This window comes from Pistacia vera, unplaced genomic scaffold (genome assembly GCF_008641045.1).
Source record: "Pistacia vera cultivar Batoury unplaced genomic scaffold, PisVer_v2 Contig206, whole genome shotgun sequence".
NCBI lineage: Eukaryota > Viridiplantae > Streptophyta > Magnoliopsida > Sapindales > Anacardiaceae > Pistacia > Pistacia vera.
The window spans coordinates 1,702,403-1,774,491 of record NW_022196009.1 but is presented as its reverse complement, the minus strand read 5'-3'; the positions used below and the strand labels follow the sequence as shown (position 1 = coordinate 1,774,491).

Sequence of the window (72,089 nt, the reverse complement as noted above, 5' to 3'; positions counted from 1 at the left end):
CACTTTAATATTTATTGATAATAATATTGTTCCATATAATTATAATTTTCTTTGACGTTGTTTAAAAGTGATATAATAACATTATTGTTAATATTCTTAAATATACATCCATTGCAATTTAACAATAAAAAATGTTAAAATAAAAGAAAAAAATATTTATTGTGATTATGACAATAAATTTGAGAAACAAATATTTCCTTTTAAATATTTATATACACAAAGAGTGGACAAAGTCTAAGAATTTAATAACCGACTTAGTATAAAATTTAATTGTCATTTCAATGTAATTATTAATTAAAGATTAATAAAAAATAGTTGTGAATTCAGAATTGTGATGGGGAAATAAAAGTAGGGAGAGCGGCGAGAAAGGTTGGTAGAAAATACATGGCAACCAACAACACTAGGTTGATTAGTCAATGTTTAATAATTTCTATTGTTCTCTAATAATTCAAACTCTGGTAACCCAGAAACCGTGTGCTCATCCCCATTTTTAAGTTATTATATCCTAAATTCTATGAAACATTATAAACTTTGTAAATAATTTTATAAAATATGAAAACAATTTTATATTACTATTCTATATCATATCCTATCTTGAATTATTGATATCAAATCCATATATGGAACCTAGCTAGGCGGTAGATAATAAAATAAAAATTAGGGCGAACGACATGTACATACCCAAAGTTTACTGTAATGACAAGTTGATACCCAAAAGGTTTTGAAACGACAAATAGGTACCTTCTGTCATATTCTGTTAGTGAGTTTTGTTTATTAATAGTGAAAAGACTAAAATGCCCTTCAAAGTTTCAATTTTTGTTTTTTATAAATTTAAAAATTTCTAAAAAACCCCCTAGGTTTGCTAATTTAATTAAACACCCCCATATATAAAAAGTTTGTTAAATGACAAAAACACCCCCACCACCCCAATGCCAGATTCCGGCCACCATCGCCGGAATCTGGCCGGAAAACTGCATTACGACACAGATCCCCATCGGATCTGTGTCGTTAAAGTGCCGATGTGGCCTTTTCAGCCAGATCTGGCCGTCAAGCAGCCAGCCAGATCTGGCCTTTTCCGGCCAGACCGTGGCTGATCTGGCCGGAAAAGGCCAATCTACTTCCAGATCTGGCCGTCGACTTCGCAGATGGAGTTTTGCGGCGTCGACGGCCAGTCTAGCCGTAGCTGGCCTTTTCCGGCCAATCAGCCACGATCTGGCCGAAAGGCCAGATCGACGCGTTACGACACAATCCACGGGTCTGTGTCGTAACGCAACTTTCCGGCCAGTTTCCGGCGGTGGTGGCCGGAATCTCGCACTTGCCGGTGGGGGTGTTTTTGTTATTTTATAAAACTTTTATATATTGGGGTATTTGTGAATTTTGTAAACTTGGGGTTTTTTGAAATTTTTAAATTTATAAAAAACTAAAATTCAAACTTTAGGGTATTTAGTCTTTTCACTATTAATAAACAGTAATAAACAGAAATCACTAACAGAACTGACGGAAAGTACCTATTTGTCATTTCAAAACCTTTTGGGTACCAACTTATCGTTACGATAATCTGGGTAGTATAAGTCGTTCTCCCTAAAATTATTAAGTTTAATATTGAGATGATATATACTATTATTAGTGCACTCAAAAACTCATTGATAAAAGGAGTTGTATGAGCTCTTGACATGATATATACTAGTCAAATCCTTATATAAATCTCATAAATACTGTTTTAGTTGTTAGTGTCAAAATTATAAGTAATTAAAGAAATATAGTATTGAATATAGCAATTTCTATGACGACAACCAGTACGCCAACATTACCAATTACTAGTGTCAAAATGTCAAACCTAAGAAGAAGTATAATATTCATATATACAAACTTGATAATTATTATATTAGTTTTTCATTTATCTAAATAAAATGTTATTTATTAGACTGTCATACATGATGTAGTTTCATGAATGTAACTTAGTGGAGAGAGCCAACAACTACTTTTTTTTTTTTTTTGGTTAACTCTTCTTCATTAAAAATAAATCCTAAATAATAGATCCTAAACTACGTTTTTCTATAATGTAATACCATAAAAACTTAGGAAAACTCATAATATACTAACGTAAGATTGAAAAGTATCAACCATCCTTGGGTGACCAAATGATTGAATAGAAACTCTTGAGTTATTGCCCAAGAGGTTCGGAATTCGATTTATCTCAGTTATTAATAGAGATGGTCACTGAAAATTTATCTGACCGTTAACTTTATAGCCCCAAAGATTAATTAAGTTATACGCAAACTGATTCTAATACCTTAATAAAAATGTGTCAAGGAGGAGGGCAAAAGAAAAGTGAAGGACAAATGCCAACGATATACGTCATAAAAAAGTGAGAGGATCGTCATTTGATTTCATTTGAATTGTGGTAGCTTTCAACCACTAAACATTTTTCTTAATTCTCTACCTACCACACACACACACACACACACACACACACACTATTCTTCAGAAGTTCTTCTCTTTTATCTTTTTCTCTTTTCTCCTTTCCTTACCAAACCCTTCCTTCACCATCCCCTTCTTTTCTTATTATTCTAATCATCATTTTCATTTTCATTTTAATTCTATTTCTATTTCTATTATTGTTTTTTTTTTTTTTTTTAATCTATCGGACCCACGTCGTTTCAATTCTATTATATATTATTAGTATTAAAACATCCCACTACATTAAGGCCCTTTCATATCTCACCATCAACATTTCACATCCTATTAGACTTTTTTTCATAAATACATCTGTGTCAATTTTTTATTTTTCTTAGAAACTTAAGATATTTTTTATTATTTTTACTGATGTTTTGTTTTTTTTATATTCGAGGTGTTCAAACCAACTTATGTACACCTCAGTTAATCTCCGAGACTTATTGAACATCATACAAATTTAATATTCTAAGTAAACCATAAATGTGGTAGGTGGTTTAAACATAAAAAGTCAATTAAATAAGCAAATCTTATTGCCTACTAGACCAATCCCTTGGAGTTCTCATGTTGTGTTCACTTTTCAATTTCCACTAAATGGAAATGACTTCACTTTTATTTGGTTGTTTGATGATGGATTTCAGCAGGAAATACAAAATCTTCCAAATTAAGCTTTTGACTTGTTGAGATTAAATTTTTAACTTGTCTCATTCACTTGGTTGGTGAGAATGTTTTAAATATTCAGTAATTGGGCACCGCCCTATTTCTCCTCTAATATATTATCAATTTGTGCATCAATTTGCACTCTTTTTAGCTCTAACTCAATTAAAGAACACTAAGTCATCTTAATTAACATAACTACTAAAGTGGAGTTTAAATTAATTTTATCTCATTTAATGATATTACTTTTTTTTTTTTTTGATAATGGGGTGTCTGAATCACCTTAGCTAATCATCGATGTTCAATGAATACCCTACAAACCCAAAAGACTAGGTAAGACACAGAGGGTGTTTGTCTGAGCTTATGAAAATTAGCTTATAAGCAACAAGTGCTTATAAGTTAAAATTAGCTTATAAGCATTTGAAATTTTAAGCAATTACATGTTTGGTTAAAGTACTTATAAGTGACTGATAAGTAGTTGACGTGTTTGGTAAAATGTGGCTTATAAGTACATTTTATTATAAAATGACTATAAAAGGTACTATATTAAATAAGGGTATACTATGGAATTTTAAAATTAAACAAGGATAATGTGGTAATATGCTTGGTCAAACTAACTTATAAGCAGAAAAAAAAAAAAGTACCTCCCCCCCAACTTATTTTTTTTGGCTTATAAGCTCAAAAAAGTTATAAACAAACATGTCAGCTTAATTTTGGAGCTTATAAACTAGTTTGACCAGCTTATAAGCTTAGACAAACACCCCCACAATGTTATTGTGGTAGGTGACCCTAATGTTTGAACCCAAGAATTTAAGGAAGAGAGCAAACCTTCTTGACCGCCAAACTAACCCTTTGGGGTTATTTAATGATATTATTTTCCCAAACTGGTATTTTACCAATGTCTAAATGTTTAATTATCAAAGTGTAAATGATACTTAAATCTCCTAATTACTGAATTTGCTAGCTAATGAAAGTGCCACGTTTTGTATATAAGAAGCACAAGCAATGGTAATCAATAATGAAAGGTCATGGAAATGAATTTGGTTCCCCTGGCGTTTTCTAGAGTGTTGCAGGATCATGATTTAACTAGCAGTGTCCCAACAAGAAGGAATAATTAAAGGTTTTTTATAGGTTGAGGGAGCCCTACTTGTACAAATAAACTTAAAAGGATGCAATCAAGGTCAATAAAATTTAGCTTTCAAACATTTGACAAAATTGAAATTGAATATAAAGGTTGATGATCTCACCTCTAAGCTCAGTCCTTGTGCAAAAGGCTTCTGAATCAACTCTGGCAATCGGCAAATAGAAGAAGAATGTAGTTGAAAACAGAGTATTAGGTGTAATGTCGTAAGTTTTGAGTAATTCTTTGCTCTCTGCTTTCAACGTATAGATTGGAGAATTCTCACCTAAATTTGGCACCCAATATTTTATGAGAGCAGCAAAAATTTTTGGTATCTTCAATGAATGGCATAATTTCAATTTGATGCAATAAAAGATAGAAGACCAATGAAGCTAGGAAATTTGGGAGCGAAACAGTCAATAAAATGGAAATAACTAGATAGTAGAGAAGTGTATACAATCAATTAATGGCCCCAAAACGTGATTTTCTTCTAAAAATTATCTGTGGGTGACATTAACCTAATTACATTCTACAATTGGAGACAAAAAAAACACACTCATTGGGCTAGGCATAGAATCTAGTTGGTTGGTGAAGAAATGGTGTTTGTAATTTAGATTTCAACTTTCTATTTTCTATCAAGTAGCCAAATAAATAAAGTTTATGGGGATATTTAATTCTGAAGATAACAGCACCAAAAAATTTGTTTAAACGTAACATCACAATAAAAGAAACTATTGAATATTTTAACCAAAAATAAGATTTAAAAAAAAAAAAAAACAGTTACAATAAGCTAATAATCTCATCTTTCTTCTTCCTTTCTTGAAGGTTTCTGAAGCATATAACATACAACAGTTGAGTGTGAAATGTGTATAACATTCTTACACGTAACAACTGGATTCCCATTAACTACACATAAAAATTATATTTACCCAGCAAGAAATTCCCATTATCAATCAAAATTAAAAAAAAAAATTAAATAAATAAAAAAAGAAGGAAAAATTGAAATTTAATTTTCCTTTCTTTGTGCAAATAATAACATCTTTAAACATTTCGTTTCTGAGGGCGGCCTTAATTATTAATCGCCCCTAGATGGGCACCATGGGGTCATGTCCATTGGATAACTCCCCAACACCCTCAAGAACGACGTGAACTCCTGAACCTCAGCCAACGCGTTCTGTGCTCTAACCTCAGCCATCGACGCCTCAAAATCGACATAAAACATGTACTCGAAATGCTTCGCCGTTCCTACATTCGCGTCATCCACCAACCTGATCGGATGGTTCCTGTGCGGCCTTGATTCAATCTTCGTCAAACTTATGTTCCTGAAAGCGAACGCCGACAACACCTTGAATAATACGCTTGTTCCCTTATCATGCGCGAACACGATGCTTGTCTTGAATGGCCGATCAGTACGTGGAATGATTGGCTCACGTGCCAACATCACGAACCTCGTTACGTTACTCGAATCATCTTGAATGCCGTCGGCAAGAACTTGTAATCCGTACAGATCCGCGGCGCGTGCGGAGGCAATTGCAGCGGTGTCGCGGAGATTGTTGGCCGCTATGTATTCGGCCGCGCCGGCAGTATCGTCCACGGCCTCGCGTGCGACATTGAGTCCGAGTTTGGTGAGAGTGTGCTCACACTGAGCGAGTGCTTGAGGATGAGAGATGACTCGCGTGAGATACTCCTTTCTCACACCAGGTAAAGCCAAGAGACAATGATGAACCGGAAGCTGGACTTCGCCGACAATATGCAACCGGTGGCGGAGAAGGAGGTCGTAGTTACGGTGGATAGATCCGCCTAAGGAGTTTTCGACAGGTAAAACGGCTCGGTCGGCGATCCAAAGCTCGACGGCTTGAAACGCGACTTCGAACTGGTCACAAGGAATGGCTTCACAGTTAGGATAAGCTTTACCAGCGGCGGCTTCGGAGTATGCGCCTGGGACGCCTTGGTAGGCGACTCTAAGCTGAGAACCGTGCATCGGCGCCGGAGAGAGGTCGGTGATAGTGAGAGGCTTTTGAGGCGGCAGTTGTTGAGGAGGTTGGCTGTTGTTATGATTGATAGGGACCAAGTTGAGGTCAACGGAAGTCTTGTGGCCGTTGACAGCAGCGACATGATCGGCAGATTTGCCGATGGGTCCCTCTTGAGAAACAACTTTACTGGAGAGAATAGCACAGGAGCTTTGCCAGTCAGCACGGCTTAAACCGACGGCGTTAGGGAAGTTAACGGAATCGGATCTGTAAATACAACTGACCCGGGAGAATTGACGGGTCCGGGGAAGGGAAAGTGGGTTGTTGAGATGGTGGGAAGGAGGAGTGAGAGTCTGCATAATGGATTGAATAGTAGTAATTATATTAAAAATGAGAAAAAAAGAAAAGGAAAAAGTGAGGGGAAGAGAGAGAGAGAGGGAGCAGTTGAGTTAGCTTGGTGTTCTCTTGTAGAAGGGAACGTCAAGCTGAGAGAAAAGGAGGAGATGAAAGGGGTTTATATATTAAGAGAGAGGAGTAGACAAGTCTTTGGGAGGATGGTATGTGTGCGAAGGTGGTGGTTCGGTCAATCTCACACCTACCCCCTACCTCTCCATCTCTACGCTCTTTCCTTTTTATTATTAATTATTATATACATATATGACGTCGTTTAAAGCTTTTTAACCTTAAGATTCATTCAACTTAATTACTTAAGAGTTTATTTGAGTTTATGAAAATGGATAGTATTTAAGAAATTTTTGTTAATTATTTATTTAGAAAATATAAAAGAATTTTCTAGAATTAATTTATCAAAAATGATTTTAATAAACAAAAATAGATTAAGTCTAATTTATAAAAAGAGTGATGTTATTGGCTCCCTTATTTTTGAATAAACTTAGTGAAAAGTATGATGTTTAAGATTTTTCTTTGGTATTAGTAGTTAAGGGTTTTTCTTGTGGGTATCTTCTTACAAATTGTCTTTAATTTGGTGGCATCATTTTTGTTTCACACTTGTAACAACCACCCACGCGTGTTGATGTCAAAGGCTAAAACAAAACAAATTTAAGGTTGGTAATTTTAATAAGAGTAATGCTAGCCAATAATACATTTTCACAATTTTCTCTTACAACTTTAATGTGTTAACAGATTAGCACTATCATGTCAGTTGCCACCACATTCAAAGCACTACGAGAAATAAACAGTTGTTCTTTTAGAATGAACGATCATCCCTTATGAAGGAACAACTGTTCCTTAAGGAACAACGTTGTTTTTTTTCCTTCATAAGGAATGGTCATCCCGGTCATTCCTTCATAAGGAACGACTCCCTATGAACAAATAGTCGTTTCTTTGGCCTAATCAAAATCATTTTGTGTCTTGGGTGTGGTGAACTTACCGCGACAGTGTCAAATCAACTGTTACGTCAGTGTTGTAAGAGAGGTTTGTGAGAATATGTTGTTGGCGTAGCATTACTCTTTTAATACCAGTCTAAACTTTTTATGTTTAAGTCAATAAAGAAGATTACGAGATATATAAACACGGTTAACATAGTAATTTAACTTTTTTATATTGAGAAGTGACTAATTAAGTTGATACAATAGTATTGATTTCATTGAAATTGAAGTTGTTAATTAGAGTAAACAATTTTTTCCCATTCAAATAATAGTTTAATGACACTTTGTCACTAACGAACTTTTAAAATATCACTTTACTATCTAAATTTATATTTCGTTTCCGATTCTTATATCTTTGCGACCTTATATCACTATTATTTTCTTTCTCGATCATCACTTACAAAGAACCCTCAAACCCTACTCCCGTCAATCCCGCTAATTATCGACAATCGAGCGATTATGATTTTTGTAGTCATCCTTCCCAAGTCAAATTCCAATCAATCACAACCACCAAAATCTAATTTTTCATCACCAAAAGACTAATCAATCTTTTCTCTTTAAAAGCTTCAACAACCTGAACCGAGTTTACTCTTTATCTACTATCTGAATATAAATTTAGATAATAAAATAGTATTTTAAAAATTTTTAGGTGAAAAAGTGACATTAAATCATTATTTGGGTAGGAAAAAAATCTTTAACTCGGTTAACTATCATAGATGCATGTGATGATTCCAATTTTGTATAAAAATTCGTAGATTTTATCTCCAATCATACTTTGCTCACGTTTAAAAGTTCCTAATACTTTATACAACCTGCGCTATTTTGGCGTATTGCACTCAGATTCTTCAATTTTATATCCCTAAGGTAAATCAACTTCAATTAACATAAAATAAGTTATATTTATTTTGTTTTTCTTCAAAAAAGAGATGATGAGGCCCCAAACACAACGCGACCATTTTCTCAATGGTTGGCACCCATAAGAATGAGCCACTTGGCACGTTCCATTCCAATCAAATCAAAAGCACGATTTGGCCCATTCCCTTTATTATAATTGTTTTTATGGCCAAGCAACTTACCCATACCTAAGATTTGTCAAAACGATAAGTTGATATTCAAAAAGTTTTGAAACAATAAATAGGTACCTTCCGTCATATTCTGTTAGTGATTTTCGTTTGATAATAGTAAAAAGACTAAAATGCCCTTGAAAGTTTAATATTTTAGTTTTTTATAAATTTAAAAATTTCTAAAAAACCCCCTAGGTTTGCTAATTTCTAAATACCCCAATATATAAAAATTTTATAAAATAACAAAAACACCCCCACCACCTGCAGTGCCAGATTCCGGCTACCACCGTCGGAATCTGACCGAAAAATTGCGTTACGACACAGACCCGTTGGATCTGTGTCGTAACGAGTAGATCTGGCATTTTTCGGCAATATATGTGGCTGATCTGGCTGGAAAAGGCGATGGCCAGATCTGGCCGAAAAATTGTGTTATGACACAGACCCGTCGGATCTGTGTCGTAACACGATGATCTAGCATTTTTCGGCCAGATCTAGGCTAGATTTGGCTGTCGAGGCTGAAAAAGGCCAGACGTAGAACTGGCCTTTTCTAGCCAGATCCGTGGCGGATCTGGCCGGAAAATGCCAAATCAACGTGTTACGACACAGATCCGACAGGTCTGTGTTGTAACACAATTTTTCGGCCAGATTCCGGCGGTAGTGGCCGGAATCTGGCACTGCGGGTGGCGGGGGTGTTTTTGTTATTTTATAAAAATTTTATATATTGGGGTATTTAGTCAAATTAGCAAACCTAGGGGGCTTTTTAGAAATTTTTAAATTTATAAAAAGCTAAAATATTAAACTTTCAAGGGCATTCTAGTCTTTTCACTATTATCAAACGAAAATCACTAACCGAACATGACAGAAGGTACCTATTTGTCGTTTCAAAATTTTTTAGATACCAACTTGTCATTTAGGCAAACCTTGGGTATGTTCTGCCTTGTTTTTATTTATTTCTTAGCTCTCAATTATTATGGCAAATAATTTATTTTGTGAGGTCCACTTTCCAATTTTTGTTTATCATTGTGATTTGTACTATAATCATTGTCACATTTACATCTCTTAACATAATGAAAATTATTTGCGTAATCATCTTTATCTAATAACACTTAATTTTGAATTTCATTTACCTTTTTTAGGATGAATTTCGGAATACTTCTCAGTTCTCAGATCTTTGGCTTTTTTTTTCCTCTGCTTCAATAAAAAAAACTATAATCGGCAGATTAATTATTCTATAACAACATTATAAATATTAATTTCGCAAATATCTAGTTGCAACTAATATTTTTTCATTTAAATTGTTAACGTATATTTGTTTTGTTTGTTTAATTGCTTTGGTGGACCATAGATGGTGATATTTTTGTTGTGTTTATGTCAAAATTATGTATACAATATATAAGTTTAATTTAATCAAACTATAGATCCCAGTTATGAGCATACAAAGGAAATATAGATACGAAAAAACGAAGACGTTTAATTTGGAAATTAACCCACAAATTTTGAGTGATATTATCATAATAAGTAAGGTTAATTAATAAACCTGTGGCTCACAAAACAGTTGGCCTATAATTAAATCTTATACTCAACTTAATCTAAATTAATGGGTGATTTTCTTTAAATAAGACTTAACTTACTTTTTGTTTACACAAATTTGTACCCTCCTTTAAGGGTGTATTTTGATTTTTATATTTCGTAAAAGCACTTCTTTACTTAATTCATTCAAAAAGTATAAAATTTAAAAAAAAAAAAAAGCTCATTTTCAAAAAATTTAAAATAATTTTGGTTCATCTAAACATTTTCTTGTCAATATTTTATTTAAAAACACATCAAATAGATTAAACAAAACAAATATATATATATAATTCTCACAAGAAATTCTCGAAATCTGTGTATTTTTATATTTATTTTGTATTGGGTTGGTTATATAGAAATAGAAAAGTTATATTTATGTTATATATGTGTATTTTGGTGATTCAGTATGTGGTTTTAAGTTTGTACTGATTTGTGTGGGTTCGATAAATTGTGTTAAGTACATTGGTTAGACAAAACTTATAATTGAAATCATATTTTCCTAGGAAACAAACAGGAGGTGGGCGGTTATAATATAATAATTTTTGCATGCAAATAAGTTTGGTGGAAAAAAGCCAAGAAAAATGTTATGGGAAAACAGAAGAGAGGTTTATTGTTGTTTGTTTCCATGGAAAAATGTGTGATACCAACAAGAGAATGGGAATTGGGAACGTGAAAAATGATGATAATGTTAGCCTAAATATGTGGAGGACGATGTTTCTTATAATATAACCAACCTCGACTATATATTAAAAATTAACTATCTTATTTCTCGGATAAATTCGATAATATATTTTTGTCCTTTGCTTTTATTCTATGAAACCTCACAATTTCAAAAGAATAGCGATTGAATGAGTTCATGTTCATTCAACAGAAATAATTAATTGATGTGGTATATATAATAGCGTAAATACCAAACAAAAATATTACTCAAATTTATACATTAATTTATATTCATTAATATATAGTAGGACCTCTCTACAATGACATTCTATATAGGAATAACTGCCATATAGTCATAAAAACTTTCGGTTCCAACTTAGGTCAGTTATAAATAAAAATTAATTTCATATTGTAATAAGTTATAATTTTTCTAGGTCCTATCTTGAGAACATAGTAATAATTATATACATATTACAAAAAACATATACTATTTTATCTAAAATGTTTAAATTGAAATAAAATATTTATCTAAAGTTGTCTGAGATAATGATTTATGTCTTAGAGTTGTTACCATATCATTTATCTTGCGAGTATATAATAAGCCACCAGCATGGACACTTTCTTGTTGAAGCCCAAATATTTTTAGCTCTCAAGCATGTTTAGAGCTTCTTGTCATGAAATTTTTGGTATTTATGTACTATCATACTCAAGATTATCTCATTCCTCTTCTTGTCTAGTTCTAGTAATGATTTCTTTTTCAGTTAAAACATATACGACTTGTTGCTCATTTGGATTACTGAGGAAGACATTAATATCCATTTGATTAGTAAAGTTGTCGAATCTGATCACTCAATTTTACAGTGATTCTTTGATATCCATTTTCGTACTATCCTAATACTACTAAAATAATGAATTGAAATCCTAATATTACTAAAATATGAATTATAAAATAAGAAATTAAAACAATAATTATTGTAACTATACTTTTATTAAATTATAATCTCCTTATAGTAATAAATTTAATTGATCATAATATTTCGGTTATAAAATGGTCCTACTATATTTATAAAAGAAAAATGATATCCTTACAAAGACAATACAAAGAGGGTTACAAAGTGACATTAGCGAGAAGAAAAAAACAAAAACAAAAAAAGAGAGAAAGAGAGAAATCATAAAGATAAAGGGTAAGAATTACTTTTGTATACCCTCTTTATTTTTATCTTTGTAAGATTAGTATTACTCTTTATAAAATTATAATATAAATCATATGACGTGACTGTTTGAAGTTGGAAAAAAAAAAAAAAAAAACTAGTAAATTTTATTGTTTGGCCAAATGAAATCACCTTAGACCTGCCTGCATCAGAAATGATTGAAAATTTGAAAATCAATCTTATACAGTTGTTGGTCAAGCATTAATTAATTATACCAAAAAAATAAAATAAAATAAAAGAACTTGTTTCCTGTAGCCTTCCATTAATCCATATACAGTATATATTCTTGTAATTAATTATTAGGTTATCACCTTCTAAGTACAGTACTTAGTTAATTAATTTGTTAATATTGGTAATGGTTGAATTATTCCCTCTTTAGTTCAATTAAATGCATCTATGTAAGGTCGATGTGAAGCATTCAACCCTAATTAATATAATAAATATTTAAACAGCAATTAAATATGCTGTAATTAAACTAAAGAAAAAACAAATTAAAGTTAGTTAATTATATTAATATATAAAAGGAAAGTGTCCTCTTGGGGCTGGCTATAATATAATTGGGTTATTATATAATATATATTATAGAAAATTTCAATCAACTGTGTCAAAACTTAGGCCGCCATTTAATTGGACGCATCATCACCTAAAATAGTATTATAATTTCGTCCTCTAGATAATATTTGACTTGACCAATATTTCTCAAAACTCATAAGTCATACCCAAAAAGGATATATTCTAAATATATTATATATATATATATATATATATTTTTTTAAGAAATAAAAAATGTTGAATAACTTCAACTTTACCCTACACAAGTGCATGCTAGCCTTTAATCTTTTGATAAAATGACACGGCAGTAATGAGAGAAGTAGGTGAGAAAGTATAAAGAAATAATTAAACAAATAAAACTTTAAAGGAAGAAGGAAGAAGGAAGGAAATTGGGTTCAATCCAACTACCACAGTTGATAATTTCTTGAGATTATAAAATTAATTTACTAAATTATAATAAGCTAACACGTTTTTAACAGTCGTATAATTTATTTATGTTTGTTTGTAAGTAAACAATAATCGTGCAACACGTGCATAATTGACTGGCCTTGTATTTATATATGCATAAAGACTGATAGTTGGTCTAAGTGTCTATGCTGACCTTTTCAATTTTTTAGCATATTTGTCTTTCTTTTATTTCAGAATGGATTCGGATTGGGTTTTTGGCAGTACATACTTTTAATTTTGATAATGATTTTATTTACGTTACTTTCAATAGTTGATTTTAACTCTTTTTTTCTTTTTTTTTTAATTACAAAAATATTCGAGCTAGTTTACGCACACCTTAACTAATATCTACATACCCTAAACTAACGATCAAATAAGAGCTTCAATGACTATCCCTATAAGTATACGAGGAGAAACCCAAACTCAGAATTTCTTGAGTATAACACTCGGCCACTCAGAGATAATTAACTGATTTTAACTTTATTTTAAGTGTTTTAATAAAATTGGGATATGATTACTTTATATAGTTGATTTAGATGTTTTTTTTTTTTTTTTATTTGGGGAAGTGAATTTAGTTCTTAAAATATACTTTTTGAAAGTTTAAAAAAACTAAAAGAAGACTAAAGCTAATTTTTTTTGAAAGGAAATAAAAAAATAACGAATTTAAAAATTAAAACCAAATGAAATTTTAATAAATTATAAAATTAAAAATTAAAGGAAAAGAATGATAGTTTTTTTTTTTTTTTTTATAATTGATAATTTTTATCATTTAATTTGTAAAAATAATAATATATATTTGTTCAATTATCTCTTTACTCTTATATAAAATTTGACGTAATCCAAAGTATCTGCTTACTATCTCTTAATTGAAGAATTTTGTAACTTCCATCCTCCTATTTCAATAGTCCGAAAATTTTGTACCTTAATTGATAATATTCCTTTAATTTTTTTCTAAAATAATGCATCATAAACTATGTAGATATACAAAGACGTACCGTATGAGTTGAATTATAAGTTTTAGGGTTTGTATATGTATAACAAGTTTCCTGTTAGTTTAACGAAATAAGCAAAATAATTAAGGCATAGAATCTAAATCAAACAAGCAAATTATGAAAGTAGATAATAATAATAATAATAATAATAATAATAATAATAATAATAATATAATGAAGAAACAAACAAAAGAGATAGAGACGTAGCGAACTTCTGAAAAAATTTGTTAAATAAAATATTATGAGGTTTAATCAACTTCATTCTGGTAATGCCCCGCAAGTTATATTAAACATTATTCTCAAGCTAAGCTATCGCACAAACCTAGCGTAATATTGTCTCTGCTGAATCAGATTTCTCAACTAATTAAGTAATCTAAATAATATTTAATATAAATTAATCAACATAAAATGGATATTCCACTTCTTATTCACTAATTATAACAGGTGAATTAAAAGCAAGCCACATGGGTTGTCACATGTTAGGCAGTTAATCTCATAATTATTTATCCTTTTTTATAATTAAATTTTATGGCTTGAGATCTAAAAATTTTTTATTTTATATTTTCGAATGAATATTATAAGTTGGTATATGATCACAACCCTTTATGTAAGATTTATTTATGAATATTTAAATTAAATTAATCCAAGGTCCCAAAGGATCTTTATAAAATCTCTTTAATATTTCCTTTCACATGATAATTCTTCTTTTGTGGAAATATTTTATGTAATAGTGTCTAAAACATCCAACAAAATAAATATAGTTTAGACGCAACGCAAATCTCTCCTATAAACTTGGATGTTTTAGATTCAGATTCGATGAGTTTTCTTTGTTTTTTTTTGTTCATATATATATAAACTAATTTGAAAATATAGAGCTGGATGTAAGGCATCAAATGAAGCTTCCACAATCTTAATTGCTTAAAAATAAATAAATTAGAATTAATCTACCTTTATTTTCAAGGAGGTTCATATATAGAGTTTAACTAATTAAATTTTTTATTTTGTAATGAAATAAAATATAGAATGATTAATCTCATAAACCACCGTTAGGTGACCTGATGATAAAAGCTCGTCTAAGTTTACATGGTCTCCCGAGTTTGAGTTTCCGTAACCTTAATTAGGGTTGTCACGGGAGCTTTTACTCAGCTGATAGTTCCAAGATCCCGGGGGATTAGTTGAAGTTTGTGTAAGCTGGTTCAGACACTAATAGTCATTAAAAAGAAAAAAAATTTCTCAAATTAATTTTGAAGTGCTTGATTAAAAATAATAATAAATAAAAATTATATATATATATATTTTTGGTGAATTAGACATTATGATTTGAATAGCTTTTTTATTATGATAATATTTGAGAAAGTGATTACATAGGGGGAATATTATTCCATTAAAAATAAGCTGAAGTTTAGTTTTAGAAATGGTTGAAAGTAACAGGGCATATAAGATCAAAGACTTTGAAGGAAGGCAACATTAAGTAAAGAGTATGATTGACATGGAATATTTTAGTATAGTCATTCTTTGGTATAAACTTAAAATTTGGACCTTTTTATTATTAATTGTTATTCAAAGTCAACTTTTATCATACATTTTAATAATATGTATTTTTAGGTATGTGAATATAAAAGTAGTTAAATAAATAAAATTTTGAAAGACTAGTTTATTGTATTGTAGTGGGTCTCCGAAATGCTCTCTTAAATAATGTGGTGTTTAGGAGAGATGATTATGATTGGATTTATTATTTCAGAAACTTATGAGTGACAATAATTTAAGCATTTTGTCATTTTAAAATCTAACGAGAGCAACATGACGTTAGTAAAAATTAAAAGATAAAAATAAAAAATAAAAAAATCTATAGTTTAATTTCATAGAAAATATTAATTCAAAACAATTGTTAACGAGTGAATTCTTGTCATATTAACAGTTTATATACAATATTGCTAGATATATATGATAAAAATAATACCATGTGCACTAATCAATTTGTACTAATCTAAGTATTAACATTGAAAATTTGAATTTTTTTTTTTGGGGAATTTCAAAATTTCAATGTTAGTACTTGGATTAGTATAAATTGATTAGTGCACATAATATTACTCATATGATAAATGTATCAAAACTTCAATAAAGGTGTTCTTGTGCATACTTCTATCCTTACACCCTGCCGAGATCTAGTGGTTATGTTTGCCCCACGTGCCGCTCTTAGCCTCTTACAGTAGATGACTTCTCTAACAAGCTCATCAGTGTTAAGTATGAGTGTTCAGACTTAAACACGGACGAAGCTGACTCAAATCTGAATTACAAAGGATTATACGTGTAATCCACCGTAACAACCATTGTCCGACAATGTGTATAAAAGGGAGGCACCACATCTCCTTTGGGGATGAATCATTTGTAAGAAAAAAAACCACTTAGAAAGAGTTTTAGCTCGTTATAATATCATTGATACAATTCCTAGATAGTAGATACACTTCATATATTTTTACAATAAAAAATGTTAGGAGATCGCGTAGTGAAAAATATAAATTCGAGATGAATAACATAAAAATAAGATCACACCACATAAAGAGACACGATATTTACGTGTTTCGGCGTAACTCGCCTACATCCACGGATGAAAGAAATCCACTATAGTTTCATAAACACGATATATAAGAGTACACAATACCATAAACCTGGTACATAAAACAAAGTGGAAACAAACATTGTTTCTAACCACGCTCAACTTAGTACTTAGAGTGGAAAACGATCTTAGTTTCTAAGACATTGTCCTCATGGTGTTTAATAACCCTTACATCAAATACTATGTGTTCTCACATTCTCTCATTCTCTCATAAATTTGAATTGGTTCTCACCCCTTATATTTATAGGTTGTATATGAGATATTATATTCCTAATAGGATTCATATTTCAATTCCTAATTTGACTCTCATAATTCTATTCATATTTAGAATTGTATTTTTTACTCAAGAGTTTTCCTAAAGACATATAATTTTATATGGGAACAAACAGGAAAACGAGCTACAATATCCCAACAATCTACACCTTGGCGAGTTTTCCATCACAACGATGAACATAACAAAGATAATTCTCCATCACCACAACATCAAGGTTATCCATGTCGAATTTTGATAGCATCCAAGTCGCATAGTAGCCATGTCGAATTTTGCCGCCAAGATTTGAGAACCACTCCACCAATAACTTAAACCTGTTGTAGTCCGTCTCTTATGTGCATCCACCATCTTGAAAGAACGCATCTCCCATGTTGCAACTTGGAGCTCTAATACCTCTTGTTTCGGAGATCGCACAACGAAAAACATACATTCGACATGAATAATATAATAATAAAATCACACTATACAAAGAGACACAATATTTACGTGGTTCGATATAACCTGCCTACATCTACGGATGAGAGAAATCCACTATAGTTTTATGAATACGATAAACAAGAGTACACAACACCATAAACCCGGTATATAAAACAGAGTGGAAACAAACCTAGTTTTTAACCACGCTCAACACAATACCTAGAGTGGAAACGATCCCAGTTTCTAAGACACTCTCCCCATGGAGTTTAATAACCGTTACATCAAATACCCTATGTTTTCACATTTTCACATTCTCTCATAACCTTGAATCAGTTCTCACTCCTATATTTATAGGTAGTATATGAGATATTTTATTCCTAATATGATTCATATTTCAATTCGTAATTGGACTCTCATAATTCAATTCCTATTTAAAATTGTATTTTTTATTAAAGAGTTTTCTCAAAGACATATAATTTTACATGGAAACAAATAAGAAAACGAGCCACAATATTCCAACAAAATATTACTGATAATGAGATGTACTAAAATATGATATGCCTTATTTAACGAGATATATTAGAAAACCAGGTGAAGAAAAAGAATAGTGAAAGAGTAGATCAGGAGGCCTTGAATTAGAACAAGCAGCAGAAACGATCTCTACCTATTAAGAAAGTTAGGAGAATTTTGAGTATAATTAAATAAAACCAAGAAAACGAACTCTTCATCCAATGAACCTTATTTCTTCTTTAGATTTATCACACAACACCCGCCNAAAAAAAAAGCAAACAAACACTTAGAAAGAGTTTTAGCTCATTATAATGTCATTGATACAATTCCTAGATACACTTCATATATTTTTACAATAAAAAATGTTAGGAGATCGCATAGTGAAAAACATACATTCGAGATGAATAACATAAAAATAAAATCACACCACACAAAGAAATACGATATTTACGTGGTTCGGCATAACTCGCCTACATCTATGGATGAGAGAAATTCACTATAGTTTCATAAACACGATATATAAGAGTATACAATACCATAAACCTAGTATATAAAACAGAGCGGAAACAAACCTAGTTTCCAACCACGCTCAACTCAGTACCTAGAGTGGAAATTATCCCAGTTTTTAAGACACTCTCCTCATGGTGTTTAATAACCCTTACATCAAATACCCTGTGTTCTCACATTCTCTCATAACCTTGAATTGATTTTCACTCCCTATATTTATAGGTTGTATATGGGATATTCTATTCCTAATAGGATTCATATTTCAATTCCTAATAGGATTCATATTTCAATTCCTAATTGGACTCTCATAATTCTATTCTTATTTAGAATTGTATTTTTTACTAAAGAGTTTTCTTAAAGACATATAATTTTACATGCGAACAAATAGGAAAACGAGCCACAATATCCCAACAATCTACACCTTGGCGAGTTTTCCATCACAACGATGAACATGACGGAGATAACACTCCATCACCACAACATCAAGGTTATCCATGTCGAATTTTGCTAGCATCCAAGTCGCATAGTAGCCATGCCGAATTTTGCCGTCAAGATTTGAGAACCACTCCACCTATAACTTAAACGTGTTGTAGTCCGTCTCTTATGTGCATCCACCATTTCGAAAGAACGCATCTCCCAGGTTGCAACTTGGAGCTCTAATACCACTTATTAGGAGATCGCGCAGCGAAAAACATACATTCGAGATGAATAATATAAAAATAAAATCACACCGCACAAAAAGACACGATATTTACGTAGTTCGACATAACCTACCTACATCCACGGATGAGAGAAATCCACTATAGTTTTATGAATACGATAGACAAGAGTACACAACACCATAAACTCGGTACATAAAACAGAGCGGAAACAAACCTAGTTTTTAACCACGCTCAACCCAGTACCTAGAGTGAAAATGATCCCAGTTTCTAAGACACGCTCCCCATGGAGTTTATAACCCTTACATCAAATACCTTGTATTCTCACATTCTCTCATAATCTTGAATCGGTTTTCACCCCCATATTTATAGGTAGTATATGAGATATTTTATTCCAAATAAGATTCATATTTCAATTCCTAATTAGACTCTCATAATTCAATTCCTATTTAAAATTGTATTCTTTACTAAAGAGTTTTCTTAAAGATATATAATTTTATATGAAAACAAGTAAGAAAACGAACCATAATATCCAAACAAAAAATAGGTGGAACAATAAGCGTCAAATTTGTTGGAGCCCTGGAAAATGGTGTCAATAGACAGAATATTATAAGCGGTATAATAGTGTATCAAATGAAGGAGCTCATGACTTAATTCAAAATAGAATATAACAAATCTTGAAATAGTACAAACTTCCAATGTCCACACATCACATATTTCCAACAAGCTGCCAAAAACTTGAGTCGTTCACCGGGACAGATCCAGATTCCACAGGATCCACAAGAATATATATATATATATATATATATATATATATTACTTCACACAATTGTTAGATTGAATAGTTGCACAAATATTTATTGTAATAAATTGAATAGATATTGTTAATTTCGAGAGGTGAGATCTATACCGTGAACCATAAATTGAGATAGGTTTTCATTCGATAAGATGACTGATAATGAGATATACTAAAATATGATATGCCTTATTTAACGAGATATATTAGAAAACCACGTGAAGAAAAAGAATAGTGAAAGAGTAGATCAGGAGGCCTTGAATTAGAACAAGCAGCAGAAACGATCTCTACCTATTAAGAAAACTAGGAGAATTTTTAATATAATTAAATAAAAACAAGAAAACGAACTCTTCATCCAATGAACCTTATATCTTCTTGAGATTTATCACACGACACCCGCCATATCACGAGGTCTCAAACCTACTGAGAGAACAATTATAAAGCACGAGCCTAACCAGGTTTGGTTTTTTAATTGGGTCAAAGCTCGTTATGATACCAATTATAATAACTTGAACTCAAATAAGTACCAATTATATAATAACTTGCTCAACTAACGTTTATTTGCTTTAAATTTCACAGTAGCAGCCTTCATTGAGTTTACTTACCAATTGATAAAAAAAAGTAATAATTCTCTGCCCATGTGAGAGAAAAGGATGGGGATCCTTCAGTAAACTCTTGGATGTGAGTTGGCAATGCATGAGATATGTATATAAAGACTTAAAACATCACGTGAAGAAAAGGACTATTGAAAGAGAGAGGCGTTTGAATAGGAATTACCAGCAGAAAGGATCTACGGTTAGGCGCCATGTGCTGCCTGCACATTGGAAACATTGTCAATTCAAAGATGGAGGACTTACAGTTGGTCATGCGCCCGCATACAGACACCTAAATGTCAGCGAAAGCTCCTTTCAGGTTCCATTTTTTGTTATCGACTTTCCACCCTCTCTGCAACCACATTTTCATAAACAATTTCTAATGGCAGCAAAATGTCAAGAGTCTTGGTGATTTATTATTATTATTTTCAATATCAGATCCTGAGCTTACTTAAACCTCACACTGCAAATCTTCCAGTTCCAGATATATTGCAATGCAAATATCATATAATACATGATTTTCTGGATTCGCCTCTTAATATATTAATAAAATGAGACTGAATATGAATCAATAATGGGGGCATCACCAGAAACATCATCACGGTAAGTATTAAGTAAAATTGTTTCTGGAGATCTAAATATCAAATCTGGATTGACAAAAGAGTATTGTTAAGGTAGTTGAAGCGGCCTCCATTGATATTTATGTTAAGTAAGACTACTGAAAGTTTGATTGTTAAGTGAAGCCGGAAGCAGGTGAGCACGCATGCCAGTTAGTTGGTAACTGGCATGTACAGTAGTCGTAGAAGCTAAATTAATAAAGTCTACGAATTGAAATGTAGTTGGCCGTGAAAGACTCAATACGGAGGCTGAGAAATTATATATGCCAGAGCCAATTACCTTCCAGCTAACCGGCGGTTTCATGAATCAGAGTCTTAATTTTATGAGAGAGATGTCAAAAATAATTGAGAAAGTGTGTTTATATGAAGATCTGAAGCTGAACATTAAGTACGATTAAAACCAAGGTCCGAGGACGATTGCATTCAAATTAAAAACAGGTAGAGCCTTAGGTGAGGGAGTCTGAGTTAAGTTATTAAGATGAAGACAAATATTTGTACTAGTTTTTCTGGACATGTACTTGTGGAAAGGGAAATATATATATGTATATATATATATTTATGACTAAAATCACTAATCTCTCTGGCTCTCCCCTCACCAACAAAAACTTACTCTTTCAATGCTATGCTACTGTTTTGGGATCCATGCATGGAGTTGAATAGGCAATAGCTTAGCCGCCGGCCAGTTACCATTTTCTGACATTTTCAACCAAGGCGCCTAAATTGCATTAAACATGAGATGAGTAGAATTTTTCTTGTCTTTGCTTTTTTATGAAAATCAACATAGAGGAATTGGTAACAAAGTCAAGTCAAGCACCCAGAGGCTTGTAGTTCTGGTAAGGTACAAATAATAATATGCATAAATTAATGAGACAAAGTAAAGTAGTTGAACAGACATTTAAAATAGATTATTGGGTTTTCTTGACTCGATATGAATTGTTCAAAGTTTCGTTATGAGTAAGAAAAAATATATTTAATTATAAGGAAAAGATATATTTAATTATAAGGAAAAGTCCATCAATTCTATATTTTGCCATTATTCCAATAGCATCTAAGTTTGGGGAATCAACCATGATAACATGAACCAAATATCAAAGTACATATAAATAGTTTAGAGATAAATATATATTATAAAAATAATTGCTGAACTTGTTGAACAATGAAAGACATAAGAACACAAAGGAAATAAAAAACAGGAAAATCCAAAGTATCAGATTTTTCAGATTTCAACCAATTGTTGCTGGTATGGCTTTTCAGATATTCCCAATAGATTTATTAATTGTATAATGACACAAGATAGGTACATAGGAGACGTTGAAAAATATTGTATAGCCAATAAAGTTGAAAGATAGAAATACAAATAACAATATTTGACCATGTAGATCTCACTCTCACAATGAAAATAGAATTGAATCCAGCATTCATTTAAAGAAGCTGATTGAAAAAATAATGGGAAAAAATATACATGGCGAAAGGTCATTTCTAAATGTTTTTCTTGGACACAAGTGAAATGCCAGTCCAGGCAGTTTCAATGACTCAAAATTACATACATGTTTAGAATTTTTTAAATTACAACAACAAAAGATCCCTCTGGATCCTCAAATGTACACAAATACTCATCTCTATAAGAACTATAGTCCAAGAACTCCCATCGTGTTTGAAAAAAGAGCCAAGTTTCCAGACAGCTATTTACCATGCAAGCCTAAGGGACTTACATTTAGAATCACGTCGCGAGATCTTCCCCAAGAACCGCTATTTCTGAGCTTCACAATGTGAAGATGGTCACAACACCAAGCAAAAAGAAAAAAAAAATCCTCTCTCAAAGCCCAACCCATTTTACCCATCGGAAAACCCTACCAACTCTGAAGGGCAACTCATAGTCCTTGGTAACAGCCGGTTCTCTCCTTGCGGCCTCAGCTTCAGACCATTCGTACACCCCACGTTCTTGCCGACTGCCAGGCACAGTGTTGTCCAGGATAACAGCAAAAAGGAAAGCAATCACCATATTCAACGACAATAATGTGTTTGTAACATAGTTCACCTGCAACAATTTGTGTAACTTGTTACATTGCACACAATAATATTAAAGTTGGCATTTACAAGTTAGAACTAGTTCTTTTGATATCCAATAAATATATGATTGAGAACAGGCCGAGTCAATAACATTTTTGAGGGGGCAGCAGTGGCAAAACCTGTGCACAGCTCCCCCATGTTAGAACATAAAACATAAGCACATCTATCCGTAGCAACTTACACTTGCAACTATTTTTTCTCAGACAGCTATGTCCTGAGCATCAAATATACTCGAGTTTCAAAATTTTCTACAGACAATTATCAAAATTGAAATCACTATCCCAATTGTGTTAGTGTATGACCCTGACCAAGAGGAAGGAGGTTCAAAGTCCCTAATCAAGATATATCTTTATATAGAGACATACTAATTTTAGGCTAAGTCCTATTAAACATAGTTAACTAAATCCAACATAAATCACATCAGGAAAAAAAATTAAATCTAAAAAAACCAACTTAAAAATATCCTACTTCAAATATTTCTTAAAAATATAAGCAAGACTGCTTGATTCTGCATCAAGAGACTCCAAAATTAAGTCAAATCATCATAGGTACCAGTCATTAAACATGCACGATAAACCGATATTGACTGAGTATATTTCCAATTACAAAAAGGTCAGAGAGAAGCATACCCCTCCATATTTGCTGCGGATAGGTCCATGAGAAGCAACAATATATGGCTGAAAGTAACTCGGGACAGATAAGTTGGTATTCGGAGAGATACCATATTGCTGGAAGTAGGATGGTATTGATAGCGAGAAAAATAAAGATAACCCAACTATGATAATATTGCGGGAGCTTCCAGCTTCGCTATAACGTAAATTAGACAATCCTAGTGCTGCAAGCATCCCCCACATGAAACAGAGGAGTGCAGCCACCATGACTTGAGGAATTGAAGCAATAAAACCTCCAACTTTACCTGCAAGCATTCAGAAATGTAATCAAGCACAAACCAGTATATGGAAGAGGCAGGTAAAAAAAAAAAAAATCCTTCAACAGTTTTACTGTTGTGAACTTTCCAAAGGAAAATTGCCATGAAAAGTCAGTATAAGACATTTCTATGCAGGTGGCCTGATAGAATCAACCCTCCATTGGGCATCTCACATGGTCTAGCCAACATATAAAATGTACACACAATTGAAAGAAATAGATGAAATTTTATGTTAGCACAGACAAATATAGGTGTAGACCGTGAACTCCTAGCAAATAGAACAAAATGTATAACTAAATAAACATTTATGGCTCAATGTTTTCCATTTGAGAAGCATTGTGTCACTGAAATTTTTTCCTTTATGTATTTTTTTTTTTAAACAGATACAATAGAAGATTCAAACATAAGATCTCATGCAACAGCACCAGTTTACAACCTCGAATGGAATATAGACTGTATTAGTTGCTTCTGTTGAGTCAAATATTAATGCTGGGTTCTTACCCAATAGCTTAAGTTTTTGGGTCAAACTGTTACTAAACATGATATTAGAGCTAAAGGTCTAACTTCATATAAAATATTTGAATTTTGTTCACCATAAACTTAATGGAGTTTGTTATCCATACACTTACAGGAGCTCGTTAAACTTAAGTATTAATGTTGGACTCTTAATGGCTTAAGCTTTTAGCAATGTTCTAAAAACCGAACTAGACCGCCCGGTCGGACCGGTTCGATCGGCAACCGGCGGCAAATCCAGTCCAGTATATATAAAAAACTGCCATTTTGATTTAAACCGGATTGGACCGTGGTTGGACCGTTGGAATAGTGCCAAATCGCGGTCCAATCGCAGCTAAACCCCGCCGGATTCCGGCATCTTTCGACGGAGAAAACACCCCCATTCGACGGATGACATCTCCACGACCAAAACCATCCATTTTCAGTCGCCGTCGTCCAGCCTACGTCGATTGCTATCCACCTAAAGTTCACGCGTGACGCGACGTCGGATTTCTTTCGTTGATTCCGGCGAGTTCCAACGACGATGGAACTCCCTAGCACCACGATCAGAGTCGCCAGCACCTACACATCAAAAGCCCCAAGATTCCAGCTTCGATTGGCCGTCGATCGTCGCTGCTGCCGCCACCACTCACCAGAATCTTCACGCAACAGGGGTGTTTTAGATAGATTTCAAACCTTAAGGGAGTATTATAGGGGTGTTTTTGATGAATTTCAAACCTTCAGGGACTAAAATGTAATTTTACAAATTACGGTCCAACCGACCGATCCAACCAGTCAAACTGGAAACTGGACCCTTGAAATGGTCATTGTCCGGTCCGGTTTTCAGAACATTGGCTTTTAGGACAAGTGACAACAACTTTAACTCAACTCATGAGAAAAAATTCTGCTTCCTGTTAGCCACTAGTTATTTCTATAACAGATAGACAAGCCACTTACAGTATTCAAAAACACTATTTATTTTTTTATTGCCAAGCTGAGAATTCTGCCCAGAGTCGGTGCAAAACAATGTACCAATCCTAACTTATGAACTGTTTTACAAATAATCAGCATTATGTGACAAAACATGGCACACAACCAGGGCTATGTGAATTGAAATAAACATAAACATAGAGTATAATAATACAAAATTTACAAGAATTTTGCCACATCAAATAGTTAAGCACCTCGCTTCTATCCCACACATAACATTTTTCTTTCCTGTTACAACTTTTGCTATGAGTTTTGCTGCTACATAATTTCCACTGATTTTCCTTGTAAACTATCATTCACATAAAAAGATCTTTTCAAAAAGTGAAGAAGCAAAGGTTATTCAGCTTATTTCAAAAAATAAATAGATAAATAAGAGGGCATATATCCTTCAGAGGTATGCAATACGAAAAAGGAAATCATATACAGGACCATTCTAGTGACATTTGATTCTTAACTCAAGCCCTTAAAAAAGAAACTCAATTAAGTTATGTAAAATCATGGTTATTTAACCTATGCCTACAAGAAATAGAATTTTTATTCTAAAACAAGACAGCGAAAGATTTCATGCTTCAGTTTTTATAGTCATCAATAAACTATGAAAATATGAGCTTGATTGAACTTACCTACAAGAGATAAGACTACCAGAACGTACGCACCAAACTCGACTGCTCTGCGGCTTCCCATTTTAGTCACAGCAATGGTGTGTACATTTTCGGTTAGAGTTGTGGACCCAGTTCCTGTACCCCAGAGACCAGCCAAGACACTAGAAAGGCCTTCAAGACCAATCCCTCGACCAAGAACACCTGGGGTTGGAGGTCTGGATGCCACCAAAAGCGATGATGCATGATATGAACCAACCTAGGAAGTTCAAAATCACAGGAAAATCAGGAACACAATAATCAAATAATTTTGCCTAACAGCGTCACCTACAAAAATCTAAGAAATAAAAAAAATTAAGCACAGTAATCATGAACCTAAATTCATTGTTTTCTGTGGTTCTAAGGTGACGGCACATGAATCTGTTGGACCAATCAAGACACCAGCCTCTTCCTAAGAGATTCCAAACCAGTTCGACCACTCCAAACATTCATAAAACTCCAAGAAAATTGCAAGACAAAGGAAATTTGGAAACATGCTGTATTAAAAACTCCAATCCTAAGATTCATTGTCCATCCATCTATTGATCACATTTTTTATTTATTAACTGATGTCAATAAACACAATCTCAAGGAAAACTTGTGTAAGCCAATGCTTCTCATGTAAGCATACATTAATATCTCATATAACCTCCGAATTGAAAGCACAATTAATTGAAAATACAACTACAGTGGGGAAGATAGATGGATGGACAATGAATCTTAGGATTGGAGCTTTTAATTTGCAAATTATATAGCCAATGCTACCCATGTAAGCATACATTAAAAACTCCAACCCTAAGATTCATTGTCCTGCAATTAAATTGAAAATACAACTACAGTTAAGTGAAGATAAAATAAGCATACATTAATATCTCATATAACCTCTTTGACGTTTCATTAAGGCAATCATACAAAGTTCAGAGTTTTCATTGTTCCTTTTTGCAGGTCACCAATGTTTAACTACCAGTATGAACCGTATAGGAATTAAACTTTTACACTAATGAAAATTTTAAACTTCCAAATAACAAACATAAAATAATTTGCATGTTATAAATAAAATGAATCACCCTCTGAATCTAACTTACAAAGAAATTAAGAATCCTAAAAGAGTTCAAACTGTAAGAAAATAACAAATCTTTGAGAGAAATGTCAACCATAATAGATCAAGAAAACTAACCGAATCAACTGATGCAATTATGGACACCACACACATAACAAGTGCCATTTTCCAGTTGAACACAGGAGTTCCCCACTGCAATGGATAAGGGAACCTAAACCATGGGGAAGATTTCAATGCATGAGAAGTATCAACTCGACAATGCTTCATCCGGGAAACGTACTTTCTGCAGTGGTCAGATACTATGTTTGATGCAGGAACATTTACATCACAGTCTTTGTAGTTATAAGCTCCTGCTTCGGTCAAAAGAAAAGCAGCGGCCCAAGTGATTGCCAGACCCAAGGGAACCTGGCAATACAATGAAGACAGCCACATTAGAGTCATGAGAAGAACCCTGTACACAATGACTATACTGTAATATATATTGGGAAAAGAACTATAATAAACAAATGATAAGATATATAATCGGAAACCATGACCTTACCGCATAAATTAGAAATATGCGATGACCAAGAACAGAAATCTTACGGAGGTACTGCATAAAGTATGAAAACAAGGTTTCAAATATTAGAACACAATCCAATATGAAGAATTATTACAGAATAAAATGTTTATAAGTAAAACAAATAGTCTTAACAGAGTAAAACAATAGAAACCATGTGAAAACTATAATTGGTAGACAGACATTGTACATACCAGAGAAAAAAGAATCACCAGCAATATTTGCACTACACCAATTTCAATGCAGGTACCAACAAGTGGGAAACCATAACTGTAAAAGGAAAGACCTACAGCAGCAATAGTTGGGGCAACAACCACTGGATTGATCAACCTGCAAAGAAAAGGAAGATGAAGTTGAGTTATTGATTTTGAGATAACATTTAATCCTCAGAAAACTTATAGCTGGAATTGTTATGAGAAAAAAATAAAAAAATAAAAGGTAATTTAAGGCCATACACTATAGCATAATAGAGAAATTAATGCTACAAATACAAATTTGATTGCAAATTCCTTTTTTTATTCCCATAACTTTGCAACATTAAAGCCACAGAAAAAATTATGACCATTTCAAAAATTATATTCTAAAAGGAGGAAATCAGAATCTTAAAGTAAATAGCAAGTTCTTATTTCAGGCTTCAGAAATACTACATCGCTTCAAATATAATCCTTTCATCTCAAAATTCGACTAGGCACACTAGAATGGAAAATCCTAAAAGGTTCAAAACATATCACCCATCACCTCCTGTAAAAAAAAGTAAAATAAAAAATAAACCAAAGGTTGGTCCCTGCAGCAAGACAACAGTGTAGCAAACCAAAGAGTTTACAACCCATATATTGACATCTCAAGGAAAATGGTTATGCAATCGATTCTTTATCTCTAGGCCAGAACTATATAATAGTCAAAATCAAAGCAATGCAGAGTTATCACCGTAAGAAAGTTTATCAAAAAGACCTCACCAATTCACAACCAAAAGACAAGGCAAACTTTCAGTTGAAGATATCAAACAGTATTTGACACCCTAAAATCAACAGTTAACTCCCTGTTCTATACTCGGTTAAGCTACCTGTTAAGAAAAATAATAATAATCCAACTTAACTGATTTATTTATACCCCATATGGAAATCCTTATATCACCCATGTAACCCATTGGTAAGGAGTTAGGACCATAAGATAATCTAGTCTTATACTAAATCAAAACCAATGTAGACCAAAGCAAACAACAGCACAGACCCATAAAGTCAGTCATGAAAAATACTGGTTTGGAACAATTACCTTATTGATATTGGAAAACCAAACAGATTTTCCTACTGTTGCTTCAGCTTGCACAAAAGAAAACTTTTGCAAGCACACATAAAATCAAGCATATGAGGAAATTTCTTGATACAAAAATCAGAATAACATTAATACAGAATGAGTCCATTTAAAAGGTCAAAACATAAGTTCATTAAATCAGCTTAATAAAATCAAAACAAATGCAAACTGCACCAATAATATGTATTTTAAACTTGAAGCAGTATAATTAACACAAAACCGAAAACAGAGCAAGTAACCAAGTTAACTAACTCAGAAGGCTAGGCTGCACAAGCTAACCAATTAAGGGCTCACTTGGGCTTATTGTAAAATCCCTTGGTTTCAACTAAGAGATCAAAGGTTACACATTCCCTGGGGGTCACCCATCTGGGATGTATCCCAATAATTTCCTAGTTCCAAGGTTGGAAGTTCTAAATACCCCCATTTTAGAATTTAGCAGAAATGTAGGTGACATCAAGTAGGAAAAAAAAAAAAAAAAACCAACTAATTAAAGCTTCATACTCAGAGCTGCTAACCTGGAAAGTCAACATAAAATATAAGTTTGTAACCATGAGGTAGATACACGGTTTGAACCTTATTTGACATATATGTCAGCATGTTTAACATAAAAGAAAAACCTAGAGGTTGAGATATTCAAGAATTACCATTTATGCATTATTTTACAGTTTATTAACCTTTTTCCTCAATCTGCAGAAATACTTTGTCCTTTGAATACCCTAGTAACATGTACAGGCGATAGAACATTAACCAAGTTACAACCCAAGCTAAAACCATATCCAGTACAACATATGAATGAAAACAGTCACCTAAATAACAGACCCAAAATGGATCAGTACAAGATTTCAAGAACTGAAAATGGGTTGCCACCTCGGCACATGGGCTATTGAGGAAGCATCCTTTGAGAAACTATTCTCCAACAAAAAATTCCTTCAGCATTCCACTCATACCCATAAACTAACAGTTATAGCTACTAGGGTATGACTGGTTATAGGAAATTATTAGTTTCAGTATTCAATCATCTCCAAAAGTTGTGAGCCTCATCAATGAATCTCATGTAATGTATGTTAGCTAATATATATAAATTTTACAATGTAAATGATGAATATGTACATTTCTCATTGCTAACAACCTAACCACCAAGAAGAAAATTCCTGTTTAAACAAAATAACTCTGAGTCCTTTATTAGTTCAATCAAACTTGTAACAGTTAGTCACTAACACTTGGTAATGGAATGAGAAGCAGGTAATGATAAGTAAAAGATTCTAAACATGAAAAGCAGTAAGATGCTAAAAGCATACCTTGAAAAAAAGGACATCAGTCCGCTGTATCCAAGTATAGCTTGAAAAGCTGAGGCTATGATAATAGCTCCCTGCAACTCCTTCATAATATGCTTGAAGTTCTGTCAAGTGATTTCTCACATGTTATGTTAACTGATTTCTCTTAACTGTCTTTTTAGATAGGAAAAAGAAATGCTTAAATTGTTTTAACTTCAAGAGTAGAATGTAATATAACATATAAAATTACTTCCTCACCAAAAGTGCTAAAATCTATAAATAAATATAAGGTGCTTTCATCAATAACTTTTGTCGAATTCAGTCAAAAATTCTTGTAGAGTACAATGACATTTTCATCTATTGAAGCATGAAAAACCAGCTATAAATTCCAATAATTGATTTTCCTATAATCCATACCCACACCTATTAAAATCCAACCCGCCCTCCACCTTAACCCTAATTCTAGCCCACTGATCTTCACATTGCTTTCAGTAAAATTGATTACTCCATGGCTACACATATAGAGGAGATACATAATTAACTTTGAGCAACCAAAGCGCTGCAGAGAGAGATACGGAAAAATGACAAATACAAATTAGTAATTTGTATATGATTTAATTGAACTACTTTATGAATTCATATTATCAATCAGTCCAGTATAGTAAGTAAATATGAATTATCTCATCAGGCAAATGCACAATACGTATCTCAATATAGAAGAAATGGTGAAGTATACGAAAGAGCAACACCAGCTAACTTGTATTATAATTATACGAAAAACATGAAAGTAGATGCATACATTGCCATTCAGTCCTTGAAACTCTGGTGAGTTGATTATTGCTAATGCTGGTGCCAGGAAAACAAATGATGGACCTTGTATCAAAGGCAACCTTGACCCAAAAGATGTATGCAAAAGTGTGGTCACTCCCGATACAAAGAGCACCGTTGATACAACCATTGAAGTATCCTCCTATATATACCCATAACAGTCAAACATTAAAATAATTCAAAACTAAACATACAAAGGCTACAGGATATATCAATTTCTTCGAAAACCAAAAAATAATAATAATAATAATTGTAAAGTAACTCACGTGTGTGCCACCCATTGCAGGAACCATGACGAGCGGAATAAGAATCAATGAACCCAAGATTGAAAGATAATGCTGAAACCCATATAGACCAATAGGAACTGTAACATTTTCCAAAAATACAAAACCCATTTCAATTCATTACTGAAATCAATAAAATAAACCTCAATATACATGACTATGGCCAATAAAAAATTAGAACATTTAGAACAATGATACTCATACAAACTAGCAATACAACTGATTGGCACTATCCATCGAATTCTTTCTTAAGTTTTACTCTTCCAATATATTTATGCCGTATCATTTTGTATAGAAAAGATTGTATATTAGTTTGTCACTGTAGTATCTCCCAAAAAATTAAACACAAAAAAGAGACAGTTCGATTGACCATTAAATCAATTAAAAAAGAAAACACTGGTCATTAATCCTCCCAATTATTACAAATAACTAACCAAAATCCTCCCACGTCATACAAATAAACAAAAATAACCCCATCTTAAATTAGTATCAATTAAAAAATTACATAATTAGCACCAATAAACAAGCACAACATTACCCACCTAAACAATCCAAGTTAATACAACTCATAAATCAAAGGGAAGAAACTAAACATTTTTCTAAAGCTAAAACTCTCACCAAGGCCAGGAGTGTCTCTAAGTTCATACTTCATATGCGTCTGTTGTCTAGGGGCAAAACCGTCATCATCCATACCATCAACCACCACCACGTCATCATTCCTCGGCGCTCTCCTCGGCTGCTGCTGATTCGTCTCCGTTTGCACCGCCGTAGCCGGAGCCGGAGCCACCCCGTTCCCGTTCCCGTTCCCATTCCCATTCACACTCAAGCCCTTGTCCGACTCCCTCCTCCTCTTAACCGTCTGATCCTTATTCGAAGGCGTCGCTTGCACCTTCTCACTGTCGCCATTAACAACCAGCTGTGCCGAAGCTGGCACCGGCGGCGGCCCCGGAGTGACCCGAGCCCGAGCTGCTTCGAGATCCGGTTGTGTTTCCGGCTCTTTCGGCTTGGGCGTCAAGGTGATTTGCCCGGAATAGCTGGCATTAGTCTCCCCGGAGAACTTGGGGCGGAAACCAGTGCGTTTAGCCCAAGAGGAAGGAGGAACAGGAGCAGAATCGGGTGCGGGCGGCCACGGACCGGGTTTGGGACGATTTTTGGGGTTGGAACTTGACATTGAAGACGATTGTTTGAATTAGTGAGTCATAATAATAAAAAGATTGAAACTTTTATAAATGGGAGGGTAGAATGTGCAGATCTGAGGCGTGTTTGTTCAGGGTTTTGAAGAAATTAAGAATTTGTGAGGGTTTTTTGAAAGAGTGAGTGAAAAGATAGTTTAGGGAAGTGAGTGAGTGAGTTGAGTGAAGTGAAGTGAGCGAGAGAGATGACAAAAGACGGACAACTAAGAGGATAGTGGAGGAGCTAAAACCGCGTTTTATTTTATCTCTGTTTTCCGAAATAACGGGATTATTGTTCCATTTAGACTTTTACGTCTGTTTGTCCTAAAGTTAAATAATTCTTGCGTTACAAGATTTGATACAGTAAAAATTTGTTTAAATTAAATTAAAAGAACTTTATAATATCTCAAGGGGGGTGAAATGTTGGGGCATAGCTTTCTGTGAAAGAAGTCAAATCAAGAAACTGATAGTGAGTGAGAGGTTAAATGCATGGGCCAATAGGACTAGATTAAGCCTCGCCCCATGGCTAAGATTTTGGCATTAAACACCAATATGTGAAAAAGCCACTTTGTATATCTTGAAAGTGACTTGAATATATTTCCTAAATCCTTTTTTATTTTGAATTTCATCATATCATCTTAATAACCGTTATACTTTCACCTAATAACATAAATAAGTGATTAAGACTTTATGAATCGGGATCTCAAACTTTGTATATATAATAATATTTCTCGTTTAGATATGAGTATATATTACCCAAATTGTGACATTACTTATATATTTTAGGGTTTCTAACAATTTTCTCCTCAAACTTTGAGGAAAGTTATAACATATCCAAGGGTTTTGAATAGTAACATATACATCCAAAAATTGATTACTTTACCATAATATCCTTTGACTAATTATAAACACTAAATTTAATTGAATTACAAACTTAAAATTGAATATAATAAAATGGGGAGAGCAAAGTCTAATAAGATAAAGAATACTAAATTTTTATATTAAATATAAAAAAAATGAAAAATATATAATTAAACAAAGGATATTATAGTCTTTATATGGTAAAGTAATAAATCTTTTAGGCGTATTTGTTACTATTTGAAACCCTTAGGTGTGTTGTATTTTTTTTTTTTGTAAGGTAATTCATCTTTTACTACTCAAACACAAGACCCTTAGCTATAACTAACCCCAGTATCTAAGGATTCACTTGGGAGTTTTATATGCTAGCGGTTATGAGAGTAAACCATCGTAGCGGTTTCGAGGGTAAATCATCGTAACGGTTTTGAAGGGTTTTTAGTAGGAGTTTTTAAAACACCTAATATGTGCTTGGGAGTTTATTTTTTAACGGTTCTAACAATTTTTAAAATGATAAATTTACATATATGCCTATAAAAATACCCCAACTTGGGAGTTTTATTTTTTCAATTATAAGGTAAGAGTTCTTTATTTGTTTTCTACTTATTAGTATTTTATTACTTCAAGTGTGATAAAATCTCCTTATCTTTCTTTGTCATTCATTGCAACATCTGGAATGATTGAAAAATTGTAGCTCTACTTCCAATAAAACATCTAGAAATGAGATTTTAATAATTTTTTTTACGATTGCTTAAAATTATTTTACATTTAATATGGTTTGAGATGTGTATAATACGGTTAATTTTTTTTTTATATAATTGGGATAGTTTTGTAATGGATAGGGTATTTGTGGAATAAAATTTTGAAAACCAATCAAAACACCCTGATTTTGGGTGTTTTATAAACTTATCAAAAATACACTACACTAATTTTGGGGGTTTTGAGCCAGTCAAAACCAGTGCATAAAAAATCTAACAAATAATGATTTTAGAACACTTCAAAACCAATTTAATTAAAAATTCCTCAAAATTAGTGAAAAAAAAACCTTCCAAGCAGACCCTAAAGGGCTTGCCGGGAGTGTTGTATTTTCCTCAAACCTTAAGGAGGAAATTATTATAAACCCATTTATTTTAGAACAAAAAGTTTTCACTTTCACATGAATTTTAGGTGGCACATAAATTGAGTTGACTGTTGTATATAAATTATTGTGTACAGTTATAATTAGGTAGGTGGACTTGGAATTAACATACAAGAATTAGTACCAAGGAAGTTGCACCAAATGATGCGTTTAATTATGTTACATAATTTAGCATTTAAGTGTACAGTTAGTTTCCGCAGCTCATACTCCAATCTTGAAGGTCCAAAACCAAACACCCTTACCTGCCACTTGTTAATTAACTCTATTTAGTGTTGGGCTTAGCTTTAATACAGCCTGAAAATATTGACAGCCAATTTCAACCCAATTCACAAAAATGCCATTTAATTCCTCCATCAATTCTGCTCTTGAATCCCACTGCTACCTTTGGGTTCTGGACTAAATTCTAGGGGTGGGCAAAAAAATAGGGTAGAACTGGAATTGGCAGGTACTCGANTTATAAACCCATTTATTTTAGAACAAAAAGTTTTCACTTTCACATGAATTTTAGGTGCCACATAAATTGAGTTGACTGTTGTATATAAATTATTGTGTACAGTTATAATTAGGTAGGTGGACTTGGAATTAACATACAAGAATTAGTACCAAGGAAGTTGCACCAAATGATGCGTTTAATTATGTTACATAATTTAGCATTTAAGTGTACAGTTAGTTTCCGCAGCTCATACTCCAATCTTGAAGGTCCAAAACCAAACACCCTTACCTGCCACTTGTTAATTAACTCTATTTAGTGTTGGGCTTAGCTTTAATACAGCCTGAAAATATTGACAGCCAATTTCAACCCAATTCATAAAAATGCCATTTAATTCCTCCATCAATTCTGCTCTTGAATCCCACTGCTACCTTTGGGTTCTGGACTAAATTCTAGGGGTGGGCAAAAAAATAGGGTAGAACTGGAATTGGCAGGTACTCGAGGTTTCGATTCTGATTTCTACTTGGAAGTTGGAACTGGCCCTCACAAGGTTGGTTATGGTTTTAAAAAATTGGAATCGATACTATGTGGTTCCGGTTCCACCATTATAGGAATCTGAATAAAAACCAAGACCTAGATAGGAACTATGATTGAACTGTAATTTTCATAAACTTTTGTGGGGTGTATTTGTCATTTTTTTGAACAATGGGGGGTAATGATTTTTCCCGGGTACCTGGAACTAAAACCGAAACATGTGTTTCAGGTTCCGGTTTCAGGCTTTTAGGAGCCGAAGCCGGCCGGTTTCAGTTCCGGTTCCATGGGATTTGGGTGGGTACCCGAACTCACCCACTCATACTAAATTCCCAACTGGGCAAACAACAATTTCATCCTTGAGGTTTGCATAACGAACCTAAGGATAAAAATTTGACTAAAAAGTTCTATAAGACTGAAGTGTTGCTTACATAAAACTTAAAGGAAGAAATAATAATTATTCTTAACTGGACTCCAGGTAAAAGACAGGCAAAATGTTTTTTTTTCAGAGGACATGCTCAGTTTTTGTAGATTCCTTTATTATTATTTAAACCCAAATGTGATGACATTAAGAGACACTCTTTTGATGCTTAAATATTGATATTCTGTTTGTTTCAGGTTAAAATATATATCAAATTCATGAATGGGTTTTTCATGTGCACAAATTTTGCAATCATTTATCTTTTTCTCTGAAAGCAACAGATGACAGCAATGTTTTTCTGATCTGTGAATTATGAGTGTTTCAACTTTCATGGGCATGATTGAACTGAAGGTTCAATTAAGACTTCCAACCAAGAAAAAGAGAAGAAGCTTTTGTTAAAGTAAACCTGTCATAAGGAAATCCACATGTTTTTTGTCTTCTCTCCTCATATATTTCAATCCAAGAAAATGAAAAATTACAGTTGAGAGAGAGGAAGAGCAGGGCATGCAGGAAGATCGAAGAGAGAAATGATGTGATGGGAAATATGGTGGAACCAAATTCTGTAAAAAGTAAATGTGACTTTCAAAAGGCAATTGTTTTAGTCCTTTTTTTATTTCAACTTGCTACTTTTTTTTCTTTTAAAAATTAATGTTCAATCCCATCTTCTCTTATGCCGTTGATTATATTATACCACTTGCCTTTTTTTTTTTGGTTTTATAAGACGGGAAAACAAACAAACAAACAGTCAATCAACGGTCAGTTTGAAAGTTTGTTACCAATTTTAAATTTCCATTTTTCATTTTTCTTTAATTAATCAACCAGTCCATGAAGAAATCAATTAGATTGCCAAAAAGGGAAGAATTTGCATAGCTGGTCCTGATAGTGGGAGGTGCAAGTGGCAATGGCTAGTTTTGGTTTGAGTTGAAGAAACCCAATTATGAGGAAGCAGTAGCCGATTTATGAGAAAGGTGTAAAATTAAAAGGGAAAATGACAAGTTCGTCCCTGAGGTTTTGCTTAAGTAATTTTGGTCTCATAGAAGTTTTTAAAAGCATTTTGATCAATGTCAGTTACATCTTGGTCACAGGTCAGTGGTCAGGGACTGAAATTTAGTTAGTCCAAACCTCCAGGATGAAAATGTTATTTTTCCTAAATGAGACCACCATTTCAAAAATGAAACAGTTGTTGGTTGTTGGATTGGATGGAAGTTAGTTATGTGTTACGGGGTTGTATGGTAATGGTAGGGACAAATTACTAGGCATTGCCCTGATTTTTCCAACTTGCTTTGATTTCATTAAAATTGAATTCGGCAGTCTACTCAACATACTAGTTCAAACAGAAATTTTGTGACTCAATGATAAAGAATTGGAATTTTAATTGATCAATTAACAAAATTAAATCTTACATAAACGATATCGTTGTCAAAGTGTGACTAATATTTCTTTAATCCGTCAAAATATTCACAACAAAATAAGTTGTCCCAAGTATTCTGGAAACTACTAGTCTCTGAAGAACCCTTGGGTATTTGCAACTCTTTGACAGATCTCAAGTAAACAATTCCTCGTCCTGAGGTGTTGTATAATTGTCTTTCTGCAAATAATTTTGAACCTGCAATCAGGAGGGACTACTCATTCTCTTAAAGTAGAGGAAAATAAACAATACATGCAGTGCCATGTCATGTCATGCAAATAACAATAACAAAAATAGTAAGTTTGGTTCCAGGATTCAAGTCTTATAATCCAGAAGAAAAGTACTTCTGCATGCATTGATGTAGAAAATAAATAAAATGAGGGATAAATTGAGATGACAATCAGTCAATGATTGTCCTCTAGAAGAAAATCTAAAGATTATTAGTTTTCGATTCACAGAGTTTGTGGTGTACTCATGAGGTGAACATTTAGGCAACATCAGGTTGATACCAGGGTAATCCAGTTATCTTGGGGATGCTGAAAAAATGAGTCATCTCAACATGATACCACAGCCACAAATTTTCCTTTTGTGCTAAACACATGATGGTTACAACCAGGACATATACCAAATGAATAATCAAGATAGTACCGTCGATTTCAGTGCCACACAGCAAAAGCAAATTTCTATTTTCAATGATTTGAAACATAAACTAATTAACTTAATCGAAACTTACATATGAATACATTTAATCGATAGGATGTTTGTCTGCCTGCCGAGATGTATAATGAGCAGAAAGTAAAAGGAGAGAAAGAAAAGCACTGGCTACAAAGATTGCATCAAACCACCGGTGGTAGAAGTCAAACTGAATTTCCCCACCCAACACCTCTGTTATAATAATCCTGCAAAGAAGTTTCAGCTCAGCAAAGCCATTCCAAGAATAGCATGTCTTCATCAAACTAGATTCTAATACTTAAGTGCTAAAGAATTTTGCATGCATAACTAAAACTTGCGCTAAATCAGGAATTGGAATGGCTTCAAGCTGTGTAGCCGATATTAGCCACAGTTCATAACTGTATATTCTTCCAAATAAACATCAAAAACATCTTCTCCCTTTTCTTTTCTTTGGGATCTTACTTTTCCATGGAGTTTCTTAATAATTTCAATATTTTTTCCCTACACAAAGATCTTAGAATATACAGTACCAATAACCAACATAAAGGGAAATATCTTGAGTCAATAATGAGCATACCTGTATTCATTTGCCAAGCTTTTTCTTATCAAAAGAATTGAAGAGACAAAATACATTCCCATAATTTCAGTCAAAAACAGTACAACGTTGCTTGAAGATCCACTCCCTACTCTGGAAATGGCAAAGAAGAACTGCACACAGACAAAAACAGGTCAAGTTGCAGGATACAGGATGAAGACTAAATCTTTTCCCAAGCTTCTATCATTTTCTTCCTTAGGACTGTTTGCTTCAATACAAGATGGAATATATCAATAGATTACTATGCTACTATGCTACTACCTAAGGCATGGGACATATCAATCAGCATGTTGTGCCCATTCTATAACAATCTAGGAAAGAAAGAGGGAAGAACCACAGGCGTTTCACTGGTCGTTATAAAAAAAAAAAAAAAAAAAAAAAAAAGAAGTGGATAAGTCCATAGATTTTAGACTTGAAATGATAGGAACATGGTTCTAACATGCATCACTTGCAACCATTACATGCCTATTTTTCCATCAGATAGAGTACTAAAATTTGCATCCTGCCTAGAACTTTTTAGCTTCTAGTTGAATGAGTAAATGTTTTGCTTTCACACCTAGTGTATAAAATTGTGCTACTAATGGACTTCTTTCCGAGGAATCCAAATTCTAAATTCCAGACTATCATTAAGAGGAGCTGATAAACAATACCTACTTCACATGCATAAGATATAAATTGAATATACAGCCATGAAAAGAGCATAATTACCTTCATCACATTCATCAAAAAACCCCGAACTGAAATAACGATCAACATCCCAATAAATATCAGGGAGATATACTGCAGAACAACTATGAAAAAATATTAGATAACAGCAATCACACCATGCAAGAGACTTGACAAAAGCATGTACCACTTTCTCATTATTCCACTCAACTTACACAATTGAAGTACTGCTAGTTGAAATTTACAGTACATATCAATTTTTCATAATGCACAAAGATTATTTTAAAATTAATATACATTTTATGGTTTCTTATAAAAAGAATGAAAAGATAATGATATGCCTCGCATGAAAAGATAATGATATGCCTCGCAAGCTTTCTACTCAGTTTGTGCTTTTGCAAAATTATATACTTTGCATGACAAATTAAAAAAAAGAATAACGATTTCAAACCAAAAATTAAAGAAATGGTAAAAATACAGTAAAACATGATAATTAATAAGAAAATGTCACTTCACTAAACACAAGAAAAATTAATAGTCAACTTTTTAATCATGGAAAAGGTTGGTAATTTAAAGCACCATGTTTGAGATCTCTCACCAGATTGCAATGTACAACTCCCAATCAATTCTGGAATGATATTAAACAGATTAATGACTAACCTGTGACAATAATGTAGCATCAATTCCTATATCAAAGAATTGCAAGAATATGCTAATAGTCATTGTAACAGGATCAACTGAACCAGCCTGCCAAGGAAGAGATTTTAACTTAAGAAAACAGTTTAAGACTAAGTGGTTACAGAATGTGAACCAATAAGTAGATATAGAAAAATTAAGCATATCAATGGAAGGATCATTAGGAGAGAGAAAAGTTACCTCCTTGAAAACAACACTTTGCAAAGACTGCACAGATCAATTACATCAATCAGAGATCCTACTTTTCATACATCAAATTAAATAAGAAAGGAACATCATTTAAAAGACCTTAGTCCATCCACTACCATGAGTTGTGCTACAAAGCTAACAGAGAAAGAAAACCTTAATCTTCACAAACAAATAAAAATAAATCTGGTCATACCTTAATCATTTTATAAACACAATAGATAGATAACGCATAGCCAAGAAGATTCTGCATGTGACCTCTCCAGGTTCGAGAATAAGCAGCAGCCTCCTGCAAAATAAGACCAAGACTGAGGACTGCAATTCCATATGAAGTATATTTAAAAGAAAAATACTGCAAAAGAATACCCAAAACAATAAAATAGCAATAATAATAGTCGTACACAGAAAATAAAAATAAAAAATGCAATGAATTGGATGAATATGCTAGACTGGTCAACATGCACAGTATAAAGATGTTGATATAAACAACGCTGTAAGGATGATAAAGACCTCACTCAATGAAACAATTCCAGTCAGCAAATTCACCCAAACAAGCAGTTCATCAATTCAAGATTAACAAGAACAATCCAAATATTTGTATTGAATTTAAAGTAAAACAGTACAGCAATATGAAAGCAATAGGATAATAAAGGAAAACAGAGTGCTAGCAGTTTAGAAGCTAGCGGCCTCCCACTGATAATTCCTTAAGCAAAATACTGTCCTTCACAAGTTAAGCTCCCCCCTTATATTCACAATTGATTCTCCCACAAATTTCCAATCAATCTAGGACACGTGTACAATAGCCTAACTAATTTCCACTGCCCTCATTCACACCCAAAGTCCTCCTTCCTTGCCTGATATAATTCTTATTAACGGGTGGCCTATCAAAGGACCACCAAGGTAGTAAAATGACACCAAGATAGTATAATCACAGATAATACAGGTCTGTTCAATAGATGCTATCACTGAGAAGACAAATTCAGAATAAACATATAATGACTAAGAAGCGCATTCAGATTGACAATCAGATATCTTGTACCTATTATTTTGGAATTCCTTTAATCATTAAAAAAAAAAAAAACTGTTATTTAGAACATCAGGCTTTCTCTATGTTTGGAAGCCCCTAGCAAGAAGAAATCACCCTCCTAGAGGAGGTCAGATACATGTAGACTAAAAAATGAGGAACACTAGCTGACCTGACAGCAAGTAGAAATAAAGAGATACAAGGTTACTAGCACTTCAAACAACTTTATATTTTTCTGAAAGAAGAGATTGGATCTTTCACTGGTAAAGCAAACTTGTACGTGCTCAAAAATTTATCCATGCAATTTTGTAAATAAGATAACAGGAGAAAGGATGATGAATGTCTCACACAGATCTAGCTTTTTCAGAGATAAGAGTCAACATAGGGACATGGTCGAGACACCATCAAATTCTTTGTTGGGAAGAAAATATTATTTACCACTCCAGACAACATGTGAGTTTACTAATAATTTAAACCTCTGTTCATGATTCTTATCTCAGATTGTAAATGAAAAAATTAGCCTATGGCATATCAATTTACAATATCCCACAAAATATCAAACCACTCAACAAAACCATACCATGCCATAATAATTTTACAACACAAAGAAAAAGATATTTCAGCTAATGAGAAAAAAAAGTAGCAACAACAGATCCAAAGGGCCAATAAATTGCAAAAATAATAATAGATCTGAAAGAAGTCACAGAGATTAATTTGCAAAGAAAAAATATATAAGTAAGAAAGAACCTTAGCTTGGCGAAGCTCATAGATTTCAAGAAATAACTGCTTTGATAGCTCCTCTAAAGCTTGCACCTCGGCTTCCATGTTTTTAACATCTTAACAAACAGAAAATAAATAAATAAAATATTTAGCAACATCATTTGAGGGATGAAAAGACTAAAATATGAATAAAGCAATGGACCTTCAAAGAACAAACATTTAAATCTTGATAATGAAATCTTAAACTTCCAATCATCTGAGATAGCATCCATACAATCAACATATGAAGCATTAAAAATAAAATAATCAACCTTTTGATATGCCATAAAATAAGTAATTTCAAACAAGCACAAAGACAAAACCATCATGGTATTGATTCACATAAAAAACAGCACAGCAATTGAAAGAAACAAATCACTAACCAGAATATTGATTAAAAAATGGAATTCTGATTTATCGAATTTCCAAAAAGTTTTCTTCAATGTGTTTTTTTTCAATTAACTCTTTTTTCTGAAACCACTTGGCAAAAAAAATTAATGAAAAACACACACACACCCACATTTCTTATTATATCTTGATTGTTAAGCCAAACAAAAGGAACTCATAGAATGGTGGGAAATCCCAAATGATGAGGGACAGAATCCTGGAATCTGTAAAAAATGGAGATGTCATACTTAGTACATCAGCATAGGCGGTTTACTCAAATGGCTGTGAAACAGAATGTCAGAGGGAACAAGTCAATTATAGTTAAAGTTCAGAGATAGCATGGTCGTCCCAAGCAGCAAAGTTAGTAAAAAGTTTCATGATTTGCTTTGCAGTGATCAGTAACCAGAAAGACAAATAGGATGGTTGGTACCAGTAGTTAAGGAGCTCAAAAAAAGAGACAAACCTTATATTATTCTTGTAAATCATGTTTCAGAAATATAACTAGTAGACTTCCAAAAGATTGTGAACTTATTTGGTTTTACTTTTATAACTGGTTTTCTCATTCTACATATGCTCCTTTAACATAATTCACAGACAACTTTTAAGCACAGATAATTTTGCAATTTAATATTCACAGGAGACAATGATGAGTCTAAATTGGAGAAAAAGCAACAAAGGCTGATTTGCCTGCAGCAAAAATAAACAAATAAATAGAACAAATGCCACAACAACAAAATAAAACAACCATTGAGCGTCCTCAAAAAAGTAAACCGTCTACTTAAAAAATGAACCAATCATTAACAAAAAGAAGAACAGATCAAAAGTGCAAGGAAATAAAAAAATAAACCTTGCTCCTTTTGGTCATCTTGAACAGATCGTACAACCGTGCCAACTATCCGCTTAAAAAATGATCTAGCCTTTAAATTCTGAAAAACATAACTTTCAATCAGCACATATTAATCATAACAAATTGCAAAGTATATTTAAACATAAAATAATTTAAGAAGTAAACATAACATAATTATATTTGGGTGTTGCTTTAAGAAAATTTAAGAATTTATACCAAATACTAAACACTAAAGCAAAATGATCACAGCATGAGCTCGTAACTTAGGTGCCATTTTGCACTGTATTTCAGTTGTGTTCAGCTTTAGATTCAAAACAGTAGCAAAATGCATCTGATATATATTGCCATGAGACTGAATTGAAAAACAGAGGAAGCATTCATCAATTTTACAATGGAAATCTCAAAAATGTATTTAGATAATTTAACAATTTATAAAAATATGAATTCTAAATTATATCTATACTTCAAAATAAATCTCAGCTGAAACTCAAAAAGTTTGAAATAACCTCATGCTCTTAACTCATTCTCCCCTCTTACCTCTTCTAGTCACTGCCCCATGCAATGAATTTCCCACTCTGTAATGAATCCAAATAACATCCTCCAGTTGGCTTCATGTTCTTGGATATCATACAAAAGTTTTGGGTTTTAACGTGGGATAAAAATGAATGTGTTTTGGAGTAAATATGAAGTTGTGACATATAATCTGCCATTTAGGACCATGACTAACAATTTTAATAAGTAAATCTAAGTGTAATCTGCCACACTAAAAATGTTTTTATGCTTCTAACTTTTGTTTTTCCATTTGTGTCAAAAAAGAATAATGAATAATTGTTAAGCACATGGACAACTTAAAGAGTTTTTAGTCACAAAACACCCTCACAGATATAATTATAAATAAAATGTTAAAAAATAACAAAATTATAGTTATAGAGGAGTGTTTAGAGATTAAAAGTTCAAAATTGTTTATCTGCCTGGAATTTGGGCTAACCTCTGAGATAGTTTGTGAAATTATCACAAAAAATATAGATCAATTATAGTGAAGTTAGTTATAATAAAAAGGAACCATTAGTAAAATAAGTGTAAGAACACTCAATACTCCATTTTTCATTTATGTATGAAGAAAATCAATCTTCTATAAAAAATGAATAAGAATGGATATCATTAAGAAAGTAAATGTTACTTTTTTTTTTTCTTGATAATCCATAAATCCCCTAATCTCGCTTTGTGAACCCAAATTCAAAATTGGAGCCTCCGTCGAACCTACAATATGTTGGAGGCGGGAAACAATAGCCTTTGGCCATGTAGGTACCCACGTGTATCATTTTATTTTTATTTTATAGTTTATCCTTTTATTTAGTGAATGAAAAGGATAGCAACTATTCAAAACAGCTTATTAGAAAAATTCTTGCCGGTGCATATCTGTCGTCTTACTCATATTCATATATTATATATGTCATGTTTTCACTGTTCTGGAGCTGAAAAATTTAGTCTAATTAAAGCAAAATAAACTGGTTTAGAAAATAGGCAGTGAAAATTGAGGTTTCTAGTAAAATTCATGAAATATTCAAGGAAATCTTTGAAAATTTTCAAAGAAAATTACAACTATTTCTTGAACTTCTAAGCAGGTTTCTACCTATTTTCACATAAAAAGTATATGTGCCTATAATTACGGCAAACCTCATGCGAGATTAGTAAAAATTTCCCTTCCACTTGCCATCATATGCGTTCTTTGATCTTGAAATTACTACATTTAGTTGCTCGTCCCATTTTTCAGGTTTGAGAAAAATTTCAGTAGACTTCAAATGCTCAACCACATTACTCAAACAAACAAACCTAAATAATAAAAAGTAACAACCTCCAACACAATAAAGACTCCAAATGACAATTAAGAAGTAGAGCAGTTTGAGTTAGAAAACAACAGAATAGTAGATCATACAAGATAATAATACCTCTTCAGATCCTTGAATCCGTTCCATCTCCATTTGACAAAGAATAATTTTCTTTTTTTTGGAAATACAAGTCTCAATTGATTGCATCAGTTGTCTTTCCAAGGCCTTGATTTCTGCTTCATCAATCTCTCTACCAAGTTTAAATGTTAAAATGTTAGGAGATTAAAATAAATAAAAAGAACTGAAAAGCAAACACAAATTTTGAATAATTAACCATACACTGCATTCTTAAAATCATAACAGAATAGTAAATACATCAAATTATAAATTCCACCTCTACAAGTTAATCTTTCTCTGAGTAATTTAATGCAAAATATTTGAAGATTTTTCTCTTGAAAATGGATAAGCTTGCTTCAGTAACAATAGAAAAAAGAAGACAAAGAAAGTAAGCAACTGAATGCAAATTTGGCAAAGAAAATACAAATTAAGCAGAAACATGTAGTAAAGTTCAAAAATTACCCCTGGGGTTTACAAAATTGACAGATGTGCGCTAGGTTTGGGACTTTTCATCACACACCACCCCCGAACTAATTAGAAAATATGCACAAACCACCCTTTTCTCTAAATCCGTTCAATTTGAACTAATGGTTCAGGGGTAGCAAGGTAATTCTTGATCTCAATCCAATCACAATACATAAAATACAGCCACCATGATCACGACCATTCCAGCCACCATTAACACAGACAAAAACATAGCCATTTCAACGCCACTACCACAAAATCAGAAACTATCAACACATTGCAAACACCTCAATTGAATCTAATTCACCACCAAAAAGTTCATGATAAAAAAATAGATCCAAAGCCACCAGAAATTCAGAATAAAAAATGTACATCCTAAATCTGCCCTCCAACATTAGTGCCTGATTAAATCCATAACCTCCACAATCTATGCACAACCACCCTAAACCCTAAAACTCAGGTAGTTTCTGAAATTTACTTGTAACATGTAACATACCATCCCCTTATTGATAGTGTGAACAGATTCTCTACAGAGTACCGACTCAGCATTTCATAACATAATCTGAATGCCAGCTTTCTACATTCATTCAAAGGGACTTATGATGCTAAAAGTTTATATGCATCATGCATACTGATCAAACAGGCACAAAGGCACAACTAACAATTAATGATCAAGCAAAGTCTTTTACCATCAATCATGAAACCACAGATAGAGTCAAATGAAAAATAATACATGAAAACTTATAAACTTTAAAGAAATAACATTACGCCATTACCTGATGAAAAGTGACAAATAACTGTAGGGCAAATTTACAGCTCCAAAACCAGATAGGACAGCCATGACAGTCACGCCAATGACCCCAATTCTACTAACCAACTGAGGCATGGTGAAGAAACCTGAGAAGTAAAATCATGAGGACCTAAAACACATTTTGAGACACTTGAACAAAATCGCAGTTCAAATGTTACAAGTGACAAAAAAGAGGAAAAAAGAAATTTGCATGGAAAAAGGACATACACCATGGAAAGAAACATATACTCTTCTTTGGCACAGAAGCTATGGTTCACGATGCAATAACTTGAAGAGACAACAATTAAACCAACTATTTGATTTAACTTAAATATCTGTTTACTCCTAATGGAGGTTAGGCAGCTACAAGAAAAACTTGTAATTCAACTATGTGTCACTTGACCCTAAACCCTAAACTATCTAAAATCTGACCAAATCGCAATCCTAAACTCATAACAAATAATGAAGGCAAATTCCATTGATATTCCTTGACATTTTGCTAATATTGGTAGACCCAAAGATCCAAGATTCATCCCCTTGAAATTATAAAAATCATCATAAGCTTCCTAAAATTATCATCAAAAACCTCCCTCAAAGTTTCCTAAAATTGTCAAAAGCCTCCAACGTACAGATTTGCTAGTCTTTTCCTGAATTTTAGCAGACCTTGAGTCAAAAAAACTAATCTCTAAGATAAAATAACAAATAAGAAATCAAATAAATAAGGACAACTTAGTACTAATTTGCCGCATACCACTGCACTAGATAGCCCCATCCACCCCCAAAAAAAGGAAAAAAAAAAAGCGCTCTAGCTTTGGCATAATAGTTATTTCCTTTTGCACTTATAACCCTCCACTCCATGAATTTCTGTGTCTAATCCCTTCAAATTTGGAGTAGTTACAAAATCCTCAAAACTGAATTAAATTTGCTAACTTCCCTTCCCTCACTAATTCAATCTCAATGGTATTTAATACTAGTAATTGCATTGTCCATGTAAAGTTTTAATCATAAATCGCATATTTTGCATTTTTATTGAATCAGCTTTATTTCATTTTCTTTCAAGCTGCAACAGCTTGTGCGTTTCACTTCTTTCTTATTGCATAGTAGTAGTAGTAATTATTATAATAATAATAAAGCGAAAAGGGGGAGCATGAAATGCAAATTTAATGAACAAAAAATGATAAAAAAATTAAGAAGGTATGAGGGCACACGAAAAGAGAGAGCAGCAATGATCTGAACAGAAGTATATAAATATATCAAAAACCTTTATCAGGTGATGGCATAGGGAAGTGAATGCCCATGCGCCAAAAAGCATAAAGAAATGCCAGCAAAAACAAGATGGCTCCCAGTGCAGCCCGCTCCTTCCTTACGCCTGAAGTGAATCAAATTTCAACAAGAAAACAGAAAAGAAAGAGAAACAGCCTCAAGTTCTTATCATATGCTCTGGTCCAAAAAATGAGGCCTTATATAATATCTCAGCTTCTAGATATCCGACTAAAATAGAGTAATTTCATATCTTTATTCCCTTCCCCCCATTACCAAAAAATTTGAAAAATATATAACTGCATTATATCATATACAGTAGCATTATTGAGATCAAATACATAAAGCAAAAGAAGACAGGCACTATGCAACTCTATATATAATAAATCCAAAACACAGATTTTATTTTGAACATGGAAAAAAATTATAGTTCTTATATTTCTTTATGTCTACAGGTTTTTGGATATTCCTCACTATTTACAAAATATCACATGGTCCAGCATCATAGTTATGATTCCTAAATAGAGTTACAAGGATTTCTCTGACAATTTAGCTGTAATTTCATATGGACACTCAAGCAAAGAATTTACACAAATATTATCAATTTGAAGAGATCTCAGCCAGCAGTTAAGCAATGCTACCCATTCCAAATAGATACCCCAAATTCTCATCCCAAGTAATCTGTTTCCATTCGTGACACTAACCGACGAGACAGGTCCAACTTACTAGCAAATGTAAAATATCACTTAGTTTAACCATACAACATAAATGACAAGCACAAATGTTTTAACAGAAAATTGGAAGGGGACATACCGCTGTTGCAAAGCATCAAGTAACAATGATAGTAAGGCAGCATGAAAACCAGAAGCAATATCAAACAAAATAAATCGACCTTCCAGTTGATCACCCTTGCCCTAGAGCCAAAACAAAATCCAACTAACTCATATCGATAAAATAATGTAATTGAAAGGAAAATAACAAATAAAAGAACAGTTAGAGTTGGTGGTTACTCTTTGGAAAGAATAGGGATGATCTCGAAGAGAACGAGCTGTAGTAGATTGCAAGAGAATGCAAAAACGACACTGAAAATGATCTGAACCAAAGCTCTCTTCTCTTCATACTCTTTGTAAAGTCTAATGTTCAAGAACCAAAGTCCAGCCCATCCCAGTAGGCACAAAGATCCCACCACCACCGCTCCTTCGTAAATCGCCCATCCCCAACCCATCTCCACCAACTATACTCTATAGATTTTACCTTCTTCAATCTTCACCAGTAATTGAACCACTATATTACCAAATTAAAAAGCATAAAAAACCCTAATCGCAAAGCATCCTCGCCTCTATATGATCTATTAGTCACGTTGCATTGTAGAGCTCCTCCACATTTCGATTCTGAATTTAAAGCCAAAATTGCAACAATCACAAGTTGCTCTCTTTGTATTTCTCTCTCGATTCTTACTCTAATCTGAATTCAGGCGCATTACAGATGCAATTGAACACCACATATTTCTCTTAAAATTTCACAAATACAAACGATTTCGACAGTTTTGTATCTGAGAAGGAAATTGAATTCCCCAGACATCCCAAGTCTGGACTTAAAATAATAACCCTGAAAATCGAGGCTTTTTTTTTTTTCCTAAAAAATTTAAAAATTTGACGTGACACACTTAATTGTAACTGAACATGCAAAAAGAGGTTAGAGTGAAAAGATTGAAACGTATATGGGTAATAGTATAATTAATAGAAATTTGTTTAAATTTTGAAAATTAAAAAAGACCCCCTCCCTTCAAAATCGCTCAATTAAGCAGTATACCCAAAAAAACAACCAATGAAACACCTTCCATTTCTCTGAGATTTTCGGCTATAAAAGTTCCTTATTTCCAACCAATATTTGATTCTAACGTTTCGTTACACAAAATCATGGTTGATATTCACAAAAATGAGAAAAACTCAACCTTATTCCAAATCCTAGACTCCAGCGGCGACCACTGTTCAAAGGTTGTCGAAGAAGACATTCCGGTGGATCATCTGATGAGTGAAGGTGGTCCAGAGGCAGAGGAGACAACAGCGGCATAAGAACAAAGAGGAGAATCAGAAAATGGTTCTAAAGAGGAGGAAGCGAGTGAGAATGAGGACATCGGTGAAGAAAATGTACGTTTTTTACTGGTGGTTTTGAATTTGATGAAAAAATTGATTGGTTTGTGCGAATTTGGGGGATATGTAGTTGGTTTTGATAGTTAGGTGGTTGTGGCGTTTTGTTAAGCAATTGGCAGGCATCGGGGGAGTGGCTTTGTTTGGGTTCTAGAGGATGGTAGAAGACAAGAGAGGCCGTAGGGAGGTTGTTTGTGGGAGGTTGGAGGGCTGGGGATAACAGGATGTGGCGGAATAGGGGGGCTGGAGGGTTGCCCTGCAATATGTAGGGCAACCCTCTAACCCCCTTATTCTGCCACCTCTTGCCATCCTCAGCCATCTCCAGTCATGGAACCTCCCACAACAGCCTCTGTAAGGCTTGCATTGGCTTCTTTGGTCCTTTCGAAGCCAAAAAAACGCACTTCCCGATGTCCTCGAAGCCCATATTCCCCAAATTGGCAACCTATTGGTTGTTTTGGTTTCTTTTGTTGCTGATATTTAGTTTATATCGATTGTGCAGATTTTTCGAAGCATAAATTATAAAGATTATGGGTTAGAGGTTGTAAGCGATAATGTACTATACTTCCCCATAAGGGTGACAGTTAGGTTGAGTTGGTAAGTTTTTATGAGAACAAAGGAGATTTTAGAGGAATAAAGGAAGGGTATGGACTGATTCAAAGATAGTTGTTTCGGTCATTTTGCGGACATTAGAGAAAATTGGAAGAAGGCGTTTTAGGAGTAGGGAGTGCATTATATGTTGTTGCACTCAGTTAAAAGCCAAAAAAAAAATGAAATGTGGTTCATAGTGGATAGGAAGCCACTACGTTTTGGGATGATGGAATATGCCCTGATGATAGGCTTAAGATGTGGGGCATTTCTAGATACGGAAGAGCAAGAGAGAATAATAAAGAGTAGGGCAACCGATAACTTGGCTAAAAAGGTTTTGGGGGGGAAGACATCCATTACAAGACGCGATTTAGAGGAGAGGTTAGGAGAAGATGGGTATGCCTCATCAGAGAAGTTCAAGATGTGCCTGGTATGGTTCGGGCATTCGATCCTAATGGCTTCTGACTCAACAAAAGTCGTTAATATGGATTGGGTGAAGTTTGTAAGCAATATGGACTTCTTTAATGCTTATCCATGGGGACGGTTATCATTTCAGCTAACCATTGAGTCCCTGCGTGGAAAAGACATGGCGACAAAGCATCGCCAAGCTGTTAAGAAGGATGGACCAAGCACGTACAATTTGTTTGGCTTCCCATGGGCAATGCAGATAAATATTAATAGTTTTTTGTTATATTTTTTGTATTATATGTGTTTTAATTATGATATGAACTTTTTTTTACAATGTAGGCTTGGATGTATGAGGCCATACCTATCCTGGCTAAGGGGAGGGGGGAAGAAGACTTCAGGTAAGCGACTGCAATTTCCTAGGATGTTGTGGTGGCACACCGAAAAGTGTGCCATTAGGATTACGACAAAATAGAAATAGAAATTCAAACGGCTTGGGTAAGATTAAAGGATTAATCTTTTGAATATGCACTTGCTTTTAAATGTGGCTTAAATTTGATTGATTTTTTTTCTTATTGCAGGGAGTCGTCCGTCCATTCCTTACCCCTACTAGGGGTGAAGCGGGAGAGGAGTATGTTACATCATTCAGAGCACTGGACAATGTAGCAGATGAAGGGATAGATTGTCTAATGCGGGATCTAGAAGGGGTCACGCTTGTAAGTGCAGCTGCAGGGCCACTGCTTGAGAATGTGTTTGAGGTCGAGGAGGATGAAGCTTCAATTGGCAAGAGGGAGGAGGATAGACAAGTTCGTACGCCTCCACCCAATTGGCAAATCGATACAACAAGCACCGATTTACCAAGGTGTTGGGGTCGGGAGAATGAGGTGGTTGACCTCATAAATGGTCTACTTGATAGTTTTACAATAGCCATTTATGAGAGGTTTGAAAAGATGGAAGAGCGAATAAAAAGAGTGGAGGAGAAAGTTGATAGGGTGGCGGAGAAAGTTGGTAAGATGGAGGAGGAAGTTGGTGGGATATTGAAAGTGATTGAAGTGCAACCTGAGCATAAAAGAAAGAGCCGAAAGAGTAAGCATGTAAAATCTCCTTACACAGCAGTATCGTATGGAAAGAAGAGGAAAACGAAGAAAAAAAATGAGGAAATCCGTGAAAGGGGAGAAACAAAAATGGAGGAGGGTAAGGCGAGACGCGAAAGAAGTGGGGAAGTGAAAATGGAGGTGGGTGAGGAGGAAGGCGGATGAAGTGGGCAAGTGAAAACAAATGAGTTAAATGTCGATTTGTATAAGCCAAAAGATGAGGAAAAGAAAAAACTCTTCTATGCCTGTTACAATGATTATGGAAGTGATAGGTGTGTGAAGTGCAAGACCAGAGATTATCCCCGGGAGTGGTTTGAAAAGATGTTGATAATGGGCAGGTGGCTCGACGACTCGGTGAGTTATTTTACCTTATTTTTGCTTATGTTTTCCATGAGGTATTGTATACTTATCATGTTGTTTTTATTTGTTGCATCACATTGATGAGGTATTGACACTTATGAGGCTACGACAGAGTAGTAATAGTGATATTTTGTATCCGCACTATGCCATCACTGATGTGGCCTTTGGCCAAAGCCTAGTAACTACATATGACACGTTAATGAAAAAAGCCAATGGTGGAAAAGAATGGCCACAAATGACTTCGACGGTGTCTTTGATGATTTTTGATTTAATCAAGGATATGCATTGGATAACCGTCATTTGGCTACTAGATGAGGGCTTATTGCAGATCCTTGATTGTAACTCGAGTATTTATCGAGAGAGGCAATTGGAGACGGAGTTGCAGTCGCTGTGTATATTGTTCCCGCAGTTGTTGCACGATAGCGGGATGTTTTAGCACTTGGGTGATGAACTACTGATGGGAAAGTGACCACTCAAGCGCTTTCTCATCCCGATAAATGACTCAAGATAAATTTCGTATAAAACTTACATAATACAATTGTTCTATAAGCTGATTCTAGTGTTAATGTCTTTCTCCTATTGTAGTGCTGATTGTAGGGCATATGCACTAAAATTTATTGAGTTTGACATGACCAACACCCCAATGGACAGGTTTAATGACAAAACAATGAGCAACTTTAGGGAGCGCTTAGCTGTTGAGTGCTTCCATAGGCATATAGATCCCTTTTGACTGACCAGAACCCAATCTAAGTCATTGTTGATGTTGTCATCAAAAGGCATGGAAGTTGGACTTAGAGTTTTGTAGTTTATGTGAAATGCATTTCTTATTGGGTTATCTTGAATAATTGGATTGTCTTGAATTGGATTAGCTGGTGTTATTAGGCGTCAGGCTGTTGATACTTGGGTTGTGGTGTTATATATGCTTTGTGGCCAAGGCCAAGGCTGGATAATATTGGAAGAGGTGTTGTACAAGAAGACGAAAAGGCTACTGCTAATGCTGATGCTGAAGGTGTGCTAGATAATTTTGGAGGATGGAGAAGTGGCTGAAGAGAATGATGAAGGGGGAGGATGGAGGCTGCCGGCGTTGCTTTTATTTTGGGTGTATATAAGACATTTATTTGTTGTTTATAATGTTGTAATTTAATGTAATTGACACATTTCTAATTTATACAAAAGCAATTCAGTATTTCTTTCCCTCTGTTGACTTTGACTTTATTTAGTATTCTTGTTAAATGGCATTAATGTGTTGATGCAATTAGGTTGTCAAATTCAAGAGAAAAGATGGAATTAATATGTGTTGGTGATTTTAGTTTGTCAAAATTGAGGAGAAAAGCTGGAAATAATATGTGTTGCCCATGATCGCTTAAGCGACCACATATATTGCTTAAGCGATCAAGGGTTTTCTATACATGATCGCTTAAGCGAGACCTTAAATCGCTTAAGCGATCGTACAATTGGGATGATCCAGATTCTGCCTTAAACTTGATTGCTTAAGCGACCAAGGCTTAAAGTGAAGAATTGCTTAAGTGATTGTGCACTTGGGATGATCTTTATTCTACCTTAGCCTTGATCGCTTAAGCAATCAAGGCTAAAAGTGAAGAATCGCTTAAGCGATACTTAAATCACTTAAGCGATCGTGCACCTGGGATGATCTTAATTCTGCCTTGGACTTGATCGCTTAAGCGACCAAGGCTAAAAGAGAAGAATCGCTTAAGCGATCGTGCACCTTGAATGATCTTGATTCTGCCTTGGACTTGATCGCTTAAGCGATTTCAGGTCTCGTTTGAGTGACCAAGGCTAAAAGTGAAGAATCGCTTAAGCAATACTTAAATCGCTTAAGCGATCGTGCATCTAGGATGATCTTGATTCTTCCTTCCACTTGATCGCTTAAGCGACCAAGAGTAAAAGTGAAGAATCGTTTAAGCGATACATAAATTGCTTAAGCGATCGCGCATTTGGGATGATCTTGATTGTGCCTTGCACTTGATCACTTAAGTGATCTTGAATCGCTTAAGCGACCAAGGGTAAAAGTGAAGAATCGCTTAAGCGAGATACTAAATTGCTTAAGCGATCATGGCTTCGGGTGATCTTAATTCTGCCTTGGACTTGATCGCTTAAGCGACTGTTCATTACAACTAAGGCTAAATATGTTGGATCGCTTAAGCGAGACCTGAAATCGCTTAAGTGATCCAGTATATTTAGATGATCTTTATTCTGCCTTTGACAAGATCGCTTAAGCGATTTATTTTATCGCTTAAGCGATGAAGGCTTATAAACACTAGATCGCTTGAGCAATCCCTTTTTTTTTTTTTTTTTTTTGGAATAGGTTGTCAACCCCATATTAAGTGACTTTAATGTGAATTTTGGATGTTCACAACATCACATGATTATTAACGTTAATATTAAGCGACATCGGTTATTAACACATATTAAGGCCAATTAAGAAGGATTATTTGCAACCTAATTCCATCAACACATATTAAGGCCATGTAAGAAGATTATTTACAACCGTATGATATATGGATGAAAGTCATAACGCACTAGTGTGACATGTTAGTAGAAACATACCTCATTTTACAAATATAGATGGTGTATTTGAGAATGATTATTGTGCTCTTTTTACTAACCAAAATGCAGTCAGATTTTGTACGATGTGGGGCACTAGATTGAAATAAGCTTGAGTTTTGACTGTACGATTAGTTCAGTAGACCATGATCTGTCTTGTGTCAATTGATTTGATTATTTATATCACTTAATCAATTTTTTTTAATTATATTTTAATTAAACTAATTTTTTTTACGTGTGTAGATAAACATGAAAAAGAAATATTAAAGTATAGAATGATTCTATATAATACAAATTTTAATGTTTTTAAAGTACTAAAGTAAATTAGCCTTGATCGCTTAAGTGATGTATGATTTCGCTTAAGCGATCTAGCATATTTAGTCTTGGTTGCTTAAGCGATATATGTTATCGCTTAAGCGATCTTGTTAAAGGCGGAAAAAAGATCATCTGAATATACTGGATCACTTAAGTGATTTCATGTCTCAATTAAGCGATCCAATATATTTAGCCTTAGTCGCTTAAGCGATCACCTACAAGCCAAAATCAAGATCACTTAAGCGATTCTTCACTTTTACCCTTGGTCATTTAAGCGATCAAGTCTAAGGCAAAATCAAGTCACCCCAGGTGCAAGATCGCTTAAGCGATTTAAAGTCTCGCTTAAGCGATTCTTCACTTTTACCCTTGGTCGCTCAAGCGATCAAGTCCACGACAGAATCAAGATCACTTAAACAATTCTTTACTTTTAGCCTTGATCACTTAAACAATCAAGTCCAAGGCAAAATCAAGTCACCCCAGGTGCACGATCACTTAAGTGATTTAAGATTTCGCTTAAGCGATTCTTCACTTTTACCCTTGGTCACTTAAGCGATGTTAGATCGCTTAAGCGATCAAATCCAAGGTAGAATCAAGATCACTTAAGCGATTCTTCACTTTTAGCCTTGGTCGCTTAAGCGATTTATGATCGCTTAAGCGACCATGGCCATTTTGCTTCTTATCTCCTCGATCTTTTGATATTGAGCATGTTTGAGTGAGAAATTATATTTTGTATTATAGGTCAGCTCTATATTCAATCATAACCATCCATATTTGTGAAATGAGGTACGTTTCTACTAACGTATGACACTCGTGACTAATTTAGTAAATTGATTGATTGATTGACTTGACACGACAATTATGTTGATAATATTTATTTTGTCAGTCTTACTTATTTGGGCAGCAATCAGTGTCGTATAAAGGTAATATATGAAATTTTACTTACTTAAATCCTTTTTAAAATGGATGAAAATGAAAAATAATTAATTTGATTTAATACGATATGAAGGATGATTTATTTAAGATAACAATTAAATTTAAAACATCAAAAGTTGAAAACAACAAGTCTTCAATGATTGACCTTGGCAACTCTCTCGATTTCATTATTCTTCTTGATGACCTTGCTGGAAATACAAGGACATAAAATTAGTTTAATGCATCACAAAAGAGAAACATAATAACTTCATCAGATCACTTAAGCGATCTTCGGTTGCTTAAGCAATCTGTTGATCAGATCTGCACATAAGAGCAAATCGCTTAAATGATCTGTTGTTCATATATGCAGATAACAGCTGATCGCTTAAGTGATCTTCTGTCGCTTAAGCGATCTGATCTTATCTACAGATCTTACAGTAGGTTGCTTGCTTTCTCGCTTCTAATCAATTTGAACCTAATTTTCTAGATCTGCATGTGATTGATTCTAGCAACTGATTCTCTTGTGGCCGGGTTGCTTGCAAATTGAGCACTTATTCATCCTTTGGGGAACCTCACAAGCTGATGGAATACGCTTAACTCTTTTTCTCCCATTTTCTATCTTTTTGAATGGCGGATGGATGATAATGTCAACCAACTCTAGCGGCATCACCCATTGCTCTTCCGAAGGAACTTGATATATTGTTTCTGAATAAGCCAACATGTAGTGGTTTGCCATATAGAGAGGAGACCAAAGTTCCATGTAAATTCTTGAACCAAAATCTGGCTTTCGTTGGTGTTTCGATGTTGCTAGTGCATGAGGACAAGGTAAACGTTAAATGTCAAGCACTTTATAGCTGCAAGTTTTACTAAGAAGGTTAACTAGGGCATCCGGACCATAGCGGCGCACAGTGAACTCTTGAGCATTGAGAGGATAGGCAAATAGTGTATTTGACAGTTCCATATGTTCCACAATAATTTTTTAGCTGACGAAACAAGAGTTGTAGTAAAATTATCTGACTTCGTACAACGCTCATGGAACCACCGTGACAATGTCCTCTGGATTGCATAAAAAAGGGCGACAATTGGAAACTCTCTTTCTATTAACAACTTTGAATTTATGAACTCAGTTATATTCGTGGTCATAACATCGAACCTTCTTCCAAGAAAGTAAGCTCTAGTTTATCGCTCAAAACCAACACCATGCTTAAGATACTTAGCAATTCTATCATCTTTGATTCAGATTTGCCGAAAATGCTCCTCAAACTCATCAACTCGATAAGCTTTTGTTGTCATGTAGTATGTTTGAAAGAGACCAGCACACTTAAACTTTTGTTTTATGTTTTCGCCAAGGTGCCTTATACAGAATCCGTGATGTGCTTGAGGGTAAATAGTGGCAATCCCCTTCTTTATAAAGTTGTGTCTGTCAGATATTATACACAACTTGTCATTGTCAGGCACTATCATAAGTAATTGTTGGAAAAACCAATTCCACGACTTGTCATTCTCAGAGTCAACCACACACCATGCAACGGGATATGTGTAATTCTCGTTGTCTTGTGTAGTGGCCACCAATAATGTACCTCCATACTTTCCCGTAAAAAAAACCATCAATAGCCAGCATCTTTCTCATGTTTACAAAACCCCTTATAGCAGCACCGTAAGCAACAAGAAAATATTTAAACCTCATATTCTTGTCACACTTCAAAGCCGTCTTGCTGCATTAGTTTGTCAACTCAAGCATATAATGGTATGCTTTTAATATTGTGTACTCATGCTCTAGCGTGCCCTTCACAAAATCTTATGCATGTTGTCTCCTTTTCCAACATTTCCAGTAACTACCATCGCATCCCAACTCTAAGCACACAAGTCTCTGAATGTCCTTAGGAGATGGACATTTCCCTTCAACAAACTGACTTTTGATAAATTATCTAATAACATCAACGGAGGCTTATCGATGCTCACCTGAAATATGTCCCAACCCACATGTGTGCTCACGGGTATATGTGCTAACAATAAGTTTTTCGGACTCCGTCAACCTTCTATAATAAACCCACCACTTGCACTTTTGGTCATGAAATGCAATCGTCACTATCAATGAATTAGACTTTTTGGTGACAAACTCAAAATTACCTCTCACGACAACAAGTTTAAGCTTCCTCACCGCTTCCTCCTTGCTGTAAAATAAATAACCTACATGCATGTTTGATCCATCAATAAAAATATGAGATGACTCACTAATACCTGCAATTGCTGCCTTTGAACTTGTATAAACGACCATAGTGTTTTCTTCCTTACAAATTACATCTTCTGCATAATATTTATTTATAGGAATCTTTACATTTGCGGGAATAGGTATGGGGTCCTCCTCGTCCACATTTTCATTCTGTCCCACATGACCAACCTGTTCTATAGTGTCCTCCTCACCACCCAAATCTGCCTACTCTTGATTTTTCAACAAAAAAAATCAATACCCTTATAGTTAAAATTAAAACCAGCATTCTCCCCACCCAAATCACCGCTTACTCTTGAACCAACTTCTAAAGCTTTATCCACAATCAAAACCGTTAAAATCGGCCTCGAACCATTATCGCCCACATCAAACACAAATAACTTCACATCTTCATCAGATATTAATACAACATGGGGTATCTTAAAATTTGCAGGAGCTCTGTTTAAAACATACTTCACAACTATATCACTATGTAGCAACTCAACCCACCTCTTCTAATTGATTTTATCAATCAACTCATCAAAATTAACTTCTATACTCACATCAATTGCTTTAACTTGTTTGCTCTTCCCAATCCACTTCCAGCAACTTTCTTCCTCCACCTACTCACCAAAATATTCAACTCCCAAAACCATTTGTCCCATGTCTAATAATAGCCAAGTACTTATAATGCAAGAAAACAAAAATTATTAATCGATATATTAAGGGTTGACAGATTTTAAAAAGCATCTCCAAAGTTGCTTAAACGATGTGGTGTATCGCTTAGGCGATCTACCGTAACGCTTACTAGATCGCTTAAACGATCAAGTATATCGTTTAAGCAACTTGGTATAAATAAGTTTGATTACTTAAGCGATCTTATGCCATATACCTGATCACTTAAGTGATCTATGCCATATACCTGATCACTTAAGCGATTTGCTGCCATATACCAGACTTATAGCAGATCGCTTAAGCGATCTTCTGCCATATACCAGATCGCTTAAGCGATTTGCCATCTGCTAAATTATACCAAACATACCAAATCGCTTAAGCGATCTAATAGATCCTGAACACGTTTTTAATCATCTCCACCTACAATCGATGCTACCACCCCCAGCTACCCACAATGCAAGAAAATATTTAACAAAATTTACTCCTTTCAACTTGCATTACATCAAACACAACCCAACAACCTAAACAACTAAATCAAAATCGTAACCAAAACCTAATCCATCATTAAAATTTTGAAAATCGTAATTTAAAATGCAAAGAGGAGATACACATACCTGGACGAAATGTTAGGATGAAGAAAAGGCGGGTCTTTGGCAGAGAAGATGTTAATGGCGGAGGAAAAAGAAACTGTTAATGGCAAGGAAGAAGAAGATGCAGACGAAGCTTAAAAGAAACAACAACCAAGGTTTGTTTGCAAGAATTTCGGCTTTTTGGGGACATATTATAATTTTTAAAAGATTACACAATTTGAAAATGCATTTTTAGATTTTTAGGATAGGATAGTGGAATATGATAGGGTAATAATAGTGAACCAAAACGGCCCTACATAAGTTATGTATAATATACTATCATTTCCAATTTCAAAATGATTAAGGTGGCTTTCATTTATTGTTTTTTTACACTTTCGTTTTAAACAATAAGAGCGAGAATAAAAATAATAAGTTTGATTTTGTATTTCAATTTTTGAAATGCATTCATTTTCATTTTATAAAATACTATTTGAAAATGAGATTAACGAAAATGTGTCTTTCAATAGTTTCTTATGATAAATATGAAACACTATGGTCTAATAGAGAATATAAACATTGAAAACAATTTATGTTTTGTGTGTTTTCAACTTTTTTAGTTATTTATAAGGTTTTCTGTTTTCCATGTTTTGTTCTATATAAAGTACTAAATAGATTTACTTTTTATAGATATTTATACAGCAAACGACATGTTCCCACCCAAGGTTTAGCGATATCCAAGTTTCCACCCTTGGTTTCATAAATTTCAAATTCTCACCCTTAAATTAACATCCTTTGTGATTTCTTCTAGCATAGTATAGATAGTGTTATTACTAAACTACCCTTGAAAAATAAATTAGAAAATTAGTTTTTTAACTCCCATATTTTGGCTATTCCCAAAACCCTTTCCAGATTTTGGCCCACCCACCACCCCCACTGGGTGCAGAAGAAAGGCCGACAGACGACAAATGGTAAGTGTGGGAAGCTGGATGTGGGGGGGTGTTTGAAGAGAGGGGAAATTGCCCCGGGGGGGGGGGGGGGGGGGGGGGGTGGGGGCGGGGGTCGAATGGAGGTGGTTGGGTGAATTTCTGATAAGTAGAGCGACCAGAGAATGGCTGCGAAGATGGAGGTTTGCGAAGTCGAAAATCACCGCCCAACAATCAAAAGGAGATGGGCAAGTTGGCTAGGGCAATTCGTTGAGCACCTGATATGCACCAACAAAAGATGAGCAAATGGTGGTGAATGGGTGGATTCTCTAGCCAAAAACAAGCACACAAACACACCAATTAATTAGCCAAACAAACCTAAATTTTCAATTGCATCATAAACTCCTCAATCAACATCCAATTCCAATAAACACGAACAAACCCTTGGGGGAGTGGTGGACGACAAACGGTGAGCTGCTGTAGCCAGGAAGGTTAGGTGTTTTGTAGGAGGGGGGCTGAGGAGGGTTATTGTTGCTCAAAATGGCTGGAAATTGGCAAAAAACAGTTGCACGACATAAACTGTCATGGCCAGCGATCAACGAGTGATAAGGGAGATGGTGAAGGGTGAGGATGAGAGGGGTTTTTGTGAATAAAGGGTGGGGAAGCTGTACATGGCATTGAGAGTGATGAACGGCGTCAGAATCAAGCCAAACCGGCCTAATTCGGTGGCTGCAAAAGTGGAGGTAAGTTGTGGAGGGTGATGAATTCAGACAAAAAACCAGGGGCGGAAAATAATTATTTAGTAATTTTCATTTTATGTTTAGTGCAATGTAAAATAGCTACACCTTTTAATCATTATATTAAATAATTTCTATTAATTTAAGGATGAGAATATGAAATTTATAAAACTTGGGGTGGGAACTGTATTTCGCTAAACCTTGGGTCGAACATGTTCTTTACTCATATTTATATTATTTTTTAAAATTTTTAGACACATGTTAGCGTTTTATTGCATAAAATTATTTTAGTAAACTTTGTATTATTTTTATTTTTCTTATAATTTGTACAATTATTGATTTGCCTTTGTTTCCTGATAAATGTAACTGCAATTAATAAAAAGTGTCCCAAAACTGAGAAAAGTTATAATTTAATATTCTTAAATTGCACAGATTGAAATTTATATTTGTTTTGTATCTAAATCGAACAAAATTATTATTTAATGTTCCTAAATTGATCAAATTGAAATCTACATCCTTTTATAATTTCACAAAAAATTGTATTTAGATAATATTATATAAAATAAAGATAGATTGATAAATATTTTTTATTAATTTTTTTATAAACATGATATGATAGTTTATAATTAATTAACTTATATTTGGTCAGGTAAAATTTATTGTTGAACAAACCAAATTTATTACAACATATTTGTGAGATAAAAATAGTGGGAAATTGTCACATATTACCCGATCCCATAATAATACTTAAAAGTTGCATAAAATCATTACCACGTGTCAGTTATCCATTCTTCACACGCTCCGTATCTGATCGATTGAAACACTGGTAATTTGCAGCCATTCAAACCACGAAAAACAAAATCATAAAAATTTAGCAAATTAGCGCGAAACAGAACAACACAAAAAGCACACAAAATCAAACCGAGTAAACTGAAAATTAAAATTAAAACAATAAAAATGCTCTCATTTTCGGTTATGCCTTCTCTTGTCCATCACAACCGTTTCCTTATTCAAACTCCTTTCGCCGTCCGATTATCCTTGTCAAGCATCCCACAAGTCGAAGGTTCCAAGGCGTCGAAATCAATGGTTGCGAGAGAGTTAAGCTCGGAACTGTACGGTGCAGTTCCGTTTCCTCGGATTCGGGCGGCGAAGCGAGTGGTTTTAGTGAGGCATGGGCAGAGCACGTGGAACGAGGAAGGGAGAATTCAAGGGAGCTCCGATTTCTCCGTTTTGACCAAGAAAGGCGAGTCTCAGGCTGAGACCTCCAGACAGATGCTTATCGATGACTCATTCGATGTCTGTTTCTCCAGGTTTGGGTCTGTTGTCATTTTCTGTCGTGAAGATTGGAAGTGTTTTTGGAAACTGAATTTGACTTTAGCTTTTGCTTTTGAACTTGAGCTGTAGTCATTAAGAGTATGGCTAGTTTGGGAAATTTTACTGGCTAGTTTGGGAAATTTTACTGTACTACTGTGCAATTAAGTAGTTTAGTTTAGCTTTAATAAGCAAATCTGTTTTTTTTTTTAATGATATTAAGTAATCCCGACGCCAAATTGAGCTTCAAAATTATGAAAAGGCTATATACTTTACATTGTAATAGCATAAGTGTCTGTGAGTATAAAATGCTGTGAAAGGACACTAACTTCTGACATGAAACTTCAAAGTTTTAATGTCAAACTTGTAAAAGTAGGAGACTGATAAAACTTTAAGTTGTGTGTCTGTGAGTATGGATGGCGAAGAGTGCTGCAAAAGGACGGTAGTTTCTGACATGAACTTCAAAGTTTTATTGTCAAACTTGCAAAAATATGAGACTCATAAGACTTTACGAGTTTATCAATTAGTATCATTACTTAATCATGCTATAGTATGAGGTTTGAGTCCCGATATGGCTTTTTGCAATTACTTTCTGGAGTTAAGTATATTTTTTTTCAGTCCCTTGATTCGATCAAAGAGAACAGCTGAAATCATATGGGGCAATCGCGAGGAGGAGATTCTAACGGACAATGACTTGCGAGAAATCGACCTCTATTCATTTCAGGCAAGTTAGTATTGCAATAGTTTATAATTATTATTAATTATTATGACACACAAGAAAGCGAAGTAACGATTGTATCTGACTTTATTGGTATACTGTGGACTTTAGGGTCTTCTAAAGCATGAGGGAAAAGAAAAATTTGGTCCAGCTTTTCGTCAATGGCAAGTAGATGCCACTAATTTCAACATTGATGGCCACTATCCAGTTAGAGAGTTGTGGACACGAGCCAGAAGCTGTTGGAGTAAAATCCTAGCTCATGAAAGTCGCTCTGTTCTTGTGGTTGCTCACAATGCTGTTAATCAGGCGCTTGTTGCCACGGCAATTGGTACTATCTCTTTTTCTCTTTTGTCATTTATCTTCAAATGTGAAGATATAGATACTCATCCAGAATGCACTTTTCTTTCTGTCCCTACTTTAATTCTTCCCAATATAATCAGGATTAGGAACAGAGTATTTCAGAATTTTGCTTCAGAGCAATTGTGGTGTTAGTGTGTTGGATTTCACTCCACGAGCTGAGGGTGGTTCTCCACAGATTTGTCTCAATCGTCTAAATCAGGTAGATTACACGTTTGCTAACCAGAGTCAATAAATCCATGAATGCTGTAAAAAGATAAATCAATTGGTGAATCTTCTATAAGATATTTCTTGCTTCTGATAACTAATGAATGATTGATTAAAAGCACTGGAAATAAGGCTGCCTAGCATGTTCTAATTCGGTTGAACCTATAATGAGTATGTTGTTTGGCTGCTCATTATTTTGGATTTTTTGTTGCTTTAATGCAATTGAGATTGAGGTCACTCTCCCTCTTAAGCCAACTGATTTTTAGTCCATGTTTACTTGGAACGGTTGAATGGCTGTCATTTTAAATAAGTTAATGTAAAAGAAATATACTTGTTTCTTTACAAATTCTTCGGATCCTGTATTTTGAATGACTAATTTTAAAAGATACAATTTTCAAAGAGTTGCTATATCTTGAACTGCTGGAAGTTACCTAGTGATATGTCGTGATAAGTCCATAATATATGCATTGAGACCGGGGTTTCAGTTGTAATGACCTGAAATTTTTATTCTTTCAACATAGCAATTGGCATCTTCCATTGAGTTGTTCATGTGGTTTCACAAAGTTCTTTATAACGTAGGTTATGCAACAGGTTATGCTGTTCCTTAAACAGTATTGAAATATTGTTGCAGACTCCAAACTCACCTGTTGCCACTGGAAGTTCTGGAGGCAGAAAAGCCAGTAAGCGGATTGTACTTGTCTGTTACGGTTCCACACAGGTATAAAGCAGTAACTTGAAAATCTGTTATTTGCTTTTGCCGATAGTTTATTTGGTTTATTCTTTACTCCAATTATTTATCTGATGAACTGGTAACTGGACCAGCAAATAGTGTCAATAATTTACTTGTTTCTTTCATCTCCATTTGTACTTTGAAAAAGCTGTGATTAGTCTATCACTTCTGAGCTATTTGAAAGTAAAATATGAGGCTAGGAGGACGTAATGCATTTTTTAATGGTTATTATGTAATAAGGAAGTAAACTTTTCATGGTACATAGGCAGATATGCTGAACTGATTTCCCAAATTTTCTTGTGACTATATGTCTATAGCATAAATAATGTAAAATATAAAATGTTGAATCAGTTTGATTCTGAATGAATCTGAAGTTCCAATCCCTTTTTCTGGGAAGCATTGCAGATTTCGGTTGGGGAAAGTCGAGGGAATGATTGAGGAACATCTAACTAGCTGCATTGTTTCTGCTGAAAACCTGTGTTTGTTAGTATGACTACATTTGATATTTTGAATTCAATATATTAAAAAGAAAAAAAAAACGGAAAAAAGAAACTACAGACTAAATAATATTACAGAGTAATCTGTGATTTTGCGTGCTGGGCGTTTTACTGTAGCTATCTTCCCTTGAAAGGTCATGTTTGAATTTAACCAGCCTAAATTTCGAGTAGGGAAGGCCATCATATAGTGTTGATTTTCTTGTAGTAGAATTACAGCATTTATGCATAAAATGGCTGCTCTCAAGACCTGAATTTTATGGCAGCTTGAGACTTTTACCATCGCATCTGCTGTAGGACTAAAATAATACCATAAATTTGACTATGAAGAAAATTGGAACAGATTGTGATTAAAAATTCAACTTGCATTAAACTTTATCTTGGAGAATGGATATCTACTGAATTAGGACTGAACTGCTTCACTGTCTACTATTATGTTTCTATTGTGGTTTCATATCTTCTTTTATAAATGTCAGGGGCATTAAACTTCCTCATTGTTCCACAGGCCAGCTTTCCTTACTTTGCGGATCGGCCACTGAACATGCTTGGGATAATACAGGTACAGTACAGGATTGATATATTCTGCATAAGATTGTAAGGTCATAAAATCATATTTTGTAATTCTTCTGTGGATGCTCAACAGTCTCAGAAAACTGCAGAGCTGCTTCTTGATTTGAAAGTGAGCTCTATAGTCAGCAGCCCGAAGAACGCTTGTGTTGAGACAGCCAACACAATATCCAGAGTAAGCTCATTGTTAATGTTCTTTATTCGGTGGCTTCATGTTAGTACTCTCCTTGAATCTAATTCTTTGTTCTAGAGAGCTTTTAAGTTCCATTTTAATTTCAGGTGATTGTTTCTTTTTTCCTTTAATCTCTTGCAATTAACTTCTGGTATCATTGCAGGTCCAGGAAGCTGCAGATTGCTTGGGTGCTGATTGTGTGCCACGTTATGTAGATATGAAGCAACTGGATGACCTTGATATCGAAGACATTCTTCAGCAATCGAAGAAGGTGAGACATCTGAAAACGCCGTTTCAGTATTGAAAGATGAGGACTTTGTCATATGATTACATTTTTTCTTCCTCACCATGTTATCTCAAATCCTACATGAGTTATCGGGCCCAAATTATAAATGAAATGAACTGTATTATTGTCTTTCTGCCCTCCTCTTCCTTGCTTAACAATCACCTAAGTTTAACCTTATATGCGGAGTAGTAGAGCTCTGAAAATCAGCCATGGATTGTATCGTCTGTTATTAAGTGAGGCTAATAGAAAATTTTGCAAGAGTCTTTTTGATGTTTTATCTGCTTTTCCACAGGATGCAGTAGAGTTTCCTTCTTTTCAACCTGGTTGGTTAAAAGAATTTGAGGAAGAAGTGGTGGTAAAATTATGGAGTCAGTCTGGGAAAGCATGGGAATCACTGTTGAGTGAACTATCTGATGAATCCGAGCCACAAAAAACTGTAGTTGCAGTCGGTCATCCTGCAGTTCACATATCATTAATGGGGCACTGCCTAAATCTGACAAAAGAATGGATGGGATCGTTTCATCTTGATGCAGGTAGCATCAGTGTTGTCGACTTCCCTGATGGACCGACTGGAAGAGGAGTTATCCGATGCATAAACTACACTGCCCATTTGGGCAGATGGTCAATTCCCATTACAAGATCAACTGTGGACGATAAAGAGTTTTAACCGGAATATGTATAATTCTAGAGTTTTTGGATAATGGTACTTTACCATGCCAATTGGAAGACGGACAGTGATCTTCAAGTGTATCTAAAAAGGAAATGTGCAGTATGAATGTAATTGATAACTTCATTGTTGACTGTGGTGGGGTAGTCGTTAAATGCAGTAATTCCCAGATTTTATTTTTGGGGATAAGAGGAAGGCTTACTACTTTACTAGCAAATTATATGCATGTATCTAGCTGAGTATAGAAATATGGTTAAAGTACAGGCCATCTTAATCTATTAAAACCAATCAAATTATATGCAGTAGTTCTCATGGAATGAGTCCCTCGTATTCTTGCTTTTCATCTTTTTTTAATCATTATTTTTTTATACGAAACCACTAATCTTTTCCCTTGGTAAGATCTCTTTCTATTTGCTTTTCAAGAAACAAAAATCCAGTTTTTCAAAGTACATCCACACAAAAAAATTTTTATGTCAAAAATTTCACATTATATACTGAGAGAATATTGTAGAATACCTTTAAGAGTGTGTTTGGTTTAATGAATGTATTACTGTCAATCTTCAGGAAATGTGTTTGATTAGTTGGAATAAATTAGTGAGTATGTTTTATTAATATGTTTGGTTGGGAGGAATAAATTGGTGGGTATATTATATAAATTACTAAATTGTCCTCTAATTAAACATTACTATTATATTATTTTTTAATATTGATTATTATTTGGATTAATAATCCCCCTACATTTTAAAACTTAGCAAAACAACCACATAATAAAAGTTTGGAAAATCAACAAAGCACCCCCACAACGTAGCCACTGTCAGCCGCCGGTAATCTAACGGTGCACAAAAGGCAGGAAATGGCCTCCGTGCGCCTTATAGTCATTTCTGGCCAAAGATCTTGGCAGAAGTGGCTAGATCGGGGCACGACGGCCATTTTCGGCCTTCCGTGCTCCTTTCTGGTGGCGGTGGCGGCTAGCCAGGGCGGTGGTTCCCAGCGGCAGGTAGGTGGGGTGGTGGCTTGGGTGAGCTGCAATTTGTTTTGAATTTAAGGATAAGTTTGTCAAAAAGTTAATTAATTGGGGTGAAATAGTAAAAGTAATATTCGTATAAATAAATTTAAAAATAAGGGCATTATTGTCATAAAAATTTATTAATAAATGATAGAATTGTAACAAAAAAAAGATTACCTGGTAATCTTACAATACCTAAGAAAATGGAGGTAATCAAATTACCAATAAGAACCACTATTGGTATTTGAAGATTATCAGAATCTTATATTACTGGATAACCAAACGTGGTAATCAAGTAATATAAGATGACATAGCCTTAGTAATCCCACATTACCCCTAACCAAGCACCCATCCGAATTTACTTGGGACGGCAATTTTTGCACTTTTTATCAAATAAGCCTTCAAAGTTTGAAAAATAAATCACTCATACCCCTTTGCGTTATCAAATAGGCTTTCAAAGTTTAGGTTTACAAAATACTATTTTATAAAATTAAATTTACCACTTTAATAAAAAAATTGTTATGTAAAGAAGTAGGACTCTTTAAAAAAACTGTTATTTTATTTGTGTATTAAGTATTTTATAGTTTTTTTTCTTTTAAAATCCTTGATGGTAATTTAGACTTTACACTAAAAAGTATCGTATCCATTAACAGAACACAATAACTTTTTGTTTGTTTGAGGGACAATTTTGCTATGAAAAATCAGTGTCTTGAATTGTTATTAAAGGTCTAATCCAGAGATGTCTTGAATATTTACTTCCAAATAATAATATATCATAGTTAGGGCAAATAGGTATTCATCATACAGTTTTCAAACTTTGAAGCTCTATATAATGAATGCAAAAGTTGTCGTAATGATAAACTCGGAAATCTAAAGAATAGTCTATAATAATTTTCACTCGTGTACAAGCTCATTTGACTCACAGGCCTACGGTTAATCCAGCCCAATTTACAACCAGTCTTGGGCCTATGTAGTCCTTTAATGGTCCGGGTCGGTTCAGCTTCGCCTGTTGGACACATCTAGCACGGGCACAGCAATCAAATGTAGCGGCATTTTGGGAGGTTTTAGAAAGGTTTTGGGTTAAACAAAAATGTCAGCAGTTACAGTTGCTGGAAGATCCACATCAATTTTTGCTCGCACAATATTGAGATCAACACCATCAAGAACAAGACTCTCTCAAGTTTCAGTCTCAAATGGTTTCGTTCCCTCCAATTTCAGTCTCCGTTCACAGAGCCGAATTATCCCAACGCCTTCTCCTTGTAGGTTGTTGCGACGAGAATTGAGCTCACTTGTTCCCCTCCACAGCGCCATTTCAGCTGCCTGTCTTGTCTCCAAGCTTCCCAGTGAAGCCAGCGCTTCAATCCAAGGTTCTCTCTTAGATTTATAAATTTGATAGATTTTTTTTAGTTGCCATGAGGTTTGAACTTTTTATAATTTAATCCGTCTGGTTTGGAAAATAGGCCGAAATTTCTCAGTTCATTGCATTTATATGTGACCTTATAGGGAATTATCGGAGGACGATTTTAGGAAAGGTTTATGTTGATATTCATAAACATTTTTGAAAATTTTTGAGACCTGTGAAGTCTACATGTATTATAGCTGTACTTCATGAGAGTTTATTGTAAATTAAAAGAAAAAAAAAATGATAATAATTACGGATAGTTGTTATAGTCTGTATGTAATTTCTTGTTCTGACCATTGGGTAGATCTAAGTAGCTTTCTGTCTTCTGCGCATGATTAAATGCAATTCAGGTCGCTTAGCAGTTGAAACTAAATGATTATGGACTAAAAAGAGTTTTTGCAATTAGTATGACACAATTTAATGTCTACAAGCTTTAAATAACTGACTTGAAATTGCATTGAACATAATTAAGTTGCGTTTCAAGTTTCAACGGTTCAGAGCTGAAGTTTTTGATTTGTTAAATCTAGTTTGGTTTTAATATCTGGGAATATAATGTATGACTTAGTCGTGTAAAGTTAAGTTTTAAAATGAAAAAGGGGCTATTCGCTTTATATGTTGTGTTCTTTTTCTGGTTTTCATATTAGTTCACAAATTTTCTTTTTTGTTACTGGGAGAAATGTGTTAATAATACTGATTAATTTCTTTTTCCTTTGCTTAATGACAGGCAGATTTGCGAATTACCTCAGTCCCATCTAGGATCAAGTGCTTGCAAAGATCAAAACTCTTCCTCCTTTCAATTTTGTAATGCTGTTTACTTCTTTTCTGAAATTGAAATTCAGGCTTTCCGATGTCAATTGCTGACCAATGTTTGTTTACTCATCATTAATTTAGGTGGAAGTCTTGAGTTACTTCAGTTCTTCTACTTGCTATGTGATCAATTGATTTGACTCTGATGATAAAATAATGTCTTCATAATTTTTCAATAATATCATTTGTATCATTGGAGATTAGATTTCTGACAATACTAATGGTTCGATGTCCTGTGGTTATGATGGTGATGGTTGTATCATATTAGTGCGTAAATAAATGGAGTATGTGTCTGATGTTATTTTAGTTTCAGTATTGGAAACCCATTGGTATATTATAGAACCATTTCTGGGAAATAGTTTTAGAAACCTGGTTTCACACTCATGTTTCATAATTTGTGGCTACTAAATGTTGACTAATCTTGGATTTGGAACATCCCCAACTTTAGCTAAGGTAAGCTGTTAATTGTACTTGAGTTTAACAAGTTTGGCCCTTTGAAGTTCACACCATAAAATGATAAAAATTATGGAACATTTTTTTATTTTTTTCTGTCTTGTCATTTTTTATGTAGTCAAAAAGAGGATCTTGAATAGAACATAGAATTATCCAAATAACCTCCGTATCTCAAGTATTTATTCATTTTTTTTTGATGGGTTTGGACTCAAGAGTATGAAGTAATAGGAGACTTTGTTGAGGTTGAAATCATGTTGCCATCAAAGATCATGTTAATCTTATAGGAACCAATAAAATGCCTTTTTGTTGGTTTCAGTTTCACATTATATATTCTCTCTTAAGAAGCAACGCCTAATCATAAAGATGTTGCAAAACTTGAGCATACGGTATATTTTTTGGAATAATACAGAGTTAGTATGTTTACACAATTCCGTTGTTGATGATTTGATAAGTTGGGGTATTTTAAGTCGTTGCATAAAGTGAGTCTGTCAAACTTCATTGTATCAGTTTCATGCCCTTGAGTCAGGGTATTATGTTCTTGCGTGTGGTTAATATTAGAGAAAGTTGAAGGAATCAGATGTATCCTTAGATGGAACCAGCCATTACCACAGAGTTTGGTGCTTGTTAGGCAAGTTTATTGTAATTGCTTGCTTTTTTAATTTTTTATTTCATGTATAGTTTATTGTGAACAGTTGCATGGACAGGGGTAATCAAATGGAAGTAGGTGTGAATTAGTTTAGCCGAATGGTTGCTTGTTGTTTGCTCCCACAAGGTCTGGGGTTCGAGACCCCTCATGGGCACCAACATGGCCAAAGGCCATTGTTTCCCACTTCCTATTATTGTAGGGTTTTGCTGGATGTCGAGGTCAGGGGATTTATGGATTATCAAAAAAAAAAAAAAAAAAAATTAAATCATACATGAAATTTTCTTTGTAAGTTAGTAGTGTTTTTTGCATTGAAATTTTGATTGCCTGAATAACAAAGTTATGATACGTGGGTTAGTCAAGAAGGGAACGTTGAAAACTAGGTTTTGCTTGTAACATGTGGTCATATTTGGAATTTCAATTGTGTAATTTGTGGAAGTAGCATAGAACACTGTGTCTGTGCATCATAGGATAAAATTCAATTTGCTTGGAACTTGTAAGGTGTGGACTCTCTTCTCTTCCTTATTTTATCACTGTTGCTATTGTTGCTTGCCAGGTGGTGGCTCAAGCTTATAATAGTCACTTGGTATCTTGAGTGATTTGCCACTTTTGAATTACTTTAGTAGTACTGATTTCTGTGTATTACTTGTCATGGTGGAAAGTAATGTAAGGTCGCAAAGTATGCTAGCTTGTGAATGAATGAATGATATTTTGGACACTGAACCAATTGTCTCTTTTAGCGAGAAATTAGCATGATGGAATGCAGGCCTGCCTCTATTTGAAACAGAGGCTTAAACCAAGTTGTCACCAAAAGGAGGAAGCGTTCTTGTCTTTGTCATAATAGTTCACTTCAGTGGGCTTTTTAGGGCGTATCAGTTATTCAAGGTGAAAGGAGAATCTTGTTTTAGCTGTAGGGTGCTTTCAGTTCAATTCTTGTATTAGTGATGATAGGTGAACCTGAAATCTACAAGATATTTGCACCGGCTACCTGTTTCATTGAATCTCTGTTTGAGTTCA

General features: G+C 34.1%; 5 protein-coding genes across 7 annotated transcripts; 2 read left to right on the top strand and 3 right to left on the bottom strand.

The window, feature by feature from the left end:
* Positions 1 to 5,011: 5,011 nt before the first annotated feature.
* LOC116129048 (arogenate dehydratase/prephenate dehydratase 6, chloroplastic) lies at positions 5,012 to 6,698 on the bottom strand. The gene has a single exon (XM_031414793.1). It carries the CDS (start codon positions 6,558 to 6,560, stop codon positions 5,307 to 5,309), a length of 1,254 nt encoding a protein of 417 aa, XP_031270653.1. The 5' UTR covers positions 6,561 to 6,698; the 3' UTR covers positions 5,012 to 5,306.
* Positions 6,699 to 22,465: 15,767 nt separating this feature from the next.
* Positions 22,466 to 32,951, bottom strand: LOC116129036 (nucleobase-ascorbate transporter 12). Its single transcript, XM_031414778.1, has 10 exons — positions 32,124 to 32,951; positions 31,488 to 31,585; positions 31,193 to 31,363; positions 30,418 to 30,518; positions 28,003 to 28,138; positions 27,791 to 27,841; positions 27,367 to 27,654; positions 26,175 to 26,409; positions 23,771 to 24,057; positions 22,466 to 23,109 (listed from the first exon to the last, which is right to left on the bottom strand). Exons 1-10 carry the CDS (start codon positions 32,674 to 32,676, stop codon positions 22,888 to 22,890), a joined length of 2,142 nt encoding a protein of 713 aa, XP_031270638.1. The 5' UTR covers positions 32,677 to 32,951; the 3' UTR covers positions 22,466 to 22,887.
* A 4,454-nt stretch (positions 32,952 to 37,405) lies between these two features.
* On the bottom strand, positions 37,406 to 49,381 carry LOC116129062 (GPCR-type G protein 1). 3 transcript variants are annotated; one of them, XM_031414818.1, is made up of 14 exons: positions 48,764 to 49,381; positions 48,567 to 48,689; positions 47,755 to 47,862; positions 46,480 to 46,600; positions 45,242 to 45,371; positions 43,293 to 43,371; positions 42,047 to 42,135; positions 40,472 to 40,564; positions 40,270 to 40,296; positions 40,054 to 40,140; positions 39,436 to 39,507; positions 38,710 to 38,840; positions 38,194 to 38,359; positions 37,406 to 37,658 (listed from the first exon to the last, which is right to left on the bottom strand). In XM_031414818.1, exons 1-13 carry the CDS (start codon positions 48,870 to 48,872, stop codon positions 38,206 to 38,208), a joined length of 1,323 nt encoding a protein of 440 aa, XP_031270678.1. In that variant the 5' UTR covers positions 48,873 to 49,381; the 3' UTR covers positions 37,406 to 37,658; positions 38,194 to 38,205. The 3 variants fall into 3 exon arrangements, with proteins under 3 accessions (XP_031270678.1, XP_031270676.1, XP_031270677.1); XM_031414816.1 differs by having other exon boundaries at positions 48,567 to 48,667; XM_031414817.1 differs by having other exon boundaries at positions 37,406 to 37,640; positions 48,567 to 48,667; positions 48,764 to 48,978.
* A 12,770-nt stretch (positions 49,382 to 62,151) lies between these two features.
* LOC116129034 (probable 2-carboxy-D-arabinitol-1-phosphatase) lies at positions 62,152 to 66,950 on the top strand. The gene is made up of 9 exons (XM_031414775.1): positions 62,152 to 62,562; positions 63,182 to 63,287; positions 63,393 to 63,609; positions 63,722 to 63,840; positions 64,477 to 64,563; positions 65,575 to 65,628; positions 65,713 to 65,811; positions 65,972 to 66,079; positions 66,387 to 66,950. Exons 1-9 carry the CDS (start codon positions 62,210 to 62,212, stop codon positions 66,759 to 66,761), a joined length of 1,518 nt encoding a protein of 505 aa, XP_031270635.1. The 5' UTR covers positions 62,152 to 62,209; the 3' UTR covers positions 66,762 to 66,950.
* Positions 66,951 to 68,780: 1,830 nt separating this feature from the next.
* LOC116129087 lies at positions 68,781 to 70,247 on the top strand. Its single transcript, XM_031414848.1, has 2 exons — positions 68,781 to 69,134; positions 69,894 to 70,247. The coding sequence occupies exons 1-2, from the start codon at positions 68,858 to 68,860 to the stop codon at positions 69,923 to 69,925; spliced, it is 309 nt and encodes a 102-aa protein (XP_031270708.1). The 5' UTR covers positions 68,781 to 68,857; the 3' UTR covers positions 69,926 to 70,247.
* Positions 70,248 to 72,089: the final 1,842 nt, after the last annotated feature.

Excerpts from the sequence above, each read along its gene's own strand:
- LOC116129048 (XM_031414793.1), bottom strand. The coding sequence starts at position 6,560 with ATGCAGACTCTCACTCCTCCTTCCCACCATCTCAACAACCCACTTTCC.
- LOC116129036 (XM_031414778.1), bottom strand. The coding sequence starts at position 32,676 with ATGTCAAGTTCCAACCCCAAAAATCGTCCCAAACCCGGTCCGTGGCCG. Across the intron at positions 31,364-31,487 it reads CTGCAATGGGTGGCACACAC|GAGGATACTTCAATGGTTGT; the intron begins GTGAGTTACTTT and ends GGGTATATATAG. Across the intron at positions 28,139-30,417 it reads CTGATGTCCTTTTTTTCAAG|GTTGATCAATCCAGTGGTTG; the intron begins GTATGCTTTTAG and ends TTTTCTTTGCAG.
- LOC116129062 (XM_031414816.1), bottom strand. The coding sequence starts at position 48,978 with ATGGGTTGGGGATGGGCGATTTACGAAGGAGCGGTGGTGGTGGGATCT. Across the intron at positions 40,141-40,269 it reads AAAGTGTTGTTTTCAAGGAG|GCTGGTTCAGTTGATCCTGT; the intron begins GTAACTTTTCTC and ends CTTCCTTGGCAG. Across the intron at positions 38,841-39,435 it reads TTTTGATGAATGTGATGAAG|TTCTTCTTTGCCATTTCCAG; the intron begins GTAATTATGCTC and ends GTCTGTGTGCAG.
- LOC116129034 (XM_031414775.1), top strand. The coding sequence starts at position 62,210 with ATGCTCTCATTTTCGGTTATGCCTTCTCTTGTCCATCACAACCGTTTC. Across the intron at positions 63,841-64,476 it reads GTCTCAATCGTCTAAATCAG|ACTCCAAACTCACCTGTTGC; the intron begins GTAGATTACACG and ends ATATTGTTGCAG. Across the intron at positions 66,080-66,386 it reads TTCTTCAGCAATCGAAGAAG|GATGCAGTAGAGTTTCCTTC; the intron begins GTGAGACATCTG and ends GCTTTTCCACAG.
- LOC116129087 (XM_031414848.1), top strand. The coding sequence starts at position 68,858 with ATGTCAGCAGTTACAGTTGCTGGAAGATCCACATCAATTTTTGCTCGC. Across the intron at positions 69,135-69,893 it reads AGCCAGCGCTTCAATCCAAG|GCAGATTTGCGAATTACCTC; the intron begins GTTCTCTCTTAG and ends GCTTAATGACAG.